Below are 68010 nucleotides of genomic sequence, written 5' to 3' on the forward strand. Positions count from 1 at the left end.
GCCGGGGCGAGTGTTCTACTGAATGGCAGCAGAAGCTGAGGTGTGCAGGAATGTGAGGTCGTGAGCCAGGGCGAGTGTTCTACTGAGTGCAGCTGAAGCTGAGGTGTGCAGGAATGTGAGATCGTGAGCATGGGCGAGTGTTCTACTGAGTGGCAGCTGAAGCTGAGGTGTGCAGGAATGTGAGATCGTGAGCCTGAGCGAGTGTTCTACTGAGTGGCAGCTGAAGCTGAGGTGTTCAGGAATGTGAGATCGTGAGCCTGGGCGAGTGTTCTACTGAGTGGCAGCTGAAGCTGAGGTGTGCAGGAATGTGAGATCGTGATCCTGGGCGAGTGTTCTACTGAGTGGCAGCTGAAGCTGAGGTGTGCAGGAATGTGAGATCGTGAGCTTGGACGAGTGTTCTACTGAGTGGCAGCTGAAGCTGAGGTGTGCAGAAATGTGAGATCGTGAGCCGGGGCTAGTGTTCTACTGAGTGGCAGCTGAAGCGGAGGTGTGCAGGAATGTGAGATCGTGAGCCGGGGCTAGTGTTCTACTGAATGGCAGCTGAAGCTGAGGTGAGCAGGAATGTGAGATCGTGAGCCTGGGCGAGTGTTCTACTGACTGGCAGCTGAAGCTGAGGTGTGCAGGAATGTGAGATCGTGAGCCTGGGGGAGTGTTCTACTGAGTGGCAGCTGAAGTTGAGGTGTGCAGGAATGTGAGATCGTGAGCATGGGCGAGTGTTCTACTGAGTGGCAGCTGGGGCGAGTGTTCTACTGAGTGGCAGCTGAAGCTGAGGTGTGCAGGAATGTGAGATCGTTAGCCGGGGCGAGTGTTCTTCTGAATGGCAGCTGAAGCTGAGGTGTGCAGGAATGTAAGATCGTGAGCCAGGGCGAGTGTTCTACTGAGTGCAGCTGAAGCTGAGGTGTGCAGGAATGTGCGATCGTTAGCCTGGGCGAGTGTTCTACTGAGTGGCAGCTGAAGCTGAGGTGTGCAGGAATGTGAGATCGTGAGCCTGGGCGAGTTTTCTACTGAGTGGCAGCTGAAGCTGAGGTGTGCAGGAATGTGAGATCGTTAGCCGGGGCGAGTGTTCTACTGAATGGCAGCTGAAGCTGAGGTGTGCAGGAATGTGAGATCGTGAGCCAGGGCGAGTGTTCTACTGAGTGCAGCTGAAGCTGAGGTGTGCAGGAATGTGCGATCGTTAGCCTGGGCGAGTGTTCTACTGAATGGCAGCTGAAGCTGAGGTGTGCAGGAATGTGAGATCGTGAGCCAGGGCGAGTGTTCTACTGAGTGCAGCTGAAGCTGAGGTGTGCAGGAATGTGCGATCGTTAGCCTGGGCGAGTGTTCTACTGAGTGGCAGCTGAAGCTGAGGTGTGCAGGAATGTGAGATCGTGAGCCTGGGCGAGTTTTCTACTGAGTGGCAGCTGAAGCTGAGGTGTGTAGGAATGTGAGATCGTGAGCCTGGGGGAGTGTTCTACTGAGTAGCAGCTGAAGGTGAGGTGTGCAGGAATATGAGATCGAGAGCATGGGCGAGTGTTCTACTGAGTGGCAGCTGAAACTAAGGTGTGCAGGAATGTGAGATCGTGAGTCTGGGCGAGTGTTCTACTGAGTGGCAGCTGAAGCTGAGGTGTGCAGGAATGTGAGATCGTGAGCCTGGGCGAGTGCTCTATTGAGTGGCAGCTGAAGCTGAGGTTTGCAGGAATGTGCGCTCGTGAGCCGGGGCGAGTGTTCTACTGAGTGGCAGCTGAAGCTGAGGTGTGCAGGAATGTGAGATCGTGAGCCTGGGCGGGTGTTCTACTGAGTGGCAGCTGAAGCTGAGGTGTGCACAAATGTGAGCTCGTGAGCCTGGGCGGGTGTTCTACTGAGTGGCAGCTGAAGCTGAGGTGTGCAGGAATGTGAGATCGTGAGCCGGGGCGAGTGTTCTACTGAGTGGCAGCTGAAGCTGAGGTGTGCAGGAATGTGAGATCGTGAGCCGGGGCGAGTGTTCTACTGAGTGGCAGCTGAAGCTGAGGTGTGCAGGAATGTGAGATCGTGAGCCTGGACGAGTGTTCTACTGAGTGGCAGCTGAAGCTGAGGTGTGCAGAAATGTGAGATCGTGAGCCGGGGCGAGTGCTCTACTGAGTGGCAGCTGAAGCTGAGGTGTGCAGGAATGTGAGATCATGAGCCAGGGCGAGTGTTCTACTGAGTGGCAGCTGAAGCTGAGTTGTGCAGGAATGTGAGATGGTGAGCCGGGGCGAGTGTTCTACTGAGTGGCAGCTGAAGCTGAGGTGTGCAGGAATGTGAGATCGTGAGCCTGGGCGAGTGCTCTATTGAGTGGCAGCTGAAGCTGAGGTGTGCAGAAATGTGAGATCGTGAGCCTGGGGGAGTGTTCTACTGAGTAGCAGCTGAAGGTGAGGTGTGCAGGAATATGAGATCGTGAGCATGGGCGAGTGTTCTACTGAGTGGCAGCTGAAACTAAGGTGTGCAGGAATGTGAGATCGTGAGTCTGGGCGAGTGTTCTACTGAGTGGCAGCTGAAGCTGAGGTGTGCAGGAATGTAAGATCGTGAGCCTGGGCGAGTGCTCTATTGAGTGGCAGCTGAAGCTGAGGTTTGCAGGAATGTGCGCTCGTGAGCCGGGGCGAGTGTTCTACTGAGTGGCAGCTGAAGCTGAGGTGTGCAGGAATGTGAGATCGTGAGCCTGGGCGGGTGTTCTACTGAGTGGCAGCTGAAGCTGAGGTGTGCACAAATGTGAGCTCGTGAGCCTGGGCGGGTGTTCTACTGAGTGGCAGCTGAAGCTGAGGTGTGCAGGAATGTGAGATCGTGAGCCGGGGCGAGTGTTCTACTGAGTGGCAGCTGAAGCTGAGGTGTGCAGGAATGTGAGATCGTGAGCCTGGACGAGTGTTCTACTGAGTGGCAGCTGAAGCTGAGGTGTGCAGAAATGTGAGATCGTGAGCCGGGGCGAGTGTTCTACTGAATGGCAGCTGAAGCTGAGGTGTGCAGGAATGTGAGATCGTGAGCCGGGGCGAGTGTTCTACTGAGTGGCAGCTGAAGCTGAGTTGTGCAGGAATGTGAGATCGTGAGCCGGGGCGAGTGTTCTACTGAGTGGCAGCTGAAGCTGAGGTGTGCAGGAATGTGAGATCGTGAGCCCGGGCGAGTGCTCTATTGAGTGGCAGCTGAAGCTGAGGTTTGCAGGAATGTGCGCTCGTGAGCCTGGGCGAGTGTTCTACTGAGTGGCAGCTGAAGCTGAGGTGTGCAGGAATGTGAGATCGTGAGCCTGGGCGGGTGTTCTACTGAGTGGCAGCTGAAGCTGAGGTGTGCAGGAATGTGAGATCGTGAGCCTGGGCGAGTGTTCTACTGAGTGGCAGCTGAAGCTGAGGTGTGCAGGAATGTGAGATCGTGAGCCTGGGCGAGTGCTCTATTGAGTGGCAGCTGAAGCTGAGGTTTGCAGGAATGTGCGCTCGTGAGCCTGGGCGAGTGTTCTACTGAGTGGCAGCTGAAGCTGAGGTGTGCAGGAATGTGAGATCGTGAGCCAGGGGGAGTGTTCTACTGTGTGGCAGCTGAAGCTGAGGTGTGCAGGAATGTGAGATCGTGAGCATGGGTGAGTGTTCTACTGAGAGGCAGCTGAAGCTGAGGTGTGCAGGAATGTGAGATCGTGAGCCGGGGCTAGTGTTCTACTCAGTGGCAGCTGAAGCTCAGGTGTGCAGGAATGTGAGATCGTGAGCCGGGGCGAGTGTTCTACTGAGTGGCAGCTGAAGCTGAGGTGTGCAGGAATGTGAGATCGTGAGCATGGGCGAGTGTTCTACTGAGTGGCAGCTGAAGCTGAGGTGTGCAGAAATGTGAGATCGTGAGCCGGGGCGAGTGTACTACTGAGTGGCAGCTGAAGCTGAGTTGTGCACGAATGTGAGATCGTGAGCATGGGCGAGTGTTCTACTGAGTGGCAGCTGAAGCTGAGGTGTGCAGAAATGTGAGATCGTGAGCCGGGGCGAGTGTTCTACTGAGTGGCAGCTGAAGCTGAGGTGTGCAGGAATGTGAGATTGTGAGCCGGGGCGAGTGTTCTACTGAGTGGCAGCTGAAGCTGAGTTGTGCAGGAATGTGAGATCGTGAGCCAGGGCGCGTGTTCTACTGAGTGGCAGCTGAAGCTGAGGTGTGCAGGAATGTGAGATCGTGAGCCGGGGCGAGTGTTCTACTGAGTGGCAGCTGAAGCTGAGGTGTGCAGGAATGTGAGAACGTGAGCCAGGGGGAGTGTTCTACTGTGTGGCAGCTGAAGCTGAGGTGTGCAGGAATGTGAGATCGTGAGCATGGGTGAGTGTTCTACTGAGAGGCAGCTGAAGCTGAGGTGTGCAGGAATTTGAGATCGTGAGCCAGGGCTAGTGTTCTACTCAGTGGCAGCTGAAGCTCAGGTGTGCAGGAATGTGAGATCGTGAGCCGGGGCGAGTGTTCTACTGAGTGGCAGCTGAAGCTGAGGTGTGCAGGAATGTGAGATCGTGAGCATGGGCGAGTGTTCTACTGAGTGGCAGCTGAAGCTGAGGTGTGCAGAAATGTGAGATCGTGAGCCGGGGCGAGTGTACTACTGAGTGGCAGCTGAAGCTGAGTTGTGCAGGAATGTGAGATCGTGAGCATGGGCGAGTGTTCTACTGAGTGGCAGCTGAAGCTGAGGTGTGCAGAAATGTGAGATCGTGAGCCGGGGCGAGTGTTCTACTGAGTGGCAGCTGAAGCTGAGGTGTGCAGGAATGTGAGATTGTGAGCCGGGGCGAGTGTTCTACTGAGTGGCAGCTGAAGCTGAGTTGTGCAGGAATGTGAGATCGTGAGCCGGGGTGCGTGTTCTACTGAGTGGCAGCTGAAGCTGAGGTGTGCAGGAATGTGAGATTGTGAGCCGGGGCGAGTGTTCTACTGAATGGCAGCTGAAGCTGAGGTGAGCAGGAATGTGAGATCGTGAGCTTGGGCGAGTGTTCTACTGAGTGGCAGCTGAAGCTGAGGTGTGCAGGAATGTGAGATCGTGAGCCGGGGCGAGTGTTCTACTGACTCGCAACTGAAGCTGAGGTGTGCAGGAATGTGAGATCGTGAGCCTGGGCGAGTGTTCTACTGAGTGGCAGCTGAAGCTGAGGTGTGTAGGAATGTGAGATCGTGAGCCTGGGGGAGTGTTCTACTGAGTGGCAGCTGAAGTTGAGGTGTGCAGGAATGTGAGATCGTGAGCATGGGCGAGTGTTCTACTGAGTGGCAGCTGAAGTTGAGGTGTGCAGGAATGTGAGATCGTGAGCATGGGCGAGTGTTCTACTGAGTGCAGCTGAATCTGAGGTGTGCAGGAATGTGCAATCGTTAGCCTGGGCGAGTGTTCTACTGAGTGGCAGCTGAAGCTGAGGTGTGCAGGAATGTGAGATCGTGAGCATGGGCGAGTGTTCTACTGAGTGGCAGCTGAAGCTGAGGTGTGCAGGAATGTGAAATCGTGAGATCGTGAGCCGGGGCGCGTGTTCTACTGAGTGGCAGCTGAAGCTGAGGTGTGCAGGAATGTGAGATCGTGAGCCGGGGCGAGTGTTCTACTGAATGGCAGCTGAAGCTGAGGTGTGCAGGAATGTGAGGTCGTGAGCCAGGGCGAGTGTTCTACTGAGTGCAGCTGAAGCTGAGGTGTGCAGGAATGTGAGATCGTGAGCATGGGCGAGTGTTCTACTGAGTGGCAGCTGAAGCTGAGGTGTGCAGGAATGTGAGATCGTGAGCCTGAGCGAGTGTTCTACTGAGTGGCAGCTGAAGCTGAGGTGTTCAGGAATGTGAGATCGTGAGCCTGGGCGAGTGTTCTACTGAGTGGCAGCTGAAGCTGAGGTGTGCAGGAATGTGAGATCGTGATCCTGGGCGAGTGTTCTACTGAGTGGCAGCTGAAGCTGAGGTGTGCAGGAATGTGAGATCGTGAGCTTGGACGAGTGTTCTACTGAGTGGCAGCTGAAGCTGAGGTGTGCAGAAATGTGAGATCGTGAGCCGGGGCTAGTGTTCTACTGAGTGGCAGCTGAAGCGGAGGTGTGCAGGAATGTGAGATCGTGAGCCGGGGCTAGTGTTCTACTGAATGGCAGCTGAAGCTGAGGTGAGCAGGAATGTGAGATCGTGAGCCTGGGCGAGTGTTCTACTGACTGGCAGCTGAAGCTGAGGTGTGCAGGAATGTGAGATCGTGAGCCTGGGGGAGTGTTCTACTGAGTGGCAGCTGAAGTTGAGGTGTGCAGGAATGTGAGATCGTGAGCATGGGCGAGTGTTCTACTGAGTGGCAGCTGGGGCGAGTGTTCTACTGAGTGGCAGCTGAAGCTGAGGTGTGCAGGAATGTGAGATCGTTAGCCGGGGCGAGTGTTCTTCTGAATGGCAGCTGAAGCTGAGGTGTGCAGGAATGTAAGATCGTGAGCCAGGGCGAGTGTTCTACTGAGTGCAGCTGAAGCTGAGGTGTGCAGGAATGTGCGATCGTTAGCCTGGGCGAGTGTTCTACTGAGTGGCAGCTGAAGCTGAGGTGTGCAGGAATGTGAGATCGTGAGCCTGGGCGAGTTTTCTACTGAGTGGCAGCTGAAGCTGAGGTGTGCAGGAATGTGAGATCGTTAGCCGGGGCGAGTGTTCTACTGAATGGCAGCTGAAGCTGAGGTGTGCAGGAATGTGAGATCGTGAGCCAGGGCGAGTGTTCTACTGAGTGCAGCTGAAGCTGAGGTGTGCAGGAATGTGCGATCGTTAGCCTGGGCGAGTGTTCTACTGAATGGCAGCTGAAGCTGAGGTGTGCAGGAATGTGAGATCGTGAGCCAGGGCGAGTGTTCTACTGAGTGGCAGCTGAAGCTGAGTTGTGCAGGAATGTGAGATCGTGAGCCGGGGTGCGTGTTCTACTGAGTGGCAGCTGAAGCTGAGGTGTGCAGGAATGTGAGATCGTGAGCCGGGGCGAGTGTTCTACTGAATGGCAGCTGAAGCTGAGGTGAGCAGGAATGTGAGATCGTGAGCTTGGGCGAGTGTTCTACTGAGTGGCAGCTGAAGCTGAGGTGTGCAGGAATGTGAGATCGTGAGCCGGGGCGAGTGTTCTACTGACTCGCAACTGAAGCTGAGGTGTGCAGGAATGTGAGATCGTGAGCCTGGGCGAGTGTTCTACTGAGTGGCAGCTGAAGCTGAGGTGTGTAGGAATGTGAGATCGTGAGCCTGGGGGAGTGTTCTACTGAGTGGCAGCTGAAGTTGAGGTGTGCAGGAATGTGAGATCGTGAGCATGGGCGAGTGTTGTTCTGAGTGGCAGCTGAAGTTGAGGTGTGCAGGAATGTGAGATCGTGAGCATGGGCGAGTGTTCTACTGAGTGCAGCTGAATCTAAGGTGTGCAGGAATGTGCAATCGTTAGCCTGGGCGAGTGTTCTACTGAGTGGCAGCTGAAGCTGAGGTGTGCAGGAATGTGAGATCGTGAGCATGGGTGAGTGTTCTACTGAGTGGCAGCTGAAGCTGAGGTGTGCAGGAATGTGAAATCGTGAGATCGTGAGCCGGGGCGCGTGTTCTACTGAGTGGCAACTGAAGCTGAGGTGTGCAGGAATGTGAGATCGTGAGCCGGGGCGAGTGTTCTACTGAATGGCAGCTGAAGCTGAGGTGTGCAGGAATGTGAGGTCGTGAGCCAGGGCGAGTGTTCTACTGAGTGCAGCTGAAGCTGAGGTGTGCAGGAATGTGAGATCGTGAGCATGGGCGAGTGTTCTACTGAGTGGCAGCTGAAGCTGAGGTGTGCAGGAATGTGAGATCGTGAGCCTGAGCGAGTGTTCTACTGAGTGGCAGCTGAAGCTGAGGTGTTCAGGAATGTGAGATCGTGAGCCTGGGCGAGTGTTCTACTGAGTGGCAGCTGAAGCTGAGGTGTGCAGGAATGTGAGATCGTGATCCTGGGCGAGTGTTCTACTGAGTGGCAGCTGAAGCTGAGGTGTGCAGGAATGTGAGATCGTGAGCTTGGACGAGTGTTCTACTGAGTGGCAGCTGAAGCTGAGGTGTGCAGAAATGTGAGATCGTGAGCCGGGGCTAGTGTTCTACCGAGTGGCAGCTGAAGCGGAGGTGTGCAGGAATGTGAGATCGTGAGCCGGGGCTAGTGTTCTACTGAATGGCAGCTGAAGCTGAGGTGAGCAGGAATGTGAGATCGTGAGCCTGGGCGAGTGTTCTACTGACTGGCAGCTGAAGCTGAGGTGTGCAGGAATGTGAGATCGTGAGCCTGGGGGAGTGTTCTACTGAGTGGCAGCTGAAGTTGAGGTGTGCAGGAATGTGAGATCGTGAGCATGGGCGAGTGTTCTACTGAGTGGCAGCTGGGGCGAGTGTTCTACTGAGTGGCAGCTGAAGCTGAGGTGTGCAGGAATGTGAGATCGTTAGCCGGGGCGAGTGTTCTTCTGAATGGCAGCTGAAGCTGAGGTGTGCAGGAATGTAAGATCGTGAGCCAGGGCGAGTGTTCTACTGAGTGCAGCTGAAGCTGAGGTGTGCAGGAATGTGCGATCGTTAGCCTGGGCGAGTGTTCTACTGAGTGGCAGCTGAAGCTGAGGTGTGCAGGAATGTGAGATCGTGAGCCTGGGCGAGTTTTCTACTGAGTGGCAGCTGAAGCTGAGGTGTGCAGGAATGTGAGATCGTTAGCCGGGGCGAGTGTTCTACTGAATGGCAGCTGAAGCTGAGGTGTGCAGGAATGTGAGATCGTGAGCCAGGGCGAGTGTTCTACTGAGTGCAGCTGAAGCTGAGGTGTGCAGGAATGTGCGATCGTTAGCCTGGGCGAGTGTTCTACTGAATGGCAGCTGAAGCTGAGGTGTGCAGGAATGTGAGATCGTGAGCCAGGGCGAGTGTTCTACTGAGTGCAGCTGAAGCTGAGGTGTGCAGGAATGTGCGATCGTTAGCCTGGGCGAGTGTTCTACTGAGTGGCAGCTGAAGCTGAGGTGTGCAGGAATGTGAGATCGTGAGCCTGGGCGAGTTTTCTACTGAGTGGCAGCTGAAGCTGAGGTGTGTAGGAATGTGAGATCGTGAGCCTGGGGGAGTGTTCTACTGAGTAGCAGCTGAAGGTGAGGTGTGCAGGAATATGAGATCGAGAGCATGGGCGAGTGTTCTACTGAGTGGCAGCTGAAACTAAGGTGTGCAGGAATGTGAGATCGTGAGTCTGGGCGAGTGTTCTACTGAGTGGCAGCTGAAGCTGAGGTGTGCAGGAATGTGAGATCGTGAGCCTGGGCGAGTGCTCTATTGAGTGGCAGCTGAAGCTGAGGTTTGCAGGAATGTGCGCTCGTGAGCCGGGGCGAGTGTTCTACTGAGTGGCAGCTGAAGCTGAGGTGTGCAGGAATGTGAGATCGTGAGCCTGGGCGGGTGTTCTACTGAGTGGCAGCTGAAGCTGAGGTGTGCACAAATGTGAGCTCGTGAGCCTGGGCGGGTGTTCTACTGAGTGGCAGCTGAAGCTGAGGTGTGCAGGAATGTGAGATCGTGAGCCGGGGCGAGTGTTCTACTGAGTGGCAGCTGAAGCTGAGGTGTGCAGGAATGTGAGATCGTGAGCCGGGGCGAGTGTTCTACTGAGTGGCAGCTGAAGCTGAGGTGTGCAGGAATGTGAGATCGTGAGCCTGGACGAGTGTTCTACTGAGTGGCAGCTGAAGCTGAGGTGTGCAGAAATGTGAGCTCGTGAGCCGGGGCGAGTGCTCTACTGAGTGGCAGCTGAAGCTGAGGTGTGCAGGAATGTGAGATCATGAGCCAGGGCGAGTGTTCTACTGAGTGGCAGCTGAAGCTGAGTTGTGCAGGAATGTGAGATGGTGAGCCGGGGCGAGTGTTCTACTGAGTGGCAGCTGAAGCTGAGGTGTGCAGGAATGTGAGATCGTGAGCCTGGGCGAGTGCTCTATTGAGTGGCAGCTGAAGCTGAGGTGTGCAGAAATGTGAGATCGTGAGCCTGGGGGAGTGTTCTACTGAGTAGCAGCTGAAGGTGAGGTGTGCAGGAATATGAGATCGTGAGCATGGGCGAGTGTTCTACTGAGTGGCAGCTGAAACTAAGGTGTGCAGGAATGTGAGATCGTGAGTCTGGGCGAGTGTTCTACTGAGTGGCAGCTGAAGCTGAGGTGTGCAGGAATGTGAGATCGTGAGCCTGGGCGAGTGCTCTATTGAGTGGCAGCTGAAGCTGAGGTTTGCAGGAATGTGCGCTCGTGAGCCGGGGCGAGTGTTCTACTGAGTGGCAGCTGAAGCTGAGGTGTGCAGGAATGTGAGATCGTGAGCCTGGGCGGGTGTTCTACTGAGTGGCAGCTGAAGCTGAGGTGTGCACAAATGTGAGCTTGTGAGCCTGGGCGGGTGTTCTACTGAGTGGCAGCTGAAGCTGAGGTGTGCAGGAATGTGAGATCGTGAGCCGGGGCGAGTGTTCTACTGAGTGGCAGCTGAAGCTGAGGTGTGCAGGAATGTGAGATCGTGAGCCGGGGCGAGTGTTCTACTGAGTGGCAGCTGAAGCTGAGGTGTGCAGGAATGTGAGATCGTGAGCCTGGACGAGTGTTCTACTGAGTGGCAGCTGAAGCTGAGGTGTGCAGAAATGTGAGATCGTGAGCCGGGGCGAGTGTTCTACTGAATGGCAGCTGAAGCTGAGGTGTGCAGGAATGTGAGATCGTGAGCCGGGGCGAGTGTTCTACTGAGTGGCAGCTGAAGCTGAGTTGTGCAGGAATGTGAGATCGTGAGCCTGGGCGGGTGTTCTACTGAGTGGCAGCTGAAGCTGAGGTGTGCAGGAATGTGAGATCGTGAGCCTGGGCGGGTGTTCTACTGAGTGGCAGCTGAAGCTGAGGTGTGCAGGAATGTGAGCTTGTGAGCCTGGGCGGGTGTTCTACTGAGTGGCAGCTGAAGCTGAGGTGTGCAGGAATGTGAGATCGTGAGCCGGGGCAAGTGTTCTACTGAGTGGCAGCTGAAGCTGAGGTGTGCAGGAATGTGAGATCGTGAGCCGGGGCGAGTGTTCTACTGAGTGGCAGCTGAAGCTGAGGTGTGCAGGAATGTGAGATCGTGAGCCTGGGCGAGTGTTCTACTGAGTGGCAGCTGAAGCAGAGGTGTGCAGGAGTGTGAGATCGTGAGCCTGGGGGAGTGTTCTACTGAGTGGCAGCTGAAGGTGAGGTGTGCAGGAATGTGAGATCGTGAGCCTGGGCGAGTGTTCTACTGAGTGGCAGCTGAAGCTAAGGTCTACAGGAATGTGAGATCGTGAGCCTGGCGAGTGTTCTACTGAGTGGCAGCTGAAGCTGAGGTGTACAGGAAGGTGAGATCGTGAGCCTGGGCGATTGTTCTACTGAGTGGCAGCTGAAGCTGAGGTGTGCAGGAATGTGAGATCATGAGCCTGGGCGAGTGTTCTACTGAGTGGCAGCTGAAGCTGAGGTGTGCAGGAATGTGAGATCGGGAGCCTGGGCGAGTGTTCTACTGAGTGGCAGCTGAAGCTGAGGTGTGCAGGAATGTGAGATCGTGAGCCAGGGGGAGTGTTCTACTGTGTGGCAGTTGAAGCTGAGGTGTGCAGGAATGTGAGATCGTGAGCATGGGTGAGTGTTCTACTGAGAGGCAGCTGAAGCAGAGGTGTGCAGGAATGTGAGATCGTGAGCCGGGGCTAGTGTTCTACTCAGTGGCAGCTGAAGCTCAGGTGTGCAGGAATGTGAGATCGTGAGCCGGGGCGAGTGTTCTACTGAGTGGCAGCTGAAGCTGAGGTGTGCAGGAATGTGAGATCGTGAGCATGGGCGAGTGTTCTACTGAGTGGCAGCTGAAGCTGAGGTGTGCAGAAATGTGAGATCGTGAGCCGGGGCGAGTGTTCTACTGAGTGGCAGCTGAAGCTGAGGTGTGCAGAAATGTGAGATCGTGAGCCGGGGCGAGTGTTCTACTGAGTGGCAGCAGAAGCTGAGTTGTGCAGGAATGTGAGATCGTGAGCCGGGGCGCGTGTTCTACTGAGTGGCAGCTGAAGCTGAGGTGTGCAGGAATGGGAGATCGTGAGCCGGGGCGAGTGTTCTACTGAATGGCAGCTGAAGCTGAGGTGAGCAGGAATGTGAGATCGTGAGCTTGGGCGAGTGTTCTACTGAGTGGCAGCTGAAGCTGAGGTGTGCAGGAATGTGAGATCGTGAGCCGGGGCGAGTGTTCTACTGACTGGCAACTGAAGCTGAGGTGTGCAGGAATGTGAGATCGTGAGCCTGGGCGAGTGTTCTACTGAGTGGCAGCTGAAGCTGAGGTGTGTAGGAATGTGAGATCGTGAGCCTGGGGGAGTGTTCTACTGAGTGGCAGCTGAAGTTGAGGTGTGCAGGAATGTGAGATCGTGAGCATGGGCGAGTGTTCTACTGAGTGGCAGCTGAAGTTGAGGTGTGCAGGAATGTGAGATCGTGAGCATGGGCGAGTGTTCTACTGAGTGCAGCTGAAGCTGAGGTGTGCAGGAATGTGCAATCGTTAGCCTGGGCGAGTGTTCTACTGAGTGGCAGCTGAAGCTGAGGTGTGCAGGAATTTGAGATCGTGAGCATGGGCGAGTGTTCTACTGAGTGGCAGCTGAAGCTGAGGTGTGCAGGAATGTGAAATCGTGAGATCGTGAGCCGGGGCGCGTGTTCTACTGAGTGGCAGCTGAAGCTGAGGTGTGCAGGAATGTGAGATCGTGAGCCGGGGCGAGTGTTCTACTGAATGGCAGCTGAAGCTGAGGTGTGCAGGAATGTGAGGTCGTGAGCCAGGGCGAGTGTTCTACTGAGTGCAGCTGAAGCTGAGGTGTGCAGGAATGTGAGATCGTGAGCATGGGAGAGTGTTCTACTGAGTGGCAGCTGAAGCTGAGGTGTGCAGGAATGTGAGATCGTGAGCCAGAGCGAGTGTTCTACTGAGTGGCAGCTGAAGCTGAGGTGTGCAGGAATGTGAGATCGTGAGCCTGGGCGAGTGTTCTACTGAGTGGCAGCTGAAGCTGAGGTGTGCAGGAATGTGAGATCGTGATCCTGGGCGAGTGTTCTACTGAGTTGCAGCTGAGGTGTGCAGGAATGTGAGATCGTGAGCCTGGACGAGTGTTCTACTGAGTGGCAGCTGAAGCTGAGGTGTGCAGAAATGTGAGATCGTGAGCCGGGGCTAGTGTTCTACTGAGTGGCAGCTGAAGGTGAGGTGTGCAGGAATGTGAGATCGTGAGCCTGGGCGAGTGTTCTACTGAGTGGCAGCTGAAGCTAAGGTCTACAGGAATGTGAGATCGTGAGCCTGGCGAGTGTTCTACTGAGTGGCAGCTGAAGCTGAGGTGTACAGGAAGGTGAGATCGTGAGCCTGGGCGATTGTTCTACTGAGTGGCAGCTGAAGCTGAGGTGTGCAGGAATGTGAGATCATGAGCCTGGGCGAGTGTTCTACTGAGTGGCAGCTGAAGCTGAGGTGTGCAGGAATGTGAGATAGGGAGCCTGGGCGAGTGTTCTACTGAGTGGCAGCTGAAGCTGAGGTGTGCAGGAATGTGAGATCGTGAGCCAGGGGGAGTGTTCTACTGTGTGGCAGCTGAAGCTGAGGTGTGCAGGAATGTGAGATCGTGAGCATGGGTGAGTGTTCTACTGAGAGGCAGCTGAAGCAGAGGTGTGCAGGAATGTGAGATCGTGAGCCGGGGCTAGTGTTCTACTCAGTGGCAGCTGAAGCTCAGGTGTCCAGGAATGTGAGATCGTGAGCCGGGGCGAGTGTTCTACTGAGTGGCAGCTGAAGCTGAGGTGTGCAGGAATGTGAGATCGTGAGCATGGGCGAGTGTTCTACTGAGTGGCAGCTGAAGCTGAGGTGTGCAGAAATGTGAGATCGTGAGCCGGGGCGAGTGTTCTACTGAGTGGCAGCTGAAGCTGAGGTGTGCAGAAATGTGAGATTGTGAGCCGGGGCGAGTGTTCTACTGAGTGGCAGCAGAAGCTGAGTTGTGCAGGAATGTGAGATCGTGAGCCGGGGTGCGTGTTCTACTGAGTGGCAGCTGAAGCTGAGGTGTGCAGGAATGTGAGATCGTGAGCCGGGGCGAGTGTTCTACTGAATGGCAGATGAAGCTGAGGTGAGCAGGAATGTGAGATCGTGAGCTTGGGCGAGTGTTCTACTGAGTGGCAGCTGAAGCTGAGGTGTGTAGGAATGTGAGATCGTGAGCCGGGGCGAGTGTTCTACTGACTGGCAACTGAAGCTGAGGTGTGCAGGAATGTGAGATCGTGAGCCTGGGCGAGTGTTCTACTGAGTGGCAGCTGAAGCTGAGGTGTGTAGGAATGTGAGATCGTGAGCCTGGGGGAGTGTTCTACTGAGTGGCAGCTGAAGTTGAGGTGTGCAGGAATGTGAGATCGTGAGCATGGGCGAGTGTTCTACTGAGTGGCAGCTGAAGTTGAGGTGTGCAGGAATGTGAGATCGTGAGCATGGGCGAGTGTTCTACTGAGTGCAGCTGAAGCTGAGGTGTGCAGGAATGTGCGATCGTTAGCCTGGGCGAGTGTTCTACTGAGTGGCAGCTGAAGCTGAGGTGTGCAGGAATGTGAGATCGTGAGCATGGGCGAGTGTTCTACTGAGTGGCAGCTGAAGCTGAGGTGTGCAGGAATGTGAAATCGTGAGATCGTGAGCCGGGGCGCGTGTTCTACTGAGTGGCAGCTGAAGCTGAGGTGTGCAGGAATGTGAGATCGTGAGCCGGGGCGAGTGTTCTACTGAATGGCAGCTGAAGCTGAGGTGTGCAGGAATGTGAGGTCGTGAGCCAGGGCGAGTGTTCTACTGAGTGCAGCTGAAGCTGAGGTGTGCAGGAATGTGAGATCGTGAGCCTGGGCGAGTGTTCTACTGAGTGGCAGCTGAAGCTGAGGTGTGCAGAATTGTGAGATCGTGAGCCGGGGCTAGTGTTCTACTGAGTGGCAGCTGAAGCGGAGGTGTGCAGGAATGTGAGATCGTGAGCCGGGGCGAGTGTTCTACTGAGTGGCAGCTGAAGCTGAGTTGTGCAGGAATGTGAGATCGTGAGCCGGGGCGCGTGTTCTACTGAGTGGCAGCTGAAGCTGAGGTGTGCAGGAATGTGAGATCGTGAGCCGGGGCGAGTGTTCTACTGAGTGGCAGCTGAAGCTGAGTTGTGCAGGAATGTGAGATCGTGAGCCGGGGCGCGTGTTCTACTGAGTGGCAGCTGAAGCTGAGGTGTGCAGGAATGTGAGATCGTGAGCCGGGGCTAGTGTTCTACTGAATGGCAGCTGAGGTGAGCAGGAATGTGAGATTGTGAGCCTGGGCGAGTGTTCTACTGACTGGCAGCTGAAGCTGAGGTGTGCAGGAATGTGAGATCGTGAGCCTGGGGGAGTGTTCTACTGAGTGGCAGCTGAAGTTGAGGTGTGCAGGAATGTGAGATCGTGAGCATGGGCGAGTGTTCTACTGAGTGGCAGCTGGGTGAGTGTTCTACTGAGTGGCAGCTGAAGCTGAGGTGTGCAGGAATGTGAGATCGTTAGCCGGGGCGAGTGTTCTACTGAATGGCAGCTGAAGCTGAGGTGTGCAGGAATGTGAGATCGTGAGCCAGGGCGAGTGTTCTACTGAGTGCAGCTGAAGCTGAGGTGTGCAGGAATGTGCGATCGTTAGCCTGGGCGAGTGTTCTACTGAGTGGCAGCTGAAGCTGAGGTGTGCAGGAATGTGAGATCGTGAGCATGGGCGAGTGTTCTACTGAGTGGCAGCTGAAGCTGGGGTGTGCAGGAATGTGAGATCGTGAGATCGTGAGCCGGGGCGCGTGTTCTACTGAGTGGCAGCTGAAGCTGAGGTGTGCAGGAATGTGAGATCGTGAGCCGGGGCGAGTGTTCTACTGAGTGGCAGCTGAAGCTGAGGTGTGCAGGAATGTGAGATCGTGAGCCGGGGCGAGTGTTCTACTGACTGGCAACTGAAGCTGAGGTGTGCAGGAATGTGAGATCGTGAGCCTGGGCGAGTGTTCTACTGAGTGGCAGCTGAAGCTGAGGTGTGTAGGAATGTGAGATCGTGAGCCTGGGGGAGTGTTCTACTGAGTGGCAGCTGAAGTTGAGGTGTGCAGGAATGTGAGATCGTGAGCATGGGCGAGTGTTCTACTGAGTGGCAGCTGAAGGTGAGGTGTGCAGGAATGTGAGATCGTGAGCATGGGCGAGTGTTCTACTGAGTGCAGCTGAAACTGAGGTGTGCAGGAATGTGCAATCGTTAGCCTGGGCGAGTGTTCTACTGAGTGGCAGCTGAAGCTGAGGTGTGCAGGAATGTGAGATCGTGAGCATGGGCGAGTGTTCTACTGAGTGGCAGCTGAAGCTGAGGTGTGCAGGAATGTGAAATCGTGAGATCGTGAGTCGGGGCGCGTGTTCTACTGAGTGGCAGCTGAAGCTGAGGTGTGCAGGAATGTGAGATCGTGAGCCGGGGCGAGTGTTCTACTGAATGGCAGCTGAAGCTGAGGTGTGCAGGAATGTGAGGTCGTGAGCCAGGGCGAGTGTTCTACTGAGTGCAGCTGAAGCTGAGGTGTGCAGGAATGTGAGATCGTGAGCATGGGCGAGTGTTCTACTGAGTGGCAGCTGAAGCTGAGGTGTGCAGGAATGTGAGATCGTGAGCCTGAGCGAGTGTTCTACTGAGTGGCAGCTGAAGCGGAGGTGTGCAGGAATGTGAGATCGTGAGCCGGGGCGAGTGTTCTACTGAGTGGCAGCTGAAGCTGAGGTGTGCAGGAATGTGAGATCGTGAGCTTGGACGAGTGTTCTACTGAGTGGCAGCTGAAGCTGAGGTGTGCAGAAATGTGAGATCGTGAGCCGGGGCGAGTGTTCTACTGAGTGGCAGCTGAAGCTGAGGTGTGCAGGAATGTGAGATCGCGAGCCGGGGCGAGTGTACTACTGAGTGGCAGCTGAAGCTGAGGTGTGCAGGAATGTGAGATCGCGAGCCGGGGAGAGTGTTCTACTGAGTGGCAGCTGAAGCTGAGGTGTGCAGGAATGTGAGATCGTGAGCCGGGGCGAGTGTTCTACTGACTGGCAGCTGAAGCTGAGGTGTGCAGGAATGTGAGATTGTGAGCCTGGGCGAGTGTTCTACTGAGTGGCAGCTGAAGCTGAGGTGTGTAGGAATGTGAGATCGTGAGCCTGGGGGAGTGTTCTACTGAGTGGCAGCTGAAGTTGAGGTGTGCAGGAATGTGAGATCGTGAGCATGGGCGAGTGTCCTACTGAGTGGCAGCTGGGGCGAGTGTTCTACTGAGTGGTAGCTGAAGCTGAGGTGTGCAGGAATGTGAGATCGTTAGCAGGGGCGAGTGTTCTACTGAATGGCAGCTGATGCTGAGGTGTGCAGGAATGTGAGATCGTGAGCCAGGGCGAGTGTTCTACTGAGTGCAGCTGAAGCTGAGGTGTGCAGGAATGTGCGATCGTTAGCCTGGGCGAGTGTTCTACTGAGTGGCACCTGAAGCTGAGGTGTGCAGGAATGTGAGATCGTAAGCCTGGGCGAGTTTTCTACTGAGTGGCAGCTGAAGCTGAGGTGTGTAGGAATGTGAGATCGTGAGCCTGGGGGAGTGTTCTATTGAGTAGCAGCTGAAGGTGAGGTGTGCAGGAATATGAGATCGTGAGCATGGGCGAGTGTTCTACTGAGTGGCAGCTGAAGCTAAGGTGTGCAGGAATGTGAGATCGTGAGCCTGGGCGAGTGTTCTACTGAGTGGCAGCTGAAGCTGAGGTGTGCAGGAATGTGAGATCGTGAGCCTGGGCGAGTGCTCTATTGAGTGGCAGCTGAAGCTGAGGTTTGCAGGAATGTGCGCTCGTGAGCCTGGGCGAGTGTTCTACTGAGTGGCAGCTGAAGCTGAGGTGTGCAGGAATGTGAGATCGTGAGCCTGGGCGGGTGTTCTACTGAGTGGCAGCTGAAGCTGAGGTGTGCAGGAATGTGAGCTTGTGAGCCTGGGCGGGTGTTCTACTGAGTGGCAGCTGAAGCTGAGGTGTGCAGGAATGTGAGATCGTGAGCCGGGGCAAGTGTTCTACTGAGTGGCAGCTGAAGCTGAGGTGTGCAGGAATGTGAGATCGTGAGCCGGGGCGAGTGTTCTACTGAGTGGCAGCTGAAGCTGAGGTGTGCAGGAATGTGAGATCGTGAGCCTGGGCGAGTGTTCTACTGAGTGGCAGCTGAAGCAGAGGTGTGCAGGAGTGTGAGATCGTGAGCCTGGGGGAGTGTTCTACTGAGTGGCAGCTGAAGGTGAGGTGTGCAGGAATGTGAGATTGTGAGCCTGGGCGAGTGTTCTACTGAGTGGCAGCTGAAGCTAAGGTCTACAGGAATGTGAGATCGTGAGCCTGGCGAGTGTTCTACTGAGTGGCAGCTGAAGCTGACGTGTGGAGGAATGTGAGATCGTGAGCCTTGGCGAGTGTTCTATTGAGTGGCAGCTGAAGCTGAGGTGTACAGGAAGGTGAGATCGTGAGCCTGGGCGATTGTTCTACTGAGTGGCAGCTGAAGCTGAGGTGTACAGGAAGGTGAGATCGTGAGCCTGGGCGATTGTTCTACTGAGTGGCAGCTGAAGCTGAGGTGTGCAGGAATGTGAGATCATGAGCCTGGGCGAGTGTTCTACTGAGTGGCAGCTGAAGCTGAGGTGTGCAGGAATGTGAGATCGGGAGCCTGGGCGAGTGTTCTACTGAGTGGCAGCTGAAGCTGAGGTGTGCAGGAATGTGAGATCGTGAGCCAGGGGGAGTGTTCTACTGTGTGGCAGCTGAAGCTGAGGTGTGCAGGAATGTGAGATCGTGAGCATGGGTGAGTGTTCTACTGAGAGGCAGCTGAAGCTCAGGTGTGCAGGAATGTGAGATCGTGAGCCGGGGCTAGTGTTCTACTCAGTGGCAGCTGAAGCTCAGGTGTGCAGGAATGTGAGATCGTAAGCCGGGGCGAGTGTTCTACTGAGTGGCAGCTGAAGCTGAGGTGTGCAGGAATGTGAGATCGTGAGCATGGGCGAGTGTTCTACTGAGTGGCAGCTGAAGCTGAGGTGTGCAGAAATGTGAGATCGTGAGCCGGGGCGAGTGTACTACTGAGTGGCAGCTGAAGCTGAGTTGTGCAGGAATGTGAGATCGTGAGCATGGGCGAGTGTTCTACTGAGTGGCAGCTGAAGCTGAGGTGTGCAGAAATGTGAGATCGTGAGCCGGGGCGAGTGTTCTACTGAGTGGCAGCTGAAGCTGAGGTGTGCAGAAATGTGAGATTGTGAGCCGGGGCGAGTGTTCTACTGAGTGGCAGCTGAAGCTGAGTTGTGCAGGAATGTGAGATCGTGAGCCGGGGCGCGTGTTCTACTGAGTGGCAGCTGAAGCTGAGGTGTGCAGGAATGTGAGATCGTGAGCCGGGGCGAGTGTTCTACTGAATGGCAGCTGAAGCTGAGGTGAGCAGGAATGGGAGATCGTGAGCTTGGGCGAGTGTTCTACTGAGTGGCAGCTGAAGCTGAGGTGTGCAGGAATGTGAGATCGTGAGCTGGGGCGAGTTTTCTACTGACTGGCAACTGAAGCTGAGGTGTGCAGGAATGTGAGATCGTGAGCCTGGGCGAGTGTTCTACTGAGTGGCAGCTGAAGCTGAGGTGTGTAGGAATGTGAGATCGTGAGCCTGGGGGAGTGTTCTACTGAGTGGCAGCTGAAGTTGAGGTGTGCAGGAATGTGAGATCGTGAGCATGGGCGAGTGTTCTACTGAGTGGCAGCTGAAGTTGAGGTGTGCAGGAATGTGAGATCGTGAGCATGGGCGAGTGTTCTACTGAGTGCAGCTGAAGCTGAGGTGTGCAGGAATGTGCGATCGTTAGCCTGGGCGAGTGTTCTACTGAGTGGCAGCTGAAGCTGAGGTGTGCAGGAATGTGAGATCGTGAGCATGGGCGAGTGTTCTACTGAGTGGCAGCTGAAGCTGAGGTGTGCAGGAATGTGAAATCGTGAGATCGTGAGCCGGGGCGCGTGTTCTACTGAGTGGCAGCTGAAGCTGAGGTGTGCAGGAATGTGAGATCGTGAGCCGGGGCGAGTGTTCTACTGAATGGCAGCTGAAGCTGAGGTGTGCAGGAATGTGAGGTCGTGAGCCAGGGCGAGTGTTCTACTGAGTGCAGCTGAAGCTGAGGTGTGCAGGAATGTGAGATCGTGAGCATGGGAGAGTGTTCTACTGAGTGGCAGCTGAAGCTGAGGTGTGCAGGAATGTGAGATCGTGAGCCTGAGCGAGTGTTCTACTGAGTGGCAGCTGAAGCTGAGGTGTGCAGGAATGTGAGATCGTGAGCCTGGGCGAGTGTTCTACTGAGTGGCAGCTGAAGCTGAGGTGTGCAGGAATGTGAGATCGTGATCCTGGGCGAGTGTTCTACTGAGTGGCAGCTGAGGTGTGCAGGAATGTGAGATCGTGAGCCTGGACGAGTGTTCTACTGAGTGGCAGCTGAAACTGAGGTGTGCAGAAATGTGAGATCGTGAGCCGGGGCTAGTGTTCTACTGAGTGGCAGCTGAAGCGGAGGTGTGCAGGAATGTGAGATCGTGAGCCGGGGCGAGTGTTCTACTGAGTGGCAGCTGAAGCTGAGTTGTGCAGGAATGTGAGATCGTGAGCCGGGGCGCGTGTTCTACTGAGTGGCAGCTGAAGCTGAGGTGTGCAGGAATGTGAGATCGTGAGCCGGGGCGAGTGTTCTACTGAGTGGCAGCTGAAGCTGAGTTGTGCAGGAATGTGAGATCGTGAGCCGGGGCGCGTGTTCTACTGAGTGGCAGCTGAAGCTGAGGTGTGCAGGAATGTGAGATCGTGAGCCGGGACTAGTGTTCTACTGAATGGCAGCTGAAGCTGAGGTGAGCAGGAATGTGAGATCGTGAGCCTGGGCGAGTGTTCTACTGACTGGCAGCTGAAGCTGAGGTGTGCAGGAATGTGAGATCGTGAGCCTGGGGGAGTGTTCTACTGAGTGGCAGCTGAAGTTGAGGTGTGCAGGAATGTGAGATTGTGAGCATGGGCGAGTGTTCTACTGAGTGGCAGCTGGGTGAGTGTTCTACTGAGTGGCAGCTGAAGCTGAGGTGTGCAGGAATGTGAGATCGTTAGCCGGGGCGAGTGTTCTACTGAATGGCAGCTGAAGCTGAGGTGTGCAGGAATGTGAGATCGTGAGCCAGGGCGAGTGTTCTACTGAGTGCAGCTGAAGCTGAGGTGTGCTGGAATGTGAGATCGTTAGCCTGGCCGAGTGTTCTACTGAGTGGCAGCTGAAGCTGAGGTGTGCAGGAATGTGAGATCGTGAGCATGGGCGAGTGTTCTACTGAGTGGCAGCTGAAGCTGAGGTGTGCAGGAATGTGAGATCGTGAGATCGTGAGCCGGGGCGCGTGTTCTACTGAGTGGCAGCTGAAGCTGAAGCTGAGGTGTGCAGGAATGTGAGATCGTGAGCCGGGGCGAGTGTTCTACTGAGTGGCAGCTGAAGCTGAGGTGTGCAGGAATGTGAGATCGTGAGCCGGGGCGAGTGTTCTACTGACTGGCAACTGAAGCTGAGGTGTGCAGGAATGTGAGATCGTGAGCCTGGGCGAGTGTTCTACTGAGTGGCAGCTGAAGCTGAGGTGTGTAGGAATGTGAGATCGTGAGCCTGGGGGAGTGTTCTACTGAGTGGCAGCTGAAGTTGAGGTGTGCAGGAATGTGAGATCGTGAGCATGGGCGAGTGTTCTACTGAGTGGCAGCTGAAGCTGAGGTGTGCAGAAATGTGAGATTGTGAGCCGGGGCGAGTGTTCTACTGAGTGGCAGCTGAAGCTGAGTTGTGCAGGAATGTGAGATCGTGAGCCGGGGCGCGTGTTCTACTGAGTGGCAGCTGAAGTTGAGGTGTGCAGGAATGTGAGATCGTGAGCATGGGCGAGTGTTCTACTGAGTGCAGCTGAAGCTGAGGTGTGCAGGAATGTGCGATCGTTAGCCTGGGCGAGTGTTCTACTGAGTGGCAGCTGAAGCTGAGGTGTGCAGGAATGTGAGATCGTGAGCATGGGCGAGTGTTCTACTGAGTGGCAGCTGAAGCTGAGGTGTGCAGGAATGTGAAATCGTGAGATCGTGAGCCGGGGCGCGTGTTCTACTGAGTGGCAGCTGAAGCTGAGGTGTGCAGGAATGTGAGATCGTGAGCCGGGGCGAGTGTTCTACTGAATGGCAGCTGAAGCTGAGGTGTGCAGGAATGTGAGTTCGTGAGCCAGGGCGAGTGTTCTACTGAGTGCAGCTGAAGCTGAGGTGTGCAGGAATGTGAGATCGTGAGCATGGGAGAGTGTTCTACTGAGTGGCAGCTGAAGCTGAGGTGTGCAGGAATGTGAGATCGTGAGCCTGAGCGAGTGTTCTACTGAGTGGCAGCTGAAGCTGAGGTGTGCAGGAATGTGAGATCGTGAGCCTGGGCGAGTGTTCTACTGAGTGGCAGCTGAAGCTGAGGTGTGCAGGAATGTGAGATCGTGATCCTGGGCGAGTGTTCTACTGAGTGGCAGCTGAGGTGTGCAGGAATGTGAGATCGTGAGCCTGGACGAGTGTTCTACTGAGTGGCAGCTGAAGCGGAGGTGTGCAGGAATGTGAGATCGTGAGCCGGGGCGAGTGTTCTACTGAGTGGCAGCTGAAGCTGAGTTGTGCAGGAATGTGAGATCGTGAGCCGGGGCGCGTGTTCTACTGAGTGGCAGCTGAAGCTGAGGTGTGCAGGAATGTGAGATCGTGAGCCGGGGCGAGTGTTCTACTGAGTGGCAGCTGAAGCTGAGTTGTGCAGGAATGTGAGATCGTGAGCCGGGGCGCGTGTTCTACTGAGTGGCAGCTGAAGCTGAGGTGAGCAGGAATGTGAGATCGTGAGCCTGGGCGAGTGTTCTACTGACTGGCAGCTGAAGCTGAGGTGTGCAGGAATGTGAGATCGTGAGCCTGGGGGAGTGTTCTACTGAGTGGCAGCTGAAGTTGAGGTGTGCAGGAATGTGAGATCGTGAGCATGGGCGAGTGTTCTACTGAGTGGCAGCTGGGTGAGTGTTCTACTGAGTGGCAGCTGAAGCTGAGGTGTGCAGGAATGTGAGATCGTTAGCCGGGGCGAGTGTTCTACTGAATGGCAGCTGAAGCTGAGGTGTGCAGGAATGTGAGATCGTGAGCCAGGGCGAGTGTTCTACTGAGTGCAGCTGAAGCTGAGGTGTGCAGGAATGTGCGATCGTTAGCCTGGGCGAGTGTTCTACTGAGTGGCAGCTGAAGCTGAGGTGTGCAGGAATGTGAGATCGTGAGCATGGGCGAGTGTTCTACTGAGTGGCAGCTGAAGCTGAGGTGTGCAGGAATGTGAGATCGTGAGATCGTGAGCCGGGGCGCGTGTTCTACTGAGTGGCAGCTGAAGCTGAGGTGTGCAGGAATGTGAGATTGTGGGCCGGGGCGAGTGTTCTACTGAGTGGCAGCTGAAGCTGAGGTGTGCAGGAATGTGAGATTGTGAGCCAGGACGAGTGTTCTACTGACTGGCAACTGAAGTTAGGTGTGCAGGAATGTGAGATCGTGAGCCTGGGCGAGTGTTCTACTGAGTGGCAGCTGAAGCTGAGGTGTGTAGGAATGTGAGATCGTGAGCCTGGGGGAGTGTTCTACTGAGTGGCAGCTGAAGTTGAGGTGTGCAGGAATGTGAGATCGTGAGCATGGGCGAGTGTTCTACTGAGTGGCAGCTGAAGTTGAGGTGTGCAGGAATGTGAGATCGTGAGCATGGGCGAGTGTTCTACTGAGTGCAGCTGAAGCTGAGGTGTGCAGGAATGTGCGATCGTTAGCCTGGGCGAGTGTTCTACTGAGTGGCAGCTGAAGCTGGGGTGTGCAGGAATGTGAGATCGTGAGCATGGGCGAGTGTTCTACTGAGTGGCAGCTGAAGATGAGGTGTGCAGGAATGTGAAATCGTGAGATCGTGAGCCGGGGCGCGTGTTCTACTGAGTGGCAGCTGAAGCTGAGGTGTGCAGGAATGTGAGATTGTGAGCCGGGGCGAGTGTTCTACTGAATGGCAGCTGAAGCTGAGGTGTGCAGGAATGTGAGGTCGTGAGCCAGGGCGAGGGTTCTACTGAGTGCAGCTGAAGCTGAGGTGTGCAGGAATGTGAGATCGTGAGCATGGGCGAGTGTTCTACTGAGTGGCAGCTGAAGCTGAGGTGTGCAGGAATGTGAGATCGTGAGCCTGAGCGAGTGTTCTACTGAGTGGCAGCTGAAGCTGAGGTGTGCAGGAATGTGAGATCGTGAGCCTGGGCGAGTGTTCTACTGAGTGGCAGCTGAAGCTGAGGTGTGCAGGAATGTGAGATCGTGATCCTGGGCGAGTGTTCTACTGAGTGGCAGCTGAGGTGTGCAGGAATGTGAGATCGTGAGCCTGGACGAGTGTTCTACTGAGTGGCAGCTGAAGCTGAGGTGTGCAGAAATGTGAGATCGTGAGCCGGGGCGAGTGTTCTACTGAGTGGCAGCTGAAGCTGAGTTGTGCAGGAATGTGAGATCGTGAGCCGGGGCGCGTGTTCTACTGAGTGGCAGCTGAAGCTGAGGTGTGCAGGAATGTGAGATCGTGAGCCGGGGCGAGTGTTCTACTGAGTGGCAGCTGAAGCTGAGTTGTGCAGGAATGTGAGATCGTGAGCCGGGGCGCGTGTTCTACTGAGTGGCAGCTGAAGCTGAGGTGTGCAGGAATGTGAGATCGTGAGCCGGGGCTAGTGTTCTACTGAATGGCAGCTGAAGCTGAGGTGAGCAGGAATGTGAGATCGTGAGCCTGGGCGAGTGTTCTACTGACTGGCAGCTGAAGCTGAGGTGTGCAGGAATGTGAGATCGTGAGCCTGGGGGAGTGTTCTACTGAGTGGCAGCTGAAGTTGAGGTGTGCAGGAATGTGAGATCGTGAGCATGGGCGAGTGTTCTACTGAGTGGCAGCTGGGTGAGTGTTCTACTGAGTGGCAGCTGAAGCTGAGGTGTGCAGGAATGTGAGATCGTTAGCCGGGGCGAGTGTTCTACTGAATGGCAGCTGAAGCTGAGGTGTGCAGGAATGTGAGATCGTGAGCCAGGGCGAGTGTTCTACTGAGTGCAGCTGAAGCTGAGGTGTGCAGGAATGTGCGATCGTTAACCTGGGCGAGTGTTCTACTGAGTGGCAGCTGAAGCTGAGGTGTGCAGGAATGTGAGATCGTGAGCATGGGCGAGTGTTCTACTGAGTGGCAGCTGAAGCTGAGGTGTGCAGGAATGTGAGATCGTGAGATCGTGAGCCGGGGCGCGTGTTCTACTGAGTGGCAGCTGAAGCTGAGGTGTGCAGGAATGTGAGATCGTGAGCCGGGGCGAGTGTTCTACTGAATGGCAGCTGAAGCTGAGGTGTGCAGGAATGTGAGATCGTGAGCCAGGGCGAGTGTTCTACTGAGTGCAGCTGAAGCTGAGGGGTGCAGGAATGTGAGATAGTGACTATGGGCGAGTGTTCTACTGAGTGGCAGCTGAAGCTGAGGTGTGCAGGAATGTGAGATCGTGAGCCTGGGCGAGTGTTCTACTGAGTGGCAGCTGAAGCTGAGGTGTGCAGGAATGTGAGATCATGAGCCGGGGCGAGTGTTCTACTGAGTGGCAGCTGAAGCTGGGGTGTGCAGGAATGTGAGATCGTGAGCCTGGACGAGTGTTCTACTGAGTAGCAGCTGAAGCTGAGGTGTGCAGAAATGTGAGATCGTGAGCCGGGCGAGTGTTCTACTGAGTGGCAGCTGAAGCTGAGGTGTGCAGGAATGTGAGATCGTGAGCCGGGGCGAGTGTTCTACTGAGTGGCAGCTGAAGCTGAGTTGTGCAGGAATGTGAGATCGTGAGCCTGGGCGAGTGTTCTACTGAGTGGCAGCTGAAGCTGAGGTGTGCAGGAATGTGAGATCGTGAGCATGGGCGAGTGTTCTACTGAGTGGCAGCTGAAGCTGAGGTGTGCAGAAATGTGAGATCGTGAGCCGGGGCGAGTGTACTACTGAGTGGCAGCTGAAGCTGAGGTGTGCAGGAATGTGAGATCGTGAGCCGGGGCGAGTGTTCTACTGAGTGGCAGCTGAAGCTGAGGTGTGCAGGAATGTGAGATCGTGAGCCGGGGCGAGTGTTCTACTGACTGGCAGCTGAAGCTGAGGTGTGCAGGAATGTGAGATCGTGAGCCTGGGCGAGTGTTCTACTGAGTGGCAGCTGAAGCTGAGGTGTGTATGAATGTGAGATCGTGAGCCTGGGGGAGTGTTCTACTGGAGTGGCAGCTGAAGCTGAGGTGTGCAGGAATGTGAGATCGTGAGCATGGGCGAGTGTTCTACTGAGTGGCAGCTGGGGCGAGTGTTCTACTGAGTGGCAGCTGAAGCTGAGGTGTGCAGGAATGTGAGATCGTAAGTCTGGGGGAGTGTTCTACTGAGTAGCAGCTGAAGGTGAGGTGTGCAGGAATATGAGATCGTGAGCATGGGCAAGTGTTCTACTGAGTGGCAGCTGAAGCTAAGGTGTCCAGGAATGTGAGATCGTGAACCTGGCCGAGTGTTCTACTGAGTGGCAGCTGAAGCTGAGGTGTGCATGAATGTGAGATCGTGAGCCTGGGCGAGTGCTCTATTGAGTGGCAGCTGAAGTTGAGGTTTGCAGGAATGTGCGCTCGTGAGCCTGGGCGAGTGTTCTACTGAGTGGCAGCTGAAGCTGAGGTGTGCAGGAATGTGAGATCGTGAGCCTGGGCGGGTGTTCTACTGAGTGGCAGCTGAAGCTGAGGTGTGCAGGAATGTGAGCTCGTGAGCCTGGGCGGGTGTTCTACTGAGTGGCAGCTGAAGCTGAGGTGTGCAGGAATATGAGATCGTGAGCCGGGGCGAGTGTTCTACTGAGTGGCAGCTGAAGCTGAGGTGTGCAGGAATGTGAGATCATGAGCCGGGGCGAGTGCTCTACTGAGTGGCAGCTGAAGCTGAGGAGTGCAGGAATGTGAGATCGTGAGCCTGGGCGAGTGTTCTACTGAGTGGCAGCTGAAGCAGAGGTGTGCAGGAGTGTGAGATCGTGAGCATGGGGGAGTGTTCTACTGAGTGGCAGCTGAAGGTGAGGTGTGCAGGAATGTGAGATCGTGAGACTGGGCGAGTGTTCTACTGAGTGGCAGCTGAAGCTAAGGTCTACAGGAATGTGAGATCGTGAGACTGGGCGAGTGTTCTACTGAGTGGCAGCTGAAGCTGAGGTGTGGAGGAATGTGAGATCGTGAGCCTGGGCGAGTGTTCTATTGAGTGGCTGCTGAAGCTGAGGTGTACAGGAAGGTGAGATCGTGAGCCTGGGCGATTGTTCTACTGAGTGGCAGCTGAAGCTGAGGTGTGCAGGAATGTGAGATCATGAGCCTGGGCGAGTGTTCTACTGAGTGGCAGCTGAAGCTGAGGTGTGCAGGAATGTGAGATCGTGAGCAAGGGGGAGTGTTCTACTGTGTGGCAGCTGAAGCTGAGGTGTGCAGGAATGTGAGATCGTGAGCCGGGGCTAGTATTCTACTGAGTGGCAGCTGAAGCTAAGGTGTCCAGGAATGTGAGATCATGAACCTGGCCGAGTGTTCTACTGAGTGGCAGCTGAAGCTGAGGTGTGCAGGAATGTGAGATCGTGAGCCTGGGCGAGTGCTCTATTGAGTGGCAGCTAAAGCTGAGGTTTGCAGGAATGTGCGCTCGTGAGCCTGGGCGAGTGTTCTACTGAGTGGCAGCTGAAGCTGAGGTGTGCAGGAATGTGAGATCGTGAGCCTGGGCGGGTGTTCTACTGAGTGGCAGCTGAAGCTGAGGTGTGCAGGAATGTGAGCTCGTGAGCCTGGGCGGGTGTTCTACTGAGTGGCAGCTGAAGCTGAGGTGTGCAGGAATGTGAGATCGTGAGCCGGGGCTAGTGTTCTACTGAGTGGCAGCTGAAGCTGAGGTGTGCAGGAATGTGAGATCGTGAGCATGGCCGAGTGTTCTACAGAGTGGCAGCTGAAGCTGAGGTGTGCAGGAATGTGAGATCGTGAGCCTGGACGAGTGTTCTACTGAGTGGCAGCTGAAGCTGAGGTGTGCAGGAATATGAGATTGTGAGCCGGGGCGAGTGTTCTACTGAGTGGCAGCTGAAGCTGAGGTGTGCAGGAATGTGAGATCGTGAGCCGGGGCGAGTGTTCTACTGAGTGGCAGCTGAAGCTGAGGTGTGCAGGAATGTGAGATCTTGAGCCTTGGCGAGTGTTCTACTGAGTGGCAGCTGAAGCAGAGGTGTGCAGGAGTGTGAGATCGTGAGCCTGGGGGAGTGTTCTACTGAGTGGCAGCTGAAGGTGAGGTGTGCAGGAATACGAGATCGTGAGCATGGGCGAGTGTTCTACTGAGTGGCAGCTGAAGCTAAGGTGTCCAGGAATGTGAGATCGTGAACCTGGCCGAGTGTTCTACTGAGTGGCAGCTGAAGCTGAGGTGTGCAGGAATGTGAGAACGTAAGCCTGGGGGAGTGTTCTACTGAGTAGCAGCTGAAGGTGAGGTGTGCAGGAATATGAGATCGTGAGCATGGGCGAGTGTTCTACTGAGTGGCAGCTGAAGCTAAGGTGTCCAGGAATGTGAGATCGTGAACCTGGCCGAGTGTTCTACTGAGTGGCAGCTGAAGCTGAGTGTGCAGGAATGTGAGATCGTGAGCCTGGGCGAGTGCTCTATTGAGTGGCAGCTGAAGCTGAGGTTTGCAGGAATGTGCGCTCGTGAGCCTGGGCGAGTGTTCTACTGAGTGGCAGCTGAAGCTGAGGTGTGCAGGAATCTGAGATCGTGAGCCTGGGCGGGTGTTCTACTGAGTGGCAGCTGAAGCTGAGGTGTGCAGGAATGTGAGCTCGTGAGCCTGGGCGGGTGTTCTACTGAGTGGCAGCTGAAGCTGAGGTGTGCAGGAATATGAGATCGTGAGCCGGGGCGAGTGTTCTACTGAGTGGCAGCTGAAGCTGAGGTGTGCAGGAATGTGAGATCGTGAGCCGGGGCGAGTGTTCTACTGAGTGGCAGCTGAAGCTGAGGTGTGCAGGAATGTGAGATCGTGAGCCTGGGCGAGTGTTCTACTGAGTGGCAGCTGAAGCAGAGGTGTGCAGGAGTGTGAGATCGTGAGCCTGGGGGAGTGTTCTACTGAGTGGCAGCTGAAGGTGAGGTGTGCAGGAATGTGAGATCGTGAGACTGGGCGAGTGTTCTACTGAGTGGCAGCTGAAGCTAAGGTCTACAGGAATGTGAGATCGTGAGACTGGGCGAGTGTTCTACTGATTGGCAGCTGAAGCTGAGGTGTGGATTAATGTGAGATCGTGAGCCTGGGCGAGTGTTCTATTGAGTGGCTGCTGAAGCTGAGGTGTACAGGAAGGTGAGATCGTGAGCCTGGGCGATTGTTCTACTGAGTGGCAGCTGAAGCTGAGGTGTGCAGGAATGTGAGATCATGAGCCTGGGCGAGTGTTCTACTGAGTGGCAGCTGAAGCTGAGGTGTGCAGGAATGTGAGATCGGGAGCCTGGGCGAGTGTTCTACTTAGTGGCAGCTGAAGCTGAGGTGTGCAGGAATGTGAGATCATGAGCAAGGGGGAGTGTTCTACTGTGTGGCAGCTGAAGCTGAGGTGTGCAGGAATGTGAGATCGTGAGCCGGGGCTAGTGTTCTACTGAGTGGCAGCTGAAGCTAAGGTGTCCAGGAATGTGAGATCATGAACCTGGCCGAGTTTTCTACTGAGTGGCAGCTGAAGCTGAGGTGTGCAGGAATGTGAGATCGTGAGCCTGGGCGAGTGCTCTATTGAGTGGCAGCTAAAGCTGAGGTTTGCAGGAATGTGCGCTCGTGAGCCTGGGCGAGTGTTCTACTGAGTGGCAGCTGAAGCTGAGGTGTGCAGGAATGTGAGATCGTGAGCCTGGGCGGGTGTTCTACTGAGTGGCAGCTGAAGCTGAGGTGTGCAGGAATGTGAGCTCGTGAGCCTGGGCGGGTGTTCTACTGAGTGGCAGCTGAAGCTGAGGTGTGCAGGAATGTGAGATCGTGAGCCGGGGCTAGTGTTCTACTGAGTGGCAGCTGAAGCTGAGGTGTGCAGGAATGTGAGATCGTGAGCCTGTGCGGGTGTTCTACTGAGTGGCAGCTGAAGCTGAGGTGTGCACAAATGTGAGCTCGTGAGCCTGGGCGGGTGTTCTACTGAGTGGCAGCTGAAGCTGAGGTGTGCAGGAATGTGAGATCGTGAGCCGGGGCGAGTGTTCTACTGAGTGGCAGCTGAAGCTGAGGTGTGCAGGAATGTGAGATCGTGAGCCGGGGCGAGTGTTCTACTGAGTGGCAGCTGAAGCTGAGGTGTGCAGGAATGTGAGATCGTGAGCCGGGACGAGTGTTCTACTGAGTGGCAGCTGAAGCTGAGGTGTGCAGAAATGTGAGATCGTGAGCCGGGGCGAGTGTTCTACTGAATGGCAGCTGAAGCTGAGGTGTGCAGGAATGTGAGATCGTGAGCCGGGGCAAGTGTTCTACTGAGTGGCAGCTGAAGCTGAGTTGTGCAGGAATGTGAGATCGTGAGCCGGGGCGAGTGTTCTACTGAGTGGCAGCTGAAGCTGAGGTGTGCAGGAATGTGAGATCGTGAGCCCGGGCGAGTGCTCTATTGAGTGGCAGCTGAAGCTGAGGTTTGCAGGAATGTGCGCTCGTGAGCCCGGGCGGGTGTTCTACTGAGTGGCAGCTGAAGCTGAGGTGTGCAGGAATGTGAGATCGTGAGCCTGGGCGGGTGTTCTACTGAGTGGCAGCTGAAGCTGAGGTGTGCAGGAATGTGAGATCGTGAGCCGGGGCGAGTGTTCTACTGAGTGGCAGCTGAAGCTGAGGTGTGCAGGAATGTGAGATCGTGAGCCTGGACGAGTGTTCTACTGAGTGGCAGCTGAAGCTGAGGTGTGCAGAAATGTGAGATCGTGAGCCGGGGCGAGTGTTCTACTGAGTGGCAGCTGAAGCTGAGGTGTGCAGGAATGTGAGATCGCGAGCCGGGGCGAGTGTACTACTGAGTGGCAGCTGAAGCTGAGGTGTGCAGGAATGTGAGATCGCGAGCCGGGGCGAGTGTTCTACTGAGTGGCAGCTGAAGCTGAGGTGTGCAGGAATGTGAGATCGTGAGCCGGGGCGAGTGTTCTACTGACTGGCAGCTGAAGCTGAGGTGTGCAGGAATGTGAGATCGTGAGCCTGGGCGAGTGTTCTACTGAGTGGCAGCTGAAGCTGAGGTGTGTAGGAATGTGAGATCGTGAGCCTGGGGGAGTGTTCTACTGAGTGGCAGCTGAAGTTGAGGTGTGCAGGAATGTGAGATCGTGAGCATGGGCGAGTGTCCTACTGAGTGGCAGCTGGGGCGAGTGTTCTACAGCTGAAGCTGAGGTGTGCAGGAATGTGAGATCGTTAGCAGGGGCGAGTGTTCTACTGAATGGCAGCTGATGCTGAGGTGTGCAGGAATGTGAGATCGTGAGCCAGGGCGAGTGTTCTACTGAGTGCAGCTGAAGCTGAGGTGTGCAGGAATGTGCGATCGTTAGCCTGGGCGAGTGTTCTACTGAGTGGCAGCTGAAGCTGAGGTGTGCAGGAATGTGAGATCGTAAGCCTGGGCGAGTTTTCTACTGAGTGGCAGCTGAAGCTGAGGTGTGTAGGAATGTGAGATCGTGAGCCTGGGGGAGTGTTCTATTGAGTAGCAGCTGAAGGTGAGGTGTGCAGGAATATGAGATCGTGAGCATGGGCGAGTGTTCTACTGAGTGGCAGCTGAAGCTAAGGTGTGCAGGAATGTGAGATCGTGAGCCTGGGCGAGTGTTCTACTGAGTGGCAGCTGAAGCTGAGGTGTGCAGGAATGTGAGATCGTGAGCCTGGGCGAGTGCTCTATTGAGTGGCAACTGAAGCTGAGGTTTGCAGGAATGTGCGCTCGTGAGCCTGGGCGAGTGTTCTACTGAGTGGCAGCTGAAGCTGAGGTGTGCAGGAATGTGAGATCGTGAGCCTGGGCGGGTGTTCTACTGAGTGGCAGCTGAAGCTGAGGTGTGCAGGAATGTGAGCTTGTGAGCCTGGGCGGGTGTTCTACTGAGTGGCAGCTGAAGCTGAGGTGTGCAGGAATGTGAGATCGTGAGCCGGGGCAAGTGTTCTACTGAGTGGCAGCTGAAGCTGAGGTGTGCAGGAATGTGAGATCGTGAGCCGGGGCGAGTGTTCTACTGAGTGGCAGCTGAAGCTGAGGTGTGCAGGAATGTGAGATCGTGAGCCTGGGCGAGTGTTCTACTGAGTGGCAGCTGAAGCAGAGGTGTGCAGGAGTGTGAGATCGTGAGCCTGGGGGAGTGTTCTACTGAGTGGCAGCTGAAGGTGAGGTGTGCAGGAATGTGAGATCGTGAGCCTGGGCGAGTGTTCTACTGAGTGGCAGCTGAAGCTAAGGTCTACAGGAATGTGAGATCGTGAGCCTGGCGAGTGTTCTACTGAGTGGCAGCTGAAGCTGAGGTGTACAGGAAGGTGAGATCGTGAGCCTGGGCGATTGTTCTACTGAGTGGCAGCTGAAGCTGAGGTGTGCAGGAATGTGAGATCATGAGCCTGGGCGAGTGTTCTACTGAGTGGCAGCTGAAGCTGAGGTGTGCAGGAATGTGAGATCGGGAGCCTGGGCGAGTGTTCTACTGAGTGGCAGCTGAAGCTGAGGTGTGCAGGAATGTGAGATCGTGAGCCAGGGGGAGTGTTCTACTGTGTGGCAGCTGAAGCTGAGGTGTGCAGGAATGTGAGATCGTGAGCATGGGTGAGTGTTCTACTGAGAGGCAGCTGAAGCAGAGGTGTGCAGGAATGTGAGATCGTGAGCCGGGGCTAGTGTTCTACTCAGTGGCAGCTGAAGCTCAGGTGTGCAGGAATGTGAGATCGTGAGCCGGGGCGAGTGTTCTACTGAGTGGCAGCTGAAGCTGAGGTGTGCAGGAATGTGAGATCGTGAGCATGGGCGAGTGTTCTACTGAGTGGCAGCTGAAGCTGAGGTGTGCAGAAATGTGAGATCGTGAGCCGGGGCGAGTGTTCTACTGAGTGGCAGCTGAAGCTGAGGTGTGCAGAAATGTGAGATTGTGAGCCGGGGCGAGTGTTCTACTGAGTGGCAGCAGAAGCTGAGTTGTGCAGGAATGTGAGATCGTGAGCCGGGGCGCGTGTTCTACTGAGTGGCAGCTGAAGCTGAGGTGTGCAGGAATGTGAGATCGTGAGCCGGGGCGAGTGTTCTACTGAATGGCAGCTGAAGCTGAGGTGAGCAGGAATGTGAGATCGTGAGCTTGGGCGAGTGTTCTACTGAGTGGCAGCTGAAGCTGAGGTGTGCAGGAATGTGAGATTGTGAGCCGGGGCGAGTGTTCTACTGACTGGCAACTGAAGCTGAGGTGTGCCGGAATGTGAGATCGTGAGCCTGGGCGAGTGTTCTACTGAGTGGCAGCTGAAGCTGAGGTGTGTAGGAATGTGAGATCGTGAGCCTGGGGGAGTGTTCTACTGAGTGGCAGCTGAAGTTGAGGTGTGCAGGAATGTGAGATCGTGAGCATGGGCGAGTGTTCTACTGAGTGGCAGCTGAAGTTGAGGTGTGCAGGAATGTGAGATCGTGAGCATGGGCGAGTGTTCTACTGAGTGCAGCTGAAGCTGAGGTGTGCAGGAATGTGCGATCGTTAGCCTGGGCGAGTGTTCTACTGAGTGGCAGCTGAAGCTGAGGTGTGCAGGAATGTGAGATCGTGAGCATGGGCGAGTGTTCTACTGAGTGGCAGCTGAAGCTGAGGTGTGCAGGAATGTGAAATCGTGAGATCGTGAGCCGGGGCGCGTGTTCTACTGAGTGGCAGCTGAAGCTGAGGTGTGCAGGAATGTGAGATCGTGAGCCGGGGCGAGTGTTCTACTGAATGGCAGCTGAAGCTGAGGTGTGCAGGAATGTGAGGTCGTGAGCCAGGGCGAGTGTTCTACTGAGTGCAGCTGAAGCTGAGGTGTGCAGGAATGTGAGATCGTGAGCATGGGAGAGTGTTCTACTGAGTGGCAGCTGAAGCTGAGGTGTGCAGGAATGTGAGATCGTGAGCCAGAGCGAGTGTTCTACTGAGTGGCAGCTGAAGCTGAGGTGTGCAGGAATGTGAAATCGTGAGCCTGGGCGAGTGTTCTACTGAGTGGCAGCTGAAGCTGAGGTGTGCAGGAATGTTAGATCGTGATCCTGGGCGAGTGTTCTACTGAGTTGCAGCTGAGGTGTGCAGGAATGTGAGATCGTGAGCCTGGACGAGTGTTCTACTGAGTGGCAGCTGAAGCTGAGGTGTGCAGAAATGTGAGATCGTGAGCATGGGCGAGTGTTCTACTGAGTGCAGCTGAAGCTGAGGTGTGCAGGAATGTGAGATCGTGATCCTGGGCGAGTGTTCTACTGAGTTGCAGCTGAGGTGTGCAGGAATGTGAGATCGTGAGCCTGGACGAGTGTTCCACTGAGTGGCAGCTGAAGCTGAGGTGTGCAGAAATGTGAGATCGTGAGCCGGGGCTAGTGTTCTACTGAGTGGCAGCTGAAGCGGAGGTGTGCAGGAATGTGAGATCGTGAGCCGGGGCGAGTGTTCTACTGAGTGGCAGCTGAAGCTGAGGTGTGCAGGAATGTGAGATCGTGAGCCGGGGCGAGTGTTCTACTGACTGGCAACTGAAGCTGAGGTGTGCAGGAATGTGAGATCGTGAGCCTGGGCGAGTGTTCTACTGAGTGGCAGCTGAAGCTGAGGTGTGTAGGAATGTGAGATCGTGAGCCTGGGGGAGTGTTCTACTGAGTGGCAGCTGAAGTTGAGGTGTGCAGGAATGTGAGATCGTGAGCATGGGCGAGTGTTCTACTGAGTGGCAGCTGAAGGTGAGGTGTGCAGGAATGTGAGATCGTGAGCATGGGCGAGTGTTCTACTGAGTGCAGCTGAAGCTGAGGTTTGCAGGAATGTGAGATCGTGATCCTGGGCGAGTGTTCTACTGAGTTGCAGCTGAGGTGTGCAGGAATGTGAGATCGTGAGCCTGGACGAGTGTTCCACTGAGTGGCAGCTGAAGCTGAGGTGTGCAGAAATGTGAGATCGTGAGCCGGGGCTAGTGTTCTACTGAGTGGCAGCTGAAGCGGAGGTGTGCAGGAATGTGAGATCGTGAGCCGGGGCGAGTGTTCTACTGAGTGGCAGCTGAAGCTGAGTTGTGCAGGAATGTGAGATCGTGAGCCGGGGCGCGTGTTCTACTGAGTGGCAGCTGAAGCTGAGGTGTGCAGGAATGTGAGATCGTGAGCCGGGGCGAGTGTTCTACTGAGTGGCAGCTGAAGCTGAGTTGTGCAGGAATGTGAGATCGTGAGCCGGGGCGCGTGTTCTACTGAGTGGCAGCTGAAGCTGAGGTGTGCAGGAATGTGAGATCGTGAGCCGGGGCTAGTGTTCTACTGAATGGCAGCTGAAGCTGAGGTGAGCAGGAATGTGAGATCGTGAGCCTGGGCGAGTGTTCTACTGACTGGCAGCTGAAGCTGAGGTGTGCAGGAATGTGAGATCGTGAGCCTGGGGGAGTGTTCTACTGAGTGGCAGCTGAAGTTGAGGTGTGCAGGAATGTGAGATTGTGAGCATGGGCGAGTGTTCTACTGAGTGGCAGCTGGGTGAGTGTTCTACTGAGTGGCAGCTGAAGCTGAGGTGTGCAGGAATGTGAGATCGTGAGCCGGGGCGAGTGTTCTACTGAGTGGCAGCTGAAGCTGAGGTGTGCAGGAATGTGAGATCGTGAGCCTGGGCGAGTGTTCTACTGAGTGGCAGCTGAAGCAGAGGTGTGCAGGAGTGTGAGATCGTGAGCCTGGGGGAGTGTTCTACTGAGTGGCAGCTGAAGGTGAGGTGTGCAGGAATGTGAGATCGTGAGCCTGGGCGAGTGTTCTACTGAGTGGCAGCTGAAGCTAAGGTCTACAGGAATGTGAGATCGTGAGCCTGGCGAGTGTTCTACTGAGTGGCAGCTGAAGCTGAGGTGTACAGGAAGGTGAGATCGTGAGCCTGGGCGATTGTTCTACTGAGTGGCAGCTGAAGCTGAGGTGTGCAGGAATGTGAGATCATGAGCCTGGGCGAGTGTTCTACTGAGTGGCAGCTGAAGCTGAGGTGTGCAGGAATGTGAGATCGGGAGCCTGGGCGAGTGTTCTACTGAGTGGCAGCTGAAGCTGAGGTGTGCAGGAATGTGAGATCGTGAGCCAGGGGGAGTGTTCTACTGTGTGGCAGCTGAAGCTGAGGTGTGCAGGAATGTGAGATCGTGAGCATGGGTGAGTGTTCTACTGAGAGGCAGCTGAAGCAGAGGTGTGCAGGAATGTGAGATCGTGAGCCGGGGCTAGTGTTCTACTCAGTGGCAGCTGAAGCTCAGGTGTGCAGGAATGTGAGATCGTGAGCCGGGGCGAGTGTTCTACTGAGTGGCAGCTGAAGCTGAGGTGTGCAGGAATGTGAGATCGTGAGCATGGGCGAGTGTTCTACTGAGTGGCAGCTGAAGCTGAGGTGTGCAGAAATGTGAGATCGTGAGCCGGGGCGAGTGTTCTACTGAGTGGCAGCTGAAGCTGAGGTGTGCAGAAATGTGAGATTGTGAGCCGGGGCGAGTGTTCTACTGAGTGGCAGCAGAAGCTGAGTTGTGCAGGAATGTGAGATCGTGAGCCGGGGCGCGTGTTCTACTGAGTGGCAGCTGAAGCTGAGGTGTGCAGGAATGTGAGATCGTGAGCCGGGGCGAGTGTTCTACTGAATGGCAGCTGAAGCTGAGGTGAGCAGGAATGTGAGATCGTGAGCTTGGGCGAGTGTTCTACTGAGTGGCAGCTGAAGCTGAGGTGTGCAGGAATGTGAGATTGTGAGCCGGGGCGAGTGTTCTACTGACTGGCAACTGAAGCTGAGGTGTGCAGGAATGTGAGATCGTGAGCCTGGGCGAGTGTTCTACTGAGTGGCAGCTGAAGCTGAGGTGTGTAGGAATGTGAGATCGTGAGCCTGGGGGAGTGTTCTACTGAGTGGCAGCTGAAGTTGAGGTGTGCAGGAATGTGAGATCGTGAGCATGGGCGAGTGTTCTACTGAGTGGCAGCTGAAGTTGAGGTGTGCAGGAATGTGAGATCGTGAGCATGGGCGAGTGTTCTACTGAGTGCAGCTGAAGCTGAGGTGTGCAGGAATGTGCGATCGTTAGCCTGGGCGAGTGTTCTACTGAGTGGCAGCTGAAGCTGAGGTGTGCAGGAATGTGAGATCGTGAGCATGGGCGAGTGTTCTACTGAGTGGCAGCTGAAGCTGAGGTGTGCAGGAATGTGAAATCGTGAGATCGTGAGCCGGGGCGCGTGTTCTACTGAGTGGCAGCTGAAGCTGAGGTGTGCAGGAATGTGAGATCGTGAGCCGGGGCGAGTGTTCTACTGAATGGCAGCTGAAGCTGAGGTGTGCAGGAATGTGAGGTCGTGAGCCAGGGCGAGTGTTCTACTGAGTGCAGCTGAAGCTGAGGTGTGCAGGAATGTGAGATCGTGAGCATGGGAGAGTGTTCTACTGAGTGGCAGCTGAAGCTGAGGTGTGCAGGAATGTGAGATCGTGAGCCAGAGCGAGTGTTCTACTGAGTGGCAGCTGAAGCTGAGGTGTGCAGGAATGTGAAATCGTGAGCCTGGGCGAGTGTTCTACTGAGTGGCAGCTGAAGCTGAGGTGTGCAGGAATGTTAGATCGTGATCCTGGGCGAGTGTTCTACTGAGTTGCAGCTGAGGTGTGCAGGAATGTGAGATCGTGAGCCTGGACGAGTGTTCTACTGAGTGGCAGCTGAAGCTGAGGTGTGCAGAAATGTGAGATCGTGAGCCGGGGCTAGTGTTCTACTGAGTGGCAACTGAAGCTGAGGTGTGCAGGAATGTGAGATCGTGAGCCGGGGCGAGTGTTCTACTGAGTGGCAGCTGAAGCTGAGGTGTGCAGGAATGTGAGATCGTGAGCCGGGGCGAGTGTTCTACTGACTGGCAACTGAAGCTGAGGTGTGCAGGAATGTGAGATCGTGAGCCTGGGCGAGTGTTCTACTGAGTGGCAGCTGAAGCTGAGGTGTGTAGGAATGTGAGATCGTGAGCCTGGGGGAGTGTTCTACTGAGTGGCAGCTGAAGTTGAGGTGTGCAGGAATGTGAGATCGTGAGCATGGGCGAGTGTTCTACTGAGTGGCAGCTGAAGGTGAGGTGTGCAGGAATGTGAGATCGTGAGCATGGGCGAGTGTTCTACTGAGTGCAGCTGAAGCTGAGGTGTGCAGGAATGTGAGATCGTGATCCTGGGCGAGTGTTCTACTGAGTTGCAGCTGAGGTGTGCAGGAATGTGAGATCGTGAGCCTGGACGAGTGTTCCACTGAGTGGCAGCTGAAGCTGAGGTGTGCAGAAATGTGAGATCGTGAGCCGGGGCTAGTGTTCTACTGAGTGGCAGCTGAAGCGGAGGTGTGCAGGAATGTGAGATCGTGAGCCGGGGCGAGTGTTCTACTGAGTGGCAGCTGAAGCTGAGTTGTGCAGGAATGTGAGATCGTGAGCCGGGGCGCGTGTTCTACTGAGTGGCAGCTGAAGCTGAGGTGTGCAGGAATGTGAGATCGTGAGCCGGGGCGAGTGTTCTACTGAGTGGCAGCTGAAGCTGAGTTGTGCAGGAATGTGAGATCGTGAGCCGGGGCGCGTGTTCTACTGAGTGGCAGCTGAAGCTGAGGTGTGCAGGAATGTGAGATCGTGAGCCGGGGCTAGTGTTCTACTGAATGGCAGCTGAAGCTGAGGTGAGCAGGAATGTGAGATCGTGAGCCTGGGCGAGTGTTCTACTGACTGGCAGCTGAAGCTGAGGTGTGCAGGAATGTGAGATCGTGAGCCTGGGGGAGTGTTCTACTGAGTGGCAGCTGAAGTTGAGGTGTGCAGGAATGTGAGATTGTGAGCATGGGCGAGTGTTCTACTGAGTGGCAGCTGGGTGAGTGTTCTACTGAGTGGCAGCTGAAGCTGAGGTGTGCAGGAATGTGAGATCGTTAGCCGGGGCGAGTGTTCTACTGAATGGCAGCTGAAGCTGAGGTGTGCAGGAATGTGAGATAGTGAGCCAGGGCGAGTGTTCTACTGAGTGCAGCTGAAGCTGAGGTGTGCAGGAATGTGCGATCGTTAGCCTGGGCGAGTGTTCTACTGAGTGGCAGCTGAAGCTGAGGTGTGCAGGAATGTGAGATCGTGAGCATGGGCGAGTGTTCTACTGAGTGGCAGCTGAAGCTGAGGTGTGCAGGAATGTGAGATCGTGAGATCGTGAGCCGGGGCGCGTGTTCTACTGAGTGGCAGCTGAAGCTGAGGTGTGCAGGAATGTGAGATCGTGAGCCGGGGCGAGTGTTCTACTGAGTGGCAGCTGAAGCTGAGGTGTGCAGGAATGTGAGATCGTGAGCCGGGGCGAGTGTTCTACTGACTGGCAACTGAAGCTGAGGTGTGCAGGAATGTGAGATCGTGAGCCTGGGTGAGTGTTCTACTGAGTGGCAGCTGAAGCTGAGGTGTGTAGGAATGTGAGATCGTGAGCCTGGGGGAGTGTTCTACTGAGTGGCAGCTGAAGTTGAGGTGTGCAGGAATGTGAGATCGTGAGCATGGGCGAGTGTTCTACTGAGTGGCAGCTGAAGGTGAGGTGTGCAGGAATGTGAGATCGTGAGCATGGGCGAGTGTTCTACTGAGTGCAGCTGAAGCTGAGGTGTGCAGGAATGTGCGATCGTTAGCCTGGGCGAGTGTTCTACTGAGTGGCAGCTGAAGCTGAGGTGTGCAGGAATGTGAGATCGTGAGCATGGGCGAGTGTTCTACTGAGTGGCAGCTGAAGCTGAGGTGTGCAGGAATGTGAAATCGTGAGATCGTGAGCCGGGGCGCGTGTTCTACTGAGTGGCAGCTGAAGCTGAGGTGTGCAGGAATGTGAGATCGTGAGCCGGGGCGAGTGTTCTACTGAATGGCAGCTGAAGCTGAGGTGTGCAGGAATGTGAGGTCGTGAGCCAGGGCGAGTGTTCTACTGAGTGCAGCTGAAGCTGAGGTGTGCAGGAATGTGAGATCGTGAGCATGGGCGAGTGTTCTACTGAGTGGCAGCTGAAGCTGAGGTGTGCAGGAATGTGAGATCGTGAGCCTGAGCGAGTGTTCTACTGAGTGGCAGCTGAAGCGGAGGTGTGCAGGAATGTGAGATCGTGAGCCGGGGCGAGTGTTCTACTGAGTGGCAGCTGAAGCTGAGGTGTGCAGGAATGTGAGATCGTGAGCTTGGACGAGTGTTCTACTGAGTGGCAGCTGAAGCTGAGGTGTGCAGAAATGTGAGATCGTGAGCCGGGGCGAGTGTTCTACTGAGTGGCAGCTGAAGCTGAGGTGTGCAGGAATGTGAGATCGCGAGCCGGGGCGAGTGTACTACTGAGTGGCAGCTGAAGCTGAGGTGTGCAGGAATGTGAGATCGCGAGCCGGGGCGAGTGTTCTACTGAGTGGCAGCTGAAGCTGAGGTGTGCAGGAATGTGAGATCGTGAGCCGGGGCGAGTGTTCTACTGACTGGCAGCTGAAGCTGAGGTGTGCAGGAATGTGAGATTGTGAGCCTGGGCGAGTGTTCTACTGAGTGGCAGCTGAAGCTGAGGTGTGTAGGAATGTGAGATTGTGAGCCTGGGGGAGTGTTCTACTGAGTGGCAGCTGAAGTTGAGGTGTGCAGGAATGTGAGATCGTGAGCATGGGCGAGTGTCCTACTGAGTGGCAGCTGGGGCGAGTGTTCTACTGAGTGGCAGCTGAAGCTGAGGTGTGCAGGAATGTGAGATCGTTAGCAGGGGCGAGTGTTCTACTGAATGGCAGCTGATGCTGAGGTGTGCAGGAATGTGAGATCGTGAGCCAGGGCGAGTGTTCTACTGAGTGCAGCTGAAGCTGAGGTGTGCAGGAATGTGCGATCGTTAGCCTGGGCGAGTGTTCTACTGAGTGGCAGCTGAAGCTGAGGTGTGCAGGAATGTGAGATCGTAAGCCTGGGCGAGTTTTCTACTGAGTGGCAGCTGAAGCTGAGGTGTGTAGGAATGTGAGATCGTGAGCCTGGGGGAGTGTTCTATTGAGTAGCAGCTGAAGGTGAGGTGTGCAGGAATATGAGATCGTGAGCATGGGCGAGTGTTCTACTGAGTGGCAGCTGAAGCTAAGGTGTGCAGGAATGTGAGATCGTGAGCCTGGGCGAGTGTTCTACTGAGTGGCAGCTGAAGCTGAGGTGTGCAGGAATGTTAGATCGTGAGCCTGGGCGAGTGCTCTATTGAGTGGCAGCTGAAGCTGAGGTTTGCAGGAATGTGCGCTCGTGAGCCTGGGCGAGTGTTCTACTGAGTGGCAGCTGAAGCGGAGGTGTGCAGGAATGTGAGATCGTGAGCCTGGGCGGGTGTTCTACTGAGTGGCAGCTGAAGCTGAGGTGTGTCGGAATGTGAGCTTGTGAGCCTGGGCGGGTGTTCTACTGAGTGGCAGCTGAAGCTGAGGTGTGCAGGAATGTGAGATTGTGAGCCGGGGCAAGTGTTCTACTGAGTGGCAGCTGAAGCTGAGGTGTGCAGGAATGTGAGATCGTGAGCCGGGGCGAGTGTTCTACTGAGTGGCAGCTGAAGCTGAGGTGTGCAGGAATGTGAGATCGTGAGCCTGGGCAAGTGTTCTACTGAGTGGCAGCTGAAGCAGAGGTGTGCAGGAGTGTGAGATCGTGAGCCTGGGGGAGTGTTCTACTGAGTGGCAGCTGAAGGTGAGGTGTGCAGGAATGTGAGATCGTGAGCCTGGGCGAGTGTTCTACTGAGTGGCAGCTGAAGCTAAGGTCTACAGGAATGTGAGATCGTGAGCCTGGCGAGTGTTCTACTGAGTGGCAGCTGAAGCTGAGCTGTGGAGGAATGTGAGATCGTGAGCCTTGGCGAGTGTTCTATTGAGTGGCAGCTGAAGCTGAGGTGTACAGGAAGGTGAGATCGTGAGCCTGGGCGATTGTTCTACTGAGTGGCAGCTGAAGCTGAGGTGTACAGGAAGGTGAGATCGTGAGCCTGGGCGATTGTTCTACTGAGTGGCAGCTGAAGCTGAGGTGTGCAGGAATGTGAGATCATGAGCCTGGGCGAGTGTTCTACTGAGTGGCAGCTGAAGCTGAGGTGTGCAGGAATGTGAGATCGGGAGCCTGGGCGAGTGTTCTACTGAGTGGCAGCTGAAGCTGAGGTGTGCAGGAATGTGAGATCGTGAGCCTGGGCGATTGTTCTACTGAGTGGCAGCTGAAGCTGAGGTGTGCAGGAATGTGAGATCATGAGCCTGGGCGAGTGTTCTACTGAGTGGCAGCTGAAGCTGAGGTGTGCAGGAATGTGAGATCGGGAGCCTGGGCGAGTGTTCTACTGAGTGGCAGCTGAAGCTCAGGTGTGCAGGAATGTGAGATCGTGAGCCGGGGCTAGTGTTCTACTCAGTGGCAGCTGAAGCTCAGGTGTGCAGGAATGTGAGATCGTAAGCCGGGGCGAGTGTTCTACTGAGTGGCAGCTGAAGCTGAGGTGTGCAGGAATGTGAGATCGTGAGCATGGGCGAGTGTTCTACTGAGTGGCAGCTGAAGCTGAGGTGTGCAGAAATGTGAGATCGTGAGCCGGGGCGAGTGTACTACTGAGTGGCAGCTGAAGCTGAGTTGTGCAGGAATGTGAGATCGTGAGCATGGGCGAGTGTTCTACTGAGTGGCAGCTGAAGCTGAGGTGTGCAGAAATGTGAGATAGTGAGCCGGGGCGAGTGTTCTACTGAGTGGCAGCTGAAGCTGAGGTGTGCAGAAATGTGAGATTGTGAGCCGGGGCGAGTGTTCTACTGAGTGGCAGCTGAAGCTGAGTTGTGCAGGAATGTGAGATCGTGAGCCGGGGCGCGTGTTCTACTGAGTGGCAGCTGAAGCTGAGGTGTGCAGGAATGTGAGATCGTGAGCCGGGGCGAGTGTTCTACTGAATGGCAGCTGAAGCTGAGGTGAGCAGGAATGTGAGATCGTGAGCTTGGGCGAGTGTTCTACTGAGTGGCAGCTGAAGCTGAGGTGTGCAGGAATGTGAGATCGTGAGCCGGGGCGAGTTTTCTACTGACTGGCAACTGAAGCTGAGGTGTGCAGGAATGTGAGATCGTGAGCCTGGGCGAGTGTTCTACTGAGTGGCAGCTGAAGCTGAGGTGTGTAGGAATGTGAGATCGTGAGCCTGGGGGAGTGTTCTACTGAGTGGCAGCTGAAGTTGAGGTGTGCAGGAATGTGAGATCGTGAGCATGGGCGAGTGTTCTACTGAGTGGCAGCTGAAGTTGAGGTGTGCAGGAATGTGAGATCGTGAGCATGGGCGAGTGTTCTACTGAGTGCAGCTGAAGCTGAGGTGTGCAGGAATGTGCGATCGTTAGCCTGGGCGAGTGTTCTACTGAGTGGCAGCTGAAGCTGAGGTGTGCAGGAATGTGAGATCGTGAGCATGGGCGAGTGTTCTACTGAGTGGCAGCTGAAGCTGAGGTGTGCAGGAATGTGAAATCGTGAGATCGTGAGCCGGGGCGCGTGTTCTACTGAGTGGCAGCTGAAGCTGAGGTGTGCAGGAATGTGAGATCGTGAGCCGGGGCGAGTGTTCTACTGAATGGCAGCTGAAGCTGAGGTGTGCAGGAATGTGAGGTCGTGAGCCAGGGCGAGTGTTCTACTGAGTGCAGCTGAAGCTGAGGTGTGCAGGAATGTGAGATCGTGAGCATGGGAGAGTGTTCTACTGAGTGGCAGCTGAAGCTGAGGTGTGCAGGAATGTGAGATCGTGAGCCTGAGCGAGTGTTCTACTGAGTGGCAGCTGAAGCTGAGGTGTGCAGGAATGTGAGATCGTGAGCCTGGGCGAGTGTTCTACTGAGTGGCAGCTGAAGCTGAGGTGTGCAGGAATGTGAGATCGTGATCCTGGGCGAGTGTTCTACTGAGTGGCAGCTGAGGTGTGCAGGAATGTGAGATCGTGAGCCTGGACGAGTGTTCTACTGAGTGGCAGCTGAAACTGAGCAGAAATGTGAGATCGTGAGCCAGGGCTAGTGTTCTACTGAGTGGCAGCTGAAGCGGAGGTGTGCAGGAATGTGAGATCGTGAGCCGGGGCGAGTGTTCTACTGAGTGGCAGCTGAAGCTGAGTTGTGCAGGAATGTGAGATCGTGAGCCGGGGCGCGTGTTCTACTGAGTGGCAGCTGAAGCTGAGGTGTGCAGGAATGTGAGATCGTGAGCCGGGGCGAGTGTTCTACTGAGTGGCAGCTGAAGCTGAGTTGTGCAGGAATGTGAGATCGTGAGCCGGGGCGCGTGTTCTACTGAGTGGCAGCTGAAGCTGAGGTGTGCAGGAATGTGAGATCGTGAGCCGGGACTAGTGTTCTACTGAATGGCAGCTGAAGCTGAGGTGAGCAGGAATGTGAGATCGTGAGCCTGGGCGAGTGTTCTACTGACTGGCAGCTGAAGCTGAGGTGTGCATGAATGTGAGATCTTGAGCCTGGTTGAGTGTTCTACTGAGTGGCAGCTGAAGTTGAGGTGTGCAGGAATGTGAGATCGTGAGCATGGGCGAGTGTTCTACTGAGTGGCAGCTGGGTGAGTGTTCTACTGAGTGGCAGCTGAAGCTGAGGTGTGCAGGAATGTGAGATCGTTAGCCGGGGCGAGTGTTCTACTGAATGGCAGCTGAAGCTGAGGTGTGCAGGAATGTGAGATCGTGAGCCAGGGCGAGTGTTCTACTGAGTGCAGCTGAAGCTGAGGTGTGCTGGAATGTGAGATCGTTAGCCTGGGCGAGTGTTCTACTGAGTGGCAGCTGAAGCTGAGGTGTGCAGGAATGTGAGATCGTGAGATCGTGAGCCGGGGCGCGTGTTCTACTGAGTGGCAACTGAAGCTGAGGTGTGCAGGAATGTGAGATCGTGAGCCGGGGCGAGTGTTCTACTGACTGGCAACTGAAGCTGAGGTGTGCAGGAATGTGAGATCGTGAGCCTGGGCGAGTGTTCTACTGAGTCGCAGCTGAAGCTGAGGTGTGTAGGAATGTGAGATCGTGAGCCTGGGGGAGTGTTCTACTGAGTGGCAGCTGAAGTTGAGGTGTGCAGGAATTTGAGATCGTGAGCATGGGCGAGTGTTCTACTGAGTGGCAGCTGAAGCTGAGGTGTGCAGAAATGTGAGATTGTGAGCCGGGGCGAGTGTTCTACTGAGTGGCAGCTGAAGCTGAGTTGTGCAGGAATGTGAGATCGTGAGCCGGGGCGCGTGTTCTACTGAGTGGCAGCTGAAGCTGAGGTGTGCAGGAATGTGAGATCGTGAGCCGGGGCGAGTGTTCTACCGAATGGCAGCTGAAGCTGAAATGAGCAGGAATGTGAGATCGTGAGCTTGGGCGAGTGTTCTACTGAGTGGCAGCTGAAGCTGAGGTGAGCAGGAATGTGAGATCGTGAGCTTGGGCGAGTGTTCTACTGAGTGGCAGCTGAAGTTGAGGTGTGCAGGAATGTGAGATCGTGAGCATGGGCGAGTGTTCTACTGAGTGGCAGCTGAAGTTGAGGTGTGCAGGAATGTGAGATCGTGAGCATGGGCGAGTGTTCTACTGAGTGCAGCTGAAGCTGAGCTGTGCAGGAATGTGCGATCGTTAGCCTGGGCGAGTGTTCTACTGAGTGGCAGCTGAAGCTGAGGTGTGCAGGAATGTGAGATCGTGAGCATGGGCGAGTGTTCTACTGAGTGGCAGCTGAAGCTGAGGTGTGCAGGAATGTGAAATCGTGAGATCGTGAGCCGGGGCGCGTGTTCTACTGAGTGGCAGCTGAAGCTGAGGTGTGCAGGAATGTGAGATCGTGAGCCGGGGCGAGTGTTCTACTGAATGGCAGCTGAAGCTGAGGTGTGCAGGAATGTGAGGTCGTGAGCCAGGGCGAGTGTTCTACTGAGTGCAGCTGAAGCTGAGGTGTGCAGGAATGTGAGATCGTGATCCTGGGCGAGTGTTCTACTGAGTGGCAGCTGAGGTGTGCAGGAATGTGAGATCGTGAGCCTGGACGAGTGTTCTACTGAGTGGCAGCTGAAGCGGAGGTGTGCAGGAATGTGAGATCGTGAGCCGGGGCGAGTGTTCTACTGAGTGGCAGCTGAAGCTGAGTTGTGCAGGAATGTGAGATCGTGAGCCGGGGCGCGTGTTCTACTGAGTGGCAGCTGAAGCTGAGGTGTGCAGGAATGTGAGATCGTGAGCCGGGGCGAGTGTTCTACTGAGTGGCAGCTGAAGCTGAGTTGTGCAGGAATGTGAGATCGTGAGCCGGGGCGCGTGTTCTACTGAGTGGCAGCTGAAGCTGAGGTGTGCAGGAATGTGAGATTGTGAGCCGGGACTAGTGTTCTACTGAATGGCAGCTGAAGCTGAGGTGAGCAGGAATGTGAGATCGTGAGCCTGGGCGAGTGTTCTACTGACTGGCAGCTGAAGCTGAGGTGTGCAGGAATGTGAGATCGTGAGCCTGGGGGAGTGTTCTACTGAGTGGCAGCTGAAGTTGAGGTGTGCAGGAATGTGAGATCGTGAGCATGGGCGAGTGTTCTACTGAGTGGCAGCTGGGTGAGTGTTCTACTGAGTGGCAGCTGAAGCTGAGGTGTGCAGGAATGTGAGATCGTTAGCCGGGGCGAGTGTTCTACTGAATGGCAGCTGAAGCTGAGGTGTGCAGGAATGTGAGATCGTGAGCCAGGGCGAGTGTTCTACTGAGTGCAGCTGAAGCTGAGGTGTGCAAGAATGTGCGATCGTTAGCCTGGGCGAGTGTTCTACTGATTGGCAGCTGAAGCTGAGGTGTGCAGGAATGTGAGATCGTGAGCATGGGCGAGTGTTCTACTGAGTGGCAGCTGAAGCTGAGGTGTGCAGGAATGTGAGATCGTGAGATCGTGAGCCGGGGCGCGTGTTCTACTGAGTGGCAGCTGAAGCTGAGGTGTGCAGGAATGTGAGATTGTTTGCCGGGGCGAGTGTTCTACTGAGTGGCAGCTGAAGCTGAGGTGTGCAGGAATGTGAGATCGTGAGCCAGGACGAGTGTTCTACTGACTGGCAACTGAAGCTGAGGTGTGCAGGAATGTGAGATCGTGAGCCTGGGCGAGTGTTCTACTGAGTGGCAGCTGAAGCTGAGGTGTGTAGGAATGTGAGATCGTGAGCCTGGGGGAGTGTTCTACTGAGTGGCAGCTGAAGTTGAGGTGTGCAGGAATGTGAGATCGTGAGCATGGGCGAGTGTTCTACTGAGTGGCAGCTGAAGTTGAGGTGTGCAGGAATGTGAGATCGTGAGCATGGGCGAGTGTTCTACTGAGTGCAGCTGAAGCTGAGGTGTGCAGGAATGTGCGATCGTTAGCCTGGGCGAGTGTTCTACTGAGTGGCAGCTGAAGCTGAGGTGTGCAGGAATGTGAGATCGTGAGCATGGGCGAGTGTTCTACTGAGTGGCAGCTGAAGATGAGGTGTGCAGGAATGTGAAATCGTGAGATCGTGAGCCGGGGCGCGTGTTCTACTGAGTGGCAGCTGAAGCTGAGGTGTGCAGGAATGTGAGATTGTGAGCCGGGGCGAGTGTTCTACTGAATGGCAGCTGAAGCTGAGGTGTGCAGGAATGTGAGGTCGTGAGCCAGGGCGAGGGTTCTACTGAGTGCAGCTGAAGCTGAGGTGTGCAGGAATGTGAGATCGTGAGCATGGGCGAGTGTTCTACTGAGTGGCAGCTGAAGCTGAGGTGTGCAGGAATGTGAGATCGTGAGCCTGAGCGAGTGTTCTACTGAGTGGCAGCTGAAGCTGAGGTGTGCAGGAATGTGAGATCGTGAGCCTGGGCGAGTGTTCTACTGAGTGGCAGCTGAAGCTGAGGTGTGCAGGAATGTGAGATCGTGATCCTGGGCGAGTGTTCTACTGAGTGGCAGCTGAGGTGTGCAGGAATGTGAGATCGTGAGCCTGGACGAGTGTTCTACTGAGTGGCAGCTGAAGCTGAGGTGTGCAGAAATGTGAGATCGTGAGCCGGGGCTAGTGTTATACTGAGTGGCAGCTGAAGCAGAGGTGTGCAGGAATGTGAGATCGTGAGCCGGGGTGAGTGTTCTACTGAGTGGCAGCTGAAGCTGAGTTGTGCAGGAATGTGAGATCGTGAGCCGGGGCGCGTGTTCTACTGAGTGGCAGCTGAAGCTGAGGTGTGCAGGAATGTGAGATCGTGAGCCGGGGCGAGTGTTCTACTGAGTGGCAGCTGAAGCTGAGTTGTGCAGGAATGTGAGATCGTGAGCCGGGGCGCGTGTTCTACTGAGTGGCAGCTGAAGCTGAGGTGTGCAGGAATGTGAGATCGTGAGCCGGGGCTAGTGTTCTACTGAATGGCAGCTGAAGCTGAGGTGAGCAGGAATGTGAGATCGTGAGCCTGGGCGAGTGTTCTACTGACTGGCAGCTGAAGCTGAGGTGTGCAGGAATGTGAGATCGTGAGCCTGGGGGAGTGTTCTACTGAGTGGCAGCTGAAGTTGAGGTGTGCAGGAATGTGAGATCGTGAGCATGGGCGAGTGTTCTACTGAGTGGCAGCTGGGTGAGTGTTCTACTGAGTGGCAGCTGAAGCTGAGGTGTGCAGGAATGTGAGATCGTTAGCCGGGGCGAGTGTTCTACTGAATGGCAGCTGAAGCTGAGGTGTGCAGGAATGTGAGATCGTGAGCCAGGGCGAGTGTTCTACTGAGTGCAGCTGAAGCTGAGGTGTGCAGGAATGTGCGATCGTTAGCCTGGGCGAGTGTTCTACTGAGTGGCAGCTGAAGCTGAGGTGTGCAGGAATGTGAGATCGTGAGCATGGGCGAGTGTTCTACTGAGTGGCAGCTGAAGCTGAGGTGTGCAGGAATGTGAGATCGTGAGATCGTGAGCCGGGGCGCGTGTTCTACTGAGTGGCAGCTGAAGCTGAGGTGTGCAGGAATGTGAGATTGTGAGCCGGGGCGAGTGTTCTACTGAATGGCAGCTGAAGCTGAGGTGTGCAGGAATGTGAGATCGTGAGCCAGGGCGAGTGTTCTACTGAGTGCAGCTGAAGCTGAGGTGTGCAGGAATGTGAGATAGTGACTATGGGCGAGTGTTCTACTGAGTGGCAGCTGAAGCTGAGGTGTGCAGGAATGTGAGATCGTGAGCCTGGGCGAGTGTTCTACTGAGTGGCAGCTGAAGCTGAGGTGTGCAGGAATGTGAGATCGTGAGCCTGGGCGAGTTTTCTACTGAGTGGCAGCTGAAGCTGAGGTGTGCAGGAATGTGAGATCATGAGCCGGGGCGAGTGTTCTACTGAGTGGCAGCTGAAGCTGAGGTGTGCAGGAATGTGAGATCGTGAGCCTGGACGAGTGTTCTACTGAGTAGCAGCTGAAGTTGAGGTGTGCAGAAATGTGAGATCGTGAGCCGGGCGAGTGTTCTACTGAGTGGCAGCTGAAGCTGAGGTGTGCAGGAATGTGAGATCGTGAGCCGGGGCGAGTGTTCTACTGAGTGGCAGCTGAAGCTGAGTTGTGCAGGAATGTGAGATCGTGAGCCTGGGCGAGTGTTCTACTGAGTGGCAGCTGAAGCTGAGGTGTGCAGGAATGTGAGATCGTGAGCATGGGCGAGTGTTCTACTGAGTGGCAGCTGAAGCTGAGGTGTGCAGAAATGTGAGATCGTGAGCCGGGGCGAGTGTACTACTGAGTGGCAGCTGAAGCTGAGGTGTGCAGGAATGTGAGATCGTGAGCCGGGGCGAGTGTTCTACTGAGTGGCAGCTGAAGCTGAGGTGTGCAGGAATGTGAGATCGTGAGCCGGGGCGAGTGTTCTACTGACTGGCAGCTGAAGCTGAGGTGTGCAGGAATGTGAGATCGTGAGCCTGGGCGAGTGTTCTACTGAGTGGCAGCTGAAGCTGAGGTGTGTAGGAATGTGAGATTGTGAGCCTGGGGGAGTGTTCTACTGGAGTGGCAGCTGAAGCTGAGGTGTGCAGGAATGTGAGATCGTGAGCATGGGCGAGTGTTCTACTGAGTGGCAGCTGGGGCGAGTGTTCTACTGAGTGGCAGCTGAAGCTGAGGTGTGCAGGAATGTGAGATCGTAAGTCTGGGGGAGTGTTCTACTGAGTAGCAGCTGAAGGTGAGGTGTGCAGGAATATGAGATCGTGAGCATGGGCGAGTGTTCTACTGAGTGGCAGCTGAAGCTAAGGTGTCCAGGAATGTGAGATCGTGAACCTGGCCGAGTGTTCTACTGAGTGGCAGCTGAAGCTGAGGTGTGCAGGAATGTGAGATCGTGAGCCTGGGCGAGTGCTCTATTGAGTGGCAGCTGAAGCTGAGGTTTGCAGGAATGTGCGCTCGTGAGCCTGGGCGAGTGTTCTACTGAGTGGCAGCTGAAGCTGAGGTGTGCAGGAATGTGAGATCGTGAGCCTGGGCGGGTGTTCTACTGAGTGGCAGCTGAAGCTGAGGTGTGCAGGAATGTGAGCTCGTGAGCCTGGGCGGGTGTTCTACTGAGTGGCAGCTGAAGCTGAGGTGTGCAGGAATATGAGATCGTGAGCCGGGGCGAGTGTTCTACTGAGTGGCAGCTGAAGCTGAGGTGTGCAGGAATGTGAGATCATGAGCCGGGGCGAGTGCTCTACTGAGTGGCAGCTGAAGCTGAGGAGTGCAGGAATGTGAGATCGTGAGCCTGGGCGAGTGTTCTACTGAGTGGCAGCTGAAGCAGAGGTGTGCAGGAGTGTGAGATCGTGAGCATGGGGGAGTGTTCTACTGAGTGGCAGCTGAAGGTGAGGTGTGCAGGAATGTGAGATCGTGAGACTGGGCGAGTGTTCTACTGAGTGGCAGCTGAAGCTAAGGTCTACAGGAATGTGAGATCGTGAGACTGGGCGAGTGTTCTACTGATTGGCAGCTGAAGCTGGGGTGTGGAGGAATGTGAGATCGTGAGCCTGGGCGAGTGTTCTACTGAGTGGCAGCTGAAGCTGAGGTGTGCAGGAATGTGAGATCGTGAGCCTGGGCGAGTGTTCTACTGAGTGGCAGCTGAAGCTGAGGTGTGCAGGAATGTGAGATCGTGATCCTGGGCGAGTGTTCTACTGAGTGGCAGCTGAGGTGTGCAGGAATGTGAGATCGTGAGCCTGGATGAGTGTTCTACTGAGTGGCAGCTGAAGCTGAGGTGTGCAGAAATGTGAGATCGTGAGCCGGGGCTAGTGTTCTACTGAGTGGCAGCTGAAGCGGAGGTGTGCAGGAATGTGAGATCGTGAGCCGGGGCGAGTGTTCTACTGAGTGGCAGCTGAAGCTGAGTTGTGCAGGAATGTGAGATCGTGAGCCGGGGCGCGTGTTCTACTGAGTGGCAGCTGAAGCTGAGGTGTGCAGGAATGTGAGATCGTGAGCCGGGGCGAGTGTTCTACTGAGTGGCAGCTGAAGCTGAGTTGTGCAGGAATGTGAGATCGTGAGCCGGGGCGCGTGTTCTACTGAGTGGCAGCTGAAGCTGAGGTGTGCAGGAATGTGAGATCGTGAGCCGGGGCTAGTGTTCTACTGAATGGCAGCTGAAGCTGAGGTGAGCAGGAATGTGAGATCGTGTGCCTGGGCGAGTGTTCTACTGACTGGCAGCTGAAGCTGAGGTGTGCAGGAATGTGAGATCGTGAGCCTGGGGGAGTGTTCTACTGAGTGGCAGCTGAAGTTGAGGTGTGCAGGAATGTGAGATCGTGAGCATGGGCGAGTGTTCTACTGAGTGGCAGCTGGGTGAGTGTTCTACTGAGTGGCAGCTGAAGCTGAGGTGTGCAGGAATGTGAGATCGTTAGCCGGGGCGAGTGTTCTACTGAATGGCAGCTGAAGCTGAGGTGTGCAGGAATGTGAGATCGTGAGCCAGGGCGAGTGTTCTACTGAGTGCAGCTGAAGCTGAGGTGTGCAGGAATGTGCGATCGTTAGCCTGGGCGAGTGTTCTACTGAGTGGCAGCTGAAGCAGAGGTGTGCAGGAATGTGAGATCGTGAGCATGGGCGAGTGTTCTACTGAGTGGCAGCTGAAGCTGAGGTGTGCAGGAATGTGAGATCGTGAGATCGTGAGCCGGGGCGCGTGTTCTACTGAGTGGCAGCTGAAGCTGAGGTGTGCAGGAATGTGAGATCGTGAGCCGGGGCGAGTGTTCTACTGAATGGCAGCTGAAGCTGAGGTGTGCAGGAATGTGAGATCGTGAGCCAGGGCGAGTGTTCTACTGAGTGCAGCTGAAGCTGAGGTGTGCAGGAATGTGAGATAGTGACTATGGGCGAGTGTTCTACTGAGTGGCAGCTGAAGCTGAGGTGTGCAGGAATGTGAGATCGTGAGCCTGGGCGAGTGTTCTACTGAGTGGCAGCTGAAGCTGAGGTGTGCAGGAATGTGAGATCGTGAGCCTGGGCGAGTGTTCTACTGAGTGGCAGCTGAAGCTGAGGTGTGCAGGAATGTGAGATCTTGAGCCGGGGCGAGTGTTCTACTGAGTGGCAGCTGAAGCTGAGGTGTGCAGGAATGTGAGATCGTGAGCCTGGACGAGTGTTCTACTGAGTAGCAGCTGAAGCTGAGGTGTGCAGAAATGTGAGATCGTGAGCCGGGCGAGTGTTCTACTGAGTGGCAGCTGAAGCTGAGGTGTGCAGGAATGTGAGATCGTGAGCCGGGGCGAGTGTTCTACTGAGTGGCAGCTGAAGCTGAGTTGTGCAGGAATGTGAGATCGTGAGCCTGGGCGAGTGTTCTACTGAGTGGCAGCTGAAGCTGAGGTGTGCAGGAATGTGAGATCGTGAGCATGGGCGAGTGTTCTACTGAGTGGCAGCTGAAGCTGAGGTGTGCAGAAATGTGAGATCGTGAGCCGGGGCGAGTGTACTACTGAGTGGCAGCTGAAGCTGAGGTGTGCAGGAATGTGAGATCGTGAGCCGGGGCGAGTGTTCTACTGAGTGGCAGCTGAAGCTGAGGTGTGCAGGAATGTGAGATCGTGAGCCGGGGCGAGTGTTCTACTGACTGGCAGCTGAAGCTGAGGTGTGCAGGAATGTGAGATCGTGAGCCTGGGCGAGTGTTCTACTGAGTGGCAGCTGAAGCTGAGGTGTGTAGGAATGTGAGATCGTGAGCCTGGGGGAGTGTTCTACTGGAGTGGCAGCTGAAGCTGAGGTGTGCAGGAATGTGAGATCGTGAGCATGGGCGAGTGTTCTACTGAGTGGCAGCTGGGGCGAGTGTTCTACTGAGTGGCAGCTGAAGCTGAGGTGTGCAGGAATGTGAGATCGTAAGTCTGGGGGAGTGTTCTACTGAGTAGCAGCTGAAGGTGAGGTGTGCAGGAATATGAGATCGTGAGCATGGGCGAGTGTTCTACTGAGTGGCAGCTGAAGCTAAGGTGTCCAGGAATGTGAGATCGTGAACCTGGCCGAGTGTTCTACTGAGTGGCAGCTGAAGCTGAGGTGTGCAGGAATGTGAGATCGTGAGCCTGGGCGAGTGCTCTATTGAGTGGCAGCTGAAGCTGAGGTTTGCAGGAATGTGCGCTCGTGAGCCTGGGCGAGTGTTCTACTGAGTGGCAGCTGAAGCTGAGGTGTGCAGGAATGTGAGATCGTGAGCCTGGGCGGGTGTTCTACTGAGTGGCAGCTGAAGCTGAGGTGTGCAGGAATGTGAGCTCGTGAGCCTGGGCGGGTGTTCTACTGAGTGGCAGCTGAAGCTGAGGTGTGCAGGAATATGAGATCGTGAGCCGGGGCGAGTGTTCTACTGAGTGGCAGCTGAAGCTGAGGTGTGCAGGAATGTGAGATCATGAGCTGGGGCGAGTGTTCTACTGAGTGGCAGCTGAAGCTGAGGAGTGCAGGAATGTGAGATCGTGAGCATGGGGGAGTGTTCTACTGAGTGGCAGCTGAAGATGAGGTGTGCAGGAATGTGAGATCGTGAGACTGGGCGAGTGTCCTACTGAGTGGCAGCTGAAGCTAAGGTCTACAGGAATGTGAGATCGTGAGACTGGGCGAGTGTTCTATTGAGTGGCTGCTGAAGCTGAGGTGTACAGGAAGGTGAGATCGTGAGCCTGGGCGATTGTTCTACTGAGTGGCAGCTGAAGCTGAGGTGTGCAGGAATGTGAGATCATGAGCCTGGGCGAGTGTTCTACTGAGTGGCAGCTGAAGCTGAGGTGTGCAGGAATGTGAGATCGGGAGCCTGGGCGAGTGTTCTACTTAGTGGCAGCTGAAGCTGAGGTGTGCAGGAATGTGAGATCGTGAGCAAGGGGGAGTGTTCTACTGTGTGGCAGCTGAAGCTGAGGTGTGCAGGAATGTGAGATCGTGAGCCGGGGCTAGTATTCTACTGAGTGGCAGCTGAAGCTAAGGTGTCCAGGAATGTGAGATCATGAACCTGGCCGAGTGTTCTACTGAGTGGCAGCTGAAGCTGAGGTGTGCAGGAATGTGAGATCGTGAGCCTGGGCGAGTGCTCTATTGAGTGGCAGCTAAAGCTGAGGTTTGCAGGAATGTGCGCTCGTGAGCCTGGGCGAGTGTTCTACTGAGTGGCAGCTGAAGCTGAGGTGTGCAGGAATGTGAGATCGTGAGCCTGGGCGGGTGTTCTACTGAGTGGCAGCTGAAGCTGAGGTGTGCAGGAATGTGAGCTCGTGAGCCTGGGCGGGTGTTCTACTGAGTGGCAGCTGAAGCTGAGGTGTGCAGGAATGTGAGATCGTGAGCCGGGGCTAGTGTTCTACTGAGTGGCAGCTGAAGCTGAGGTGTGCAGGAATGTGAGATTGTGAGCATGGCCGAGTGTTCTACAGAGTGGCAGCTGAAGCTGAGGTGTGCAGGAATGTGAGATCGTGAGCCTGGACGAGTGTTCTACTGAGTGGCAGCTGAAGCTGAGGTGTGCAGGAATATGAGATTGTGAGCCGGGGCGAGTGTTCTACTGAGTGGCAGCTGAAGCTGAGGTGTGCAGGAATGTGAGATCGTGAGCCGGGGCGAGTGTTCTACTGAGTGGCAGCTGAAGCTGAGGTGTGCAGGAATGTGAGATCTTGAGCCTTGGCGAGTGTTCTACTGAGTGGCAGCTGAAGCAGAGGTGTGCAGGAGTGTGAGATCGTGAGCCTGGGGGAGTGTTCTACTGAGTGGCAGCTGAAGGTGAGGTGTGCAGGAATACGAGATCGTGAGCATGGGCGAGTGTTCTACTGAGTGGCAGCTGAAGCTAAGGTGTCCAGGAATGTGAGATCGTGAACCTGGCCGAGTGTTCTACTGAGTGGCAGCTGAAGCTGAGGTGTGCAGGAATGTGAGAACGTAAGCCTGGGGGAGTGTTCTACTGAGTAGCAGCTGAAGGTGAGGTGTGCAGGAATATGAGATCGTGAGCATGGGCGAGTGTTCTACTGAGTGGCAGCTGAAGCTAAGGTGTCCAGGAATGTGAGATCGTGAACCTGGCCGAGTGTTCTACTGAGTGGCAGCTGAAGCTGAGTGTGCAGGAATGTGAGATCGTGAGCCTGGGCGAGTGCTCTATTGAGTGGCAGCTGAAGCTGAGGTTTGCAGGAATGTGCACTCGTGAGCCTGGGCGAGTGTTCTACTGAGTGGCAGCTGAAGCTGAGGTGTGCAGGAATCTGAGATCGTGAGCCTGGGCGGGTGTTCTACTGAGTGGCAGCTGAAGCTGAGGTGTGCAGGAATGTGAGCTCGTGAGCCTGGGCGGGTGTTCTACTGAGTGGCAGCTGAAGCTGAGGTGTGCAGGAATATGAGATCGTGAGCCGGGGCGAGTGTTCTACTGAGTGGCAGCTGAAGCTGAGGTGTGCAGGAATGTGAGATTGTGAGCCGGGGCGAGTGTTCTACTGAGTGGCAGCTGAAGCTGAGGTGTGCAGGAATGTGAGATCGTGAGCCTGGGCGAGTGTTCTACTGAGTGGCAGCTGAAGCAGAGGTGTGCAGGAGTGTGAGATCGTGAGCCTGGGGGAGTGTTCTACTGAGTGGCAGCTGAAGGTGAGGTGTGCAGGAATGTGAGATCGTGAGACTGGGCGAGTGTTCTACTGAGTGGCAGCTGAAGCTAAGGTCTACAGGAATGTGAGATCGTGAGACTGGGCGAGTGTTCTACTGATTGGCAGCTGAAGCTGAGGTGTGGAGGAATGTGAGATCGTGAGCCTGGGCGAGTGTTCTATTGAGTGGCTGCTGAAGCTGAGGTGTACAGGAAGGTGAGATCGTGAGCCTGGGCGATTGTTCTACTGAGTGGCAGCTGAAGCTGAGGTGTGCAGGAATGTGAGATCATGAGCCTGGGCGAGTGTTCTACTGAGTGGCAGCTGAAGCTGAGGTGTGCAGGAATGTGAGATCGGGAGCCTGGGCGAGTGTTCTACTTAGTGGCAGCTGAAGCTGAGGTGTGCAGGAATGTGAGATCGTGAGCAAGCGGGAGTGTTCTACTGTGTGGCAGCTGAAGCTGAGGTGTGCAGGAATGTGAGATCGTGAGCCGGGGCTAGTGTTCTACTGAGTGGCAGCTGAAGCTAAGGTGTCCTGGAATTTGAGATCATGAACCTGGCCGAGTTTTCTACTGAGTGGCAGCTGAAGCTGAGGTGTGCAGGAATGTGAGATCGTGAGCCTGGGCGAGTGCTCTATTGAGTGGCAGCTAAAGCTGAGGTTTGCAGGAATGTGCGCTCGTGAGCCTGGGCGAGTGTTCTACTGAGTGGCAGCTGAAGCTGAGGTGTGCAGGAATGTGAGATCGTGAGCCTGGGCGGGTGTTCTACTGAGTGGCAGCTGAAGCTGAGGTGTGCAGGAATGTGAGCTCGTGAGCCTGGGTGGGTAATCTACTGAGTGGCAGCTGAAGCTGAGGTGTGCAGGAATGTGAGATCGTGAGCCGGGGCTAGTGTTCTACTGAGTGGCAGCTGAAGCTGAGGTGTGCAGGAATGTGAGATCGTGAGCATGGCCGAGTGTTCTACTGAGTGGCAGCTGAAGCTGAGGTGTGCAGGAATGTGAGATTGTGAGCCTGGACGAGTGTTCTACTGAGTGGCAGCTGAAGCTGAGGTGTGCAGGAATATGAGATCGTGAGCCGGGGCGAGTGTTCTACTGAGTGGCAGCTAAAGCTGAGGTGTGCAGGAATGTGAGATCGTGAGCCGGGGCGAGTGTTCTACTGATTGGCAGCTAAAGCTGAGGTGTGCAGGAATGTGAGATCGTGAGCCGGGGCGAGTGTTCTACTGAGTGGCAGCTGAAGCTGAGGTGTGCAGGAATGTGAGATCTTGAGCCTGGGCGAGTGTTCTACTGAGTGGCAGCTGAAGCAGAGGTGTGCAGGAGTGTGAGATCGTGAGCCTGGGGGAGTGTTCTACTGAGTGGCAGCTGAAGGTGAGGTGTGCAGGAATGTGAGATCGTGAGACTGGGCGAGTGTTCTACTGAGTGGCAGCTGAAGCTAAGGTCTACAGGAATGTGAGATTGTGATCCTGGGCGAGTGTTCTACTGAGTGGCAGCTGAAGCTGAGGTGTGCAGGAATGTGAGATCGTGAGCATGGGCGAGTGTTCTACTGAGTGGCAGCTGAAGCTGAGGTGTGCAGGAATGTGAGATCGTGAGATCGTGAGCCGGGGCGCGTGTTCTACTGAGTGGCAGCTGAAGCTGAGGTGTGCAGGAATGTGAGATCGTGAGCCGGGGCGAGTGTTCTACTGAATGGCAGCTGAAGCTGAGGTGTGCAGGAATGTGAGATCGTGAGCCAGGGCGAGTGTTCTACTGAGTGCAGCTGAAGCTGAGGTGTGCAGGAATGTGAGATCGTGAGCATGGGCGAGTGTTCTACTGAGTGGCAGCTGAAGCTGAGGTGTGCAGGAATGTGAGATCGTGAGCCTGGGCGAGTGTTCTACTGAGTGGCAGCTGAAGCTGAGTTGTGCAGGAATGTGAGATCGTGAGCCGGGCGAGTGTTCTACTGAGTGGCAGCTGAAGCTGAGGTGTGCTGGAATGTGAGATCGTGAGCCGGGGCGAGTGTTCTACTGAGTGGCAGCTGAAGCTGAGTTGTGCAGGAATGTGAGATCGTGAGCCTGGGCGAGTGTTCTACTGAGTGGCAGCTGAAGCTGAGGTGTGCAGGAATGTGAGATCGTGAGCATGGGCGAGTGTTCTACTGAGTGGCAGCTGAAGCTGAGGTGTGCAGAAATGTGATATCGTGAGCCGGGGCGAGTGTACTACTGAGTGGCAGCTGAAGCTGAGGTGTGCAGGAATGTGAGATCGTGAGCCGGGGCGAGTGTTCTACTGAGTGGCAGCTGAAGCTGAGGTGTGCAGGAATGTGAGATCGTGAGCCGGGGCGAGTGTTCTACTGACTGGCAGCTGAAGCTGAGGTGTGCAGGAATGTGAGATCGTGAGCCTGGGCGAGTGTTCTACTGAGTGGCAGCTGAAGCTGAGGTGTGTAGGAATGTGAGATCGTGAGCCTGGGGGAGTGTTCTACTGAGTGGCAGCTGAAGCTGAGGTGTGCAGGAATGTGAGATCGTGAGCATGGGCGAGTGTTCTACTGAGTGGCAGCTGAAGCTGAGGTGTGCAGGAATGTGAGATCGTAAGCCTGGGGGAGTGTTCTACTGAGTAGCAGCTGAAGGTGAGTTCTGCAGGAATATGAGATCGTGAGCATGGGCGAGTGTTCTACTGAGTGGCAGCTGAAGCTAAGGTGTCCAGGAATGTGAGATCGTGAACCTGGCCGAGTGTTCTACTGAGTGGCAGCTGAAGCTGAGGTGTGCAGGAATGTGAGATCGTGAGCCTGGGCGAGAGCTCTATTGAGTGGCAGCTGAAGCTGAGGTTTGCAGGAATGTGCGCTCGTGAGCCTGGGCGAGTGTTCTACTGAGTGGCAGCTGAAGCTGAGGTGTGCAGGAATCTGAGATCGTGAGCCTGGGCGGGTGTTCTACTGAGTGGCAGCTGAAGCTGAGGTGTGCAGGAATGTGAGCTCGTGAGCCTGGGCGGGTGTTCTACTGAGTGGCAGCTGAAGCTGAGGTGTGCAGGAATATGAGATCGTGAGCCGGGGCGAGTGTTCTACTGAGTGGCAGCTGAAGCTGAGGTGTGCAGGAATGTGAGATCGTGAGCCGGGGCGAGTGTTCTACTGAGTGGCAGCTGAAGCTGAGGTGTGCAGGAATGTGAGATCGGGAGCCTGGGCGAGTGTTCTACTTAGTGGCAGCTGAAGCTGAGGTGTGCAGGAATGTGAGATCGTGAGCAAGGGGGAGTGTTCTACTGTGTGGCAGCTGAAGCTGAGGTATGCAGGAATGTGAGATCGTGAGCCGGGGCTAGTATTCTACTGAGTGGCAGCTGAAGCTAAGGTGTCCAGGAATGTGAGATCATGAACCTGGCCGAGTGTTCTACTGAGTGGCAGCTGAAGCTGAGGTGTGCAGGAATGTGAGATCGTGAGCCTGGGCGAGTGCTCTATTGAGTGGCAGCTAAAGCTGAGGTTTGCAGGAATGTGCGCTCGTGAGCCTGGGCGAGTTTTCTACTGAGTGGCAGCTGACGCTGAGGTGTGCAGGAATGTGAGATCGTGAGCCTGGGCGGGTGTTCTACTGAGTGGCAGCTGAAGCTGAGGTGTGCAGGAATGTGAGCTCGTGAGCCTGGGCGGGTGTTCTACTGAGTGGCAGCTGAAGCTGAGGTGTGCAGGAATGTGAGATCGTGAGCCGGGGCTAGTGTTCTACTGAGTGGCAGCTGAAGCTGAGGTGTGCAGGAATGTGAGATCGTGAGCATGGCCGAGTGTTCTACAGAGTGGCAGCTGAAGCTGAGGTGTGCAGGAATGTGAGATCGTGAGCCTGGACGAGTGTTCTACTGAGTGGCAGCTGAAGCTGAGGTGTGCAGGAATATGAGATTTGAGCCGGGGCGAGTGTTCTACTGAGTGGCAGCTGAAGCTGAGGTGTGCAGGAATGTGAGATCGTGAGCCGGGGCGAGTGTTCTACTGAGTGGCAGCTGAAGCTGAGGTGTGCAGGAATGTGAGATCTTGAGCCTTGGCGAGTGTTCTACTGAGTGGCAGCTGAAGCAGAGGTGTGCAGGAGTGTGAGATCGTGAGCCTGGGGGAGTGTTCTACTGAGTGGCAGCTGAAGGTGAGGTGTGCAGGAATACGAGATCGTGAGCATGGGCGAGTGTTCTACTGAGTGGCAGCTGAAGCTAAGGTGTCCAGGAATGTGAGATCGTGAACCTGGCCGAGTGTTCTACTGAGTGGCAGCTGAAGCTGAGGTGTGCAGGAATGTGAGAACGTAAGCCTGGGGGAGTGTTCTACTGAGTAGCAGCTGAAGGTGAGGTGTGCAGGAATATGAGATCGTGAGCATGGGCGAGTGTTGTACTGAGTGGCAGCTGAAGCTAAGGTGTCCAGGAATGTGAGATCGTGAACCTGGCCGAGTGTTCTACTGAGTGGCAGCTGAAGCTGAGTGTGCAGGAATGTGAGATCGTGAGCCTGGGCGAGTGCTCTATTGAGTGGCAGCTGAAGCTGAGGTTTGCAGGAATGTGCGCTCGTGAGCCTGGGCGAGTGTTCTACTGAGTGGCAGCTGAAGCTGAGGTGTGCAGGAATCTGAGATCGTGAGCCTGGGCGGGTGTTCTACTGAGTGGCAGCTGAAGCTGAGGTGTGCAGGAATGTGAGCTCGTGAGCCTGGGCGGGTGTTCTACTGAGTGGCAGCTGAAGCTGAGGTGTGCAGGAATATGAGATCGTGAGCCGGGGCGAGTGTTCTACTGAGTGGCAGCTGAAGCTGAGGTGTGCAGGAATGTGAGATCGTGAGCCGGGGCGAGTGTTCTACTGAGTGGCAGCTGAAGCTGAGGTGTGCAGGAATGTGAGATCGTGAGCCTGGGCGAGTGTTCTACTGAGTGGCAGCTGAAGGTGAGGTGTGCAGGAATGTGAGATCGTGAGACTGGGCGAGTGTTCTACTGAGTGGCAGCTGAAGCTAAGGTCTACAGGAATGTGAGATCGTGAGACTGGGCGAGTGTTCTACTGATTGGCAGCTGAAGCTGAGGTGTGGAGGAATGTGAGATCGTGAGCCTGGGCGAGTGTTCTATTGAGTGGCTGCTGAAGCTGAGGTGTACAGGAAGGTGAGATCGTGAGCCTGGGCGATTGTTCTACTGAGTGGCAGCTGAAGCTGAGGTGTGCAGGAATGTGAGATCATGAGCCTGGGCGAGTGTTCTACTGAGTGGCAGCTGAAGCTGAGGTGTGCAGGAATGTGAGATCGGGAGCCTGGGCGAGTGTTCTACTTAATGGCAGCTGAAGCTGAGGTGTGCAGGAATGTGAGATCGTGAGCAAGCGGGAGTGTTCTACTGTGTGGCAGCTGAAGCTGAGGTGTGCAGGAATGTGAGATCGTGAGCCGGGGCTAGTGTTCTACTGAGTGGCAGCTGAAGCTAAGGTGTCCTGGAATGTGAGATCATGAACCTGGCCGAGTTTTCTACTGAGTGGCAGCTGAAGCTGAGGTGTGCAGGAATGTGAGATCGTGAGCCTGGGCGAGTGCTCTATTGAGTGGCAGCTAAAGCTGAGGTTTGCAGGAATGTGCGCTCGTGAGCCTGGGCGAGTGTTCTACTGAGTGGCAGCTGAAGCTGAGGTGTGCAGGAATGTGAGATCGTGAGCCTGGGCGGGTGTTCTACTGAGTGGCAGCTGAAGCTGAGGTGTGCAGGAATGTGAGCTCGTGAGCCTGGGCGGGTAATCTACTGAGTGGCAGCTGAAGCTGAGGTGTGCAGGAATGTGAGATCGTGAGCCGGGGCTTGTGTTCTACTGAGTGGCAGCTGAAGCTGAGGTGTGCAGGAATGTGAGATCGTGAGCATGGCCGAGTGTTCTACTGAGTGGCAGCTGAAGCTGAGGTGTGCAGGAATGTGAGATTGTGAGCCTGGACGAGTGTTCTACTGAGTGGCAGCTGAAGCTGAGGTGTGCAGGAATATGAGATCATGAGCCGGGTCGAGTGTTCTACTGAGTGGCAGCTAAAGCTGAGGTGTGCAGGAATGTGAGATCGTGAGCCGGGGCGAGTGTTCTACTGAGTGGCAGCTGAAGCTGAGGTGTGCAGGAATGTGAGATCTTGAGCCTGGGCGAGTGTTCTACTGATTGGCAGCTAAAGCTGAGGTGTGCAGGAATGTGAGATTGTGAGCCGGGGCGAGTGTTCTACTGAGTGGCAGCTGAAGCTGAGGTGTGCAGGAATGTGAGATCTTGAGCCTGGGCGAGTGTTCTACTGAGTGGCAGCTGAAGCAGAGGTGTGCAGGAGTGTGAGATCGTGAGCCTGGGGGAGTGTTCTACTGAGTGGCAGCTGAAGGTGAGGTGTGCAGGAATGTGAGATCGTGAGACTGGGCGAGTGTTCTACTGAGTGGCAGCTGAAGCTAAGGTCTACAGGAATGTGAGATCGTGAGCCTGGGCGAGTGTTCTACTGAGTGGCAGCTGAAGCTGAGGTGTGCAGGAATGTGAGATCGTGAGCATGGGCGAGTGTTCTACTGAGTGGCAGCTGAAGCTGAGGTGTGCAGGAATGTGAGATCGTGAGATCGTGAGCCGGGGCGCGTGTTCTACTGAGTGGCAGCTGAAGCTGAGGTGTGCAGGAATGTGAGATCGTGAGCCGGGGCGAGTGTTCTACTGAATGGCAGCTGAAGCTGAGGTGTGCAGGAATGTGAGATCGTGAGCCAGGGCGAGTGTTCTACTGAGTGCAGCTGAAGCTGAGGTGTGCAGGAATGTGAGATCGTGAGCATGGGCGAGTGTTCTACTGAGTGGCAGCTGAAGCTGAGGTGTGCAGGAATGTGAGATCGTGAGCCTGGGCGAGTGTTCTACTGAGTGGCAGCTGAAGCTGAGGTGTGCAGGAATGTGAGATCGTGAGCCTGGGCGAGTGTTCTACTGAGTGGCAGCTGAAGCTGAGGTGTGCAGGAATGTGAGATTGTGATCCTGGGCGAGTGTTCTACTGAGTGGCAGCTGAAGCTGAGGTGTGCAGGAATGTGAGATCGTGAGCCTGGACGAGTGTTCTACTGAGTAGCAGCTGAAGCTGAGGTGTGCAGAAATGTGAGATCGTGAGCCGGGCGAGTGTTCTACTGAGTGGCAGCTGAAGCTGAGGTGTGCTGGAATGTGAGATCGTGAGCCGGGGCGAGTGTTCTACTGAGTGGCAGCTGAAGCTGAGTTGTGCAGGAATGTGAGATCGTGAGCCTGGGCGAGTGTTCTACTGAGTGGCAGCTGAAGCTGAGGTGTGCAGGAATGTGAGATCGTGAGCATGGGCGAGTGTTCTACTGAGTGGCAGCTGAAGCTGAGGTGTGCAGAAATGTGATATCGTGAGCCGGGGCGAGTGTACTACTGAGTGGCAGCTGAAGCTGAGGTGTGCAGGAATGTGAGATCGTGAGCCGGGGCGAGTGTTCTACTGAGTGGCAGCTGAAGCTGAGGTGTGCAGGAATGTGAGATCGTGAGCCGGGGCGAGTGTTCTACTGACTGGCAGCTGAAGCTGAGGTGTGCAGGAATGTGAGATCGTGAGCCTGGGCGAGTGTTCTACTGAGTGGCAGCTGAAGCTGAGGTGTGTAGGAATGTGAGATCGTGAGCCTGGGGGAGTGTTCTACTGAGTGGCAGCTGAAGCTGAGGTGTGCAGGAATGTGAGATCGTGAGCATGGGCGAGTGTTCTACTGAGTGGCAGCTGGGGCGAGTGTTCTACTGAGTGGCAGCTGAAGCTGAGGTGTGCAGGAATGTGAGATCGTAAGCCTGGGGGAGTGTTCTACTGAGTAGCAGCTGAAGGTGAGTTCTGCAGGAATATGAGATCGTGAGCATGGGCGAGTGTTCTACTGAGTGGCAGCTGAAGCTAAGGTGTCCAGGAATGTGAGATCGTGAACCTGGCTGAGTGTTCTACTGAGTGGCAGCTGAAGCTGAGGTGTGCAGGAATGTGAGATCGTGAGCCTGGGCGAGAGCTCTATTGAGTGGCAGCTGAAGCTGAGGTTTGCAGGAATGTGCGCTCGTGAGCCTGGGCGAGTGTTCTACTGAGTGGCAGCTGAAGCTGAGGTGTGCAGGAATCTGAGATCGTGAGCCTGGGCGGGTGTTCTACTGAGTGGCAGCTGAAGCTGAGGTGTGCAGGAATGTGAGCTCGTGAGCCTGGGCGGGTGTTCTACTGAGTGGCAGCTGAAGCTGAGGTGTGCAGGAATATGAGATCGTGAGCCGGGGCGAGTGTTCTACTGAGTGGCAGCTGAAGCTGAGGTGTGCAGGAATGTGAGATCGTGAGCCGGGGCGAGTGTTCTACTGAGTGGCAGCTGAAGCTGAGGTGTGCAGGAATGTGAGATTGTGAGCCTGGGCGAGTGTTCTACTGAGTGGCAGCTGAAGCAGAGGTGTGCAGGAGTGTGAGATCGTGAGCCTGGGGGAGTGTTCTACTGAGTGGCAGCTGAAGGTGAGGTGTGCAGGAATGTGAGATCGTGAGACTGGGCAAGTGTTCTACTGAGTGGCAGCTGAAGCTAAGGTCCACAGGAATGTGAGATCGTGAGACTGGGCGAGTGTTCTACTGATTGGCAGCTGAAGCTGAGGTGTGGAGGAATGTGAGATCGTGAGCCTGGGCGAGTGTTCTATTGAGTGGCTGCTGAAGCTGAGGTGTACAGGAATGTGAGATCGTGAGCCTGGGCGATTGTTCTACTGAGTGGCAGCTGAAGCTGAGGTGTGCAGGAATGTGAGATCATGAGCCTGGGCGAGTGTTCTACTGAGTGGCAGCTGAAGCTGAGGTGTGCAGGAATGTGAGATCGGGAGCCTGGGCGAGTGTTCTACTTAGTGGCAGCTGAAGCTGAGGTGTGCAGGAATGTGAGATCGTGAGCAAGGGGGAGTGTTCTACTGTGTGGCAGCTGAAGCTGAGGTGTGCAGGAATGTGAGATCGTGAGCCGGGGCTAGTGTTCTATTGAGTGGCAGCTAAAGCTGAGGTTTGCAGGAATGTGCGCTCGTGAGCCTGGGCGAGTGTTCTACTGAGTGGCAGCTGAAGCTGAGGTGTGCAGGAATGTGAGATCGTGAGCCTGGGCGGGTGTTCTACTGAGTGGCAGCTGAAGCTGAGGTGTGCAGGAATGTGAGCTCGTGAGCCTGGGCGGGTGTTCTACTGAGTGGCAGCTGAAGCTGAGGTGTGCAGGAATGTGAGATCGTGAGCCGGGGCTAGTGTTCTACTGAGTGGCAGCTGAAGCTGAGGTGTGCAGGAATGTGAGATCGTGAGCATGGCCGAGTGTTCTACTGAGTGGCAGCTGAAGCTGAGGTGTGCAGGAATGTGAGATTGTGAGCCTGGACGAGTGTTCTACTGAGTGGCAGCTGAAGCTGAGGTGTGCAGGAATATGAGATCGTGAGCCGGGGCGAGTGTTCTACTGAGTGGCAGCTAAAGCTGAGGTGTGCAGGAATGTGAGATCGTGAGCCGGGGCGAGTGTTCTACTGAGTGGCAGCTGAAGCTGAGGTGTGCAGGAATGTGAGATCTTGAGCCTGGGCGAGTGTTCTACTGAGTGGCAGCTAAAGCTGAGGAGTGCAGGAATGTGAGATCGTGAGCCGGGGCGAGTGTTCTACTGAGTGGCAGCTGAAGCTGAGGTGTGCAGGAATGTGAGATCTTGAGCCTGGGCGAGTGTTCTACTGAGTGGCAGCTGAAGCAGAGTTGTGCAGGAGTGTGAGATCGTGAGCCTGGGGGAGTGTTCTACTGAGTGGCAGCTGAAGGTGAGGTGTGCAGGAATGTGAGATCGTGAGACTGGGCGAGTGTTCTACTGAGTGGCAGCTGAAGCTAAGGTCTACAGGAATGTGAGATCGTGAGCCTGGGCGAGTGTTCTACTGAGTGGCAGCTGAAGCTGAGGTGTGCAGGAATGTGAGATCGTGAGCATGGGCGAGTGTTCTACTGAGTGGCAGCTGAAGCTGAGGTGTGCAGGAATGTGAGATCGTGAGATCGTGAGCCGGGGCGCGTGTTCTACTGAGTGGCAGCTGAAGCTGAGGTGTGCAGGAATGTGAGATCGTGAGCCGGGGCGAGTGTTCTACTGAATGGCAGCTGAAGCTGAGGTGTGCAGGAATGTGAGATCGTGAGCCAGGGCGAGTATTCTACTGAGTGCAGCTGAAGCTGAGGTGTGCAGGAATGTGAGATCGTGAGCATGGGCGAGTGTTCTACTGAGTGGCAGCTGAAGCTGAGGTGTGCAGGAATGTGAGATCGTGAGCCTGGGCGAGTGTTCTACTGAGTGGCAGCTGAAGCTGAGGTGTGCAGGAATGTGAGATCGTGAGCCTGGGCGAGTGTTCTACTGAGTGGCAGCTGAAGCTGAGGTGTGCAGGAATGTGAGATCGTGATCCTGGGCGAGTGTTCTACTGAGTGGCAGCTGAAGCTGAGGTGTGCAGGAATGTGAGATTGTGAGCCTGGACGAGTGTTCTACTGAGTAGCAGCTGAAGCTGAGGTGTGCAGAAATGTGAGATCGTGAGCCGGGCGAGTGTTCTACTGAGTGGCAGCTGAAGCTGAGGTGTGCTGGAATGTGAGATCGTGAGCCGGGGCGAGTGTTCTACTGAGTGGCAGCTGAAGCTGAGTTGTGCAGGAATGTGAGATCGTGAGCCTGGGCGAGTGTTCTACTGAGTGGCAGCTGAAGCTGAGGTGTGCAGGAATGTGAGATCGTGAGCATGGGCGAGTGTTCTACTGAGTGGCAGCTGAAGCTGAGGTGTGCAGAAATGTGATATCGTGAGCCGGGGCGAGTGTACTACTGAGTGGCAGCTGAAGCTGAGGTGTGCAGGAATGTGAGATCGTGAGCCGGGGGGAGTGTTCTACTGAATGGCAGCTGAAGCTGAGGTGTGCAGGAATGTGAGATCGTGAGCCGGGGCGAGTGTTCTACTGACTGGCAGCTGAAGCTGAGGTGTGCAGGAATGTGAGATCGTGAGCCTGGGCGAGTGTTCTACTGAGTGGCAGCTGAAGCTGAGGTGTGTAGGAATGTGAGATCGTGAGCCTGGGGGAGTGTTCTACTGAGTGGCAGCTGAAGCTGAGGTGTGCAGGAATGTGAGATCGTGAGCATGGGCGAGTGTTCTACTGAGTGGCAGCTGGTGCGAGTGTTCTACTGAGTGGCAGCTGAAGCTGAGGTGTGCAGGAATGTGAGATCGTAAGCCTGGGGGAGTGTTCTACTGAGTAGCAGCTGAAGGTGAGTTCTGCAGGAATATGAGATCGTGAGCATGGGCGAGTGTTCTACTGAGTGGCAGCTGAAGCTAAGGTGTCCAGGAATGTGAGATCGTGAACCTGGCCGAGTGTTCTACTGAGTGGCAGCTGAAGCTGAGGTGTGCAGGAATGTGAGATCGTGAGCCTGGGCGAGTGCTCTATTGAGTGGCAGCTGAAGCTGAGGTTTGCAGGAATGTGCGCTCGTGAGCCTGGGCGAGTGTTCTACTGAGTGGCAGCTGAAGCTGAGGTGTGCAGGAATGTGAGATCGTGAGCCTGGGCGGGTGTTCTACTGAGTGGCAGCTGAAGCTGAGGTGTGCAGGAATGTGAGCTCGTGAGCCTGGGCGGGTGTTCTACTGAGTGGCAGCTGAAGCTGAGGTGTGCAGGAATGTGAGATCGTGAGCCGGGGCGAGTGTTCTACTGAGTGGCAGCTGAAGCTGAGGTGTGCAGGAATGTGAGATCGTGAGCCTGGGCGAGTGTTCTACTGAGTGGCAGCTGAAGCAGAGGTGTGCAGGAGTGTGAGATCGTGAGCCTGGGGGAGTGTTCTACTGAGTGGCAGCTGAAGGTGAGGTGTGCAGGAATGTGAGATCGTGAGACTGGGCGAGTGTTCTACTGAGTGGCAGCTGAAGCTAAGGTCTACAGGAATGTGAGATCGTGAGACTGGGCGAGTGTTCTACTGAGTGGCAGCTGAAGCTGAGGTGTGGAGGAATGTGAGATCGTGAGCATGGGCGAGTGTTCTATTGAGTGGCTGCTGAAGCTGAGGTGTACAGGGAGGTGAGATCGTGAGCCTGGGCGATTGTTCTACTGAGTGGCAGCTGAAGCTGAGGTGTGTAGGAATGTGAGATCATGAGCCTGGGCGAGTGTTCTACTGAGTGGCAGCTGAAGCTGAGGTGTGCAGGAATGCGAGATCGGGAGCCTGGGCGAGTGTTCTACTTAGTGGCAGCTGAAGCTGAGGTGTGCAGGAATGTGAGATCGTGAGCAAGGGGGAGTGTTCTACTGTGTGGCAGCTGAAGCTGAGGTGTGCAGGAATGTGAGATTGTGAGCCGGGGCTAGTGTTCTACTGAGTGGCAGCTGAAGCTAAGGTGTCCAGGAATGTGAGATCATGAACCTGGCCGAATGTTCTACTGAGTGGCAGCTGAAGCTGAGGTGTGCAGGAATGTGAGATCGTGAGCCTGGGCGAGTGCTCTATTGAGTGGCAGCTAAAGCTGAGGTTTGCAGGAATGTGTGCTCGTGAGCCTGGGCGAGTGTTCTACTGAGTGGCAGCTGAAGCTGAGGTATGCAGGAATGTGAGATCGTGAGCCTGGGCGAGTGTTCTACTGAGTGGCAGCTGAAGCTGAGGTGTGCAGGAATGTGAGATCGTGAGCATGGGCGAGTGTTCTACTGAGTGGCAGCTGAAGCTGAGGTGTGCAGGAATGTGAGATCGTGAGATCGTGAGCCGGGGCGCGTGTTCTACTGAGTGGCAGCTGAAGCTGAGGTGTGCAGGAATGTGAGATCGTGAGCCGGGGCGAGTGTTCTACTGAATGGCAGCTGAAGCTGAGGTGTGCAGGAATGTGAGATCGTGAGCCAGGGCGAGTGTTCTACTGAGTGCAGCTGAAGCTGAGGTGTGCAGGAATGTGAGATCGTGAGCATGGGCGAGTGTTCTACTGAGTGGCAGCTGAAGCTGAGGTGTGCAGGAATGTGAGATCGTGAGCCTGGGCGAGTGTTCTACTGAGTGGCAGCTGAAGCTGAGGTGTGCAGGAATGTGAGATCGTGAGCCTGGGCGAGTGTTCTACTGAGTGGCAGCTGAAGCTGAGGTGTGCAGGAAT

The sequence above is a fragment of the Ambystoma mexicanum genome, chromosome 1q, assembly GCF_040938575.1.
Source record: "Ambystoma mexicanum isolate Mex_15411 chromosome 1q, UKY_AmexF1_1, whole genome shotgun sequence".
NCBI classification, from domain to species: Eukaryota; Metazoa; Chordata; class Amphibia; order Caudata; family Ambystomatidae; genus Ambystoma; species Ambystoma mexicanum.